Source organism: Oncorhynchus tshawytscha, linkage group LG21 (assembly GCF_018296145.1).
Source record: "Oncorhynchus tshawytscha isolate Ot180627B linkage group LG21, Otsh_v2.0, whole genome shotgun sequence".
Taxonomy (NCBI): Eukaryota; Metazoa; Chordata; class Actinopteri; order Salmoniformes; family Salmonidae; genus Oncorhynchus; species Oncorhynchus tshawytscha.
This window is the reverse complement of record NC_056449.1, coordinates 7755281-7826268: the sequence shown is the minus strand read 5'-3', so window position 1 is coordinate 7826268 and position 70988 is coordinate 7755281. Positions and strand designations below refer to the sequence as shown.

Here is a 70988-nt window from a genome sequence, read left to right as displayed (position 1 = left end):
GCTCTCTTTCTCTGCTACCTCTCTCACAGCCTTTTACTCCCCCCTCCCTCTCTCTCTCGCTCTCACACATCTTTACTTTCTTTCTGTCACTCGCTTATTTTCCCTCTTTCTCTCGCTCCCTCTCCCCTCTCTCTCACTATCTCTCTCTTTGCTCTGTTTTTCACGCTGGTGGAATGCATGAGTGAGTTTTACAGCCGTGGTGCTCCTCTCGCTCCTCTCATTCATCTAATTTCCCTTATTTTGTTTTTTATAGTTCGGAGTCGACACCCGTAGAGTCGGCCTTTCATCTCAGTCTTCTCCCAGAGGAGCCTGGGAAATCTGGGGACAGGAAGAGGAACACAGGGGATGAAAGTGATGCTTTTGGGTTCGGGGCTTTTTTTTCTCCTTCCCTCATCTCTCTCCCTTTCTCGAATCCCCATCCTCCATTTTTGGTCTCTGTCCTTATTGCGCTCCCTTTTCTCCCTTCTTCAGTCCACTCCTTATCCCTTTCTCTCATGCCCACACTCATATACAGTATATCTGTGTATTTACTAAAAACTGATGGGTGATTTCTCCCTCTGTCCATTAATCAATCGGTTGGTCCTTTCAGATCACAACATTAACTCATCTAGTCACAACTGATCACTGCATCACAGTGACCTCTGACCCTGATATTGATTGGTTGTTTGTTTATCACGTCAACAGCATGCATGATGACCCTTTTGTGTTTTGTCCCTGTGCATCTTCAACTCTGACGTCTCTGTGTGTATATCAGCCAGAGAGACAATAAACCTCCCGCTAACACAATAACACAACACACACACACACACACACACACACACACACACACACACACACACACACACACACACACACACACACACACACAGCCTGTAACATACTTGTAACGCGTGTCTATTAAGTCATCTCTTGCTGTAGCAGTGTAAGGCCTCTTCTTTTGATTCTGCAATCAACCTGCCCTTGACCTTTGCCCTCTCATGATGTCATAACTGACCCTTGCCCTGTCCTGATGCCACTGCTGTCCCTCGCTTGCCTGGCCTGCTGGTGTACATAGCTCTGTTTGGCCCAAGTCACTCAAACGTCTACAGAAGCGGAATTACATGCAATCCCAAGGTCCTTCGCTGTTGCTGAAATGTCCTCAGATACACACACGCACATACACTCCCCTATGTCTTTATTTGGACAGTGAAGCTAAAATGTTTAATTTGGCTCAATACTCGCTATTTGTATTTGACATCAAATGTTTTATATGTGGCGACAGTACAAAATGTCAGCTTTTATTTTAGGCTATTTTCATCCACATCTATTTTACTGTTTAGAAATGGAAGTATGCTATGTATATAGTCCCCCCCCCATTTGAAAATGTCATAAGTATTTGGACAAATTCACTTATAGTGTGTGAGATTTAGTCAAAAATGTTGTATTTGGTCCCATGTTCCTAGCACTCAAGCTTGTGACACCCCAGGTTTGTAGTATGCATTTGGTTGTGTTTCGTGTTATGTTGTGCCCAATAGAAATGAATGGTAAATAATGTATTGTGTCATTTTGGAGTTGTAAATAAGAAGAGAATATGTTTCTAAACACTTCTACATTAACGTGGATGCTACCGTGATTACGTATAATCATGAATGAATCACGAATAATGATGAGTGAGAAAGTTACATAGGCGTAAATATCATACCCCCCCCTCCAAAAAATGCTAACGTCCCCTGTTATTAGTAATGGAGGATAGCATGTGTTTGGGGATATAATCTTTGTGCATCTCAAGCTTTCTCTCTCATCATTATTCCCGTTGAATTTGTCCAAATACTTATGACACTTTCAAACGGGGGACAATATACATAAAGTAGTGCGTTTGTTATTTAACAGTGAAACTGATATGTATGAAAATACAGTCAAATAAAACATGTCATTCTGTAATGTCGTTGCATATAACACATTTTATTTGAAATCCAAAATGATGGAATTGTCCAAATAAATATGTAGGGGAGTGTACACACACACACACACACACACACACACACACACGATACAGTTTTACGATGCTAGTTCAAACACACACATAAATGGCCATGTTTGCAAAAGTCTTCTTTGTTAACTCTCTATATTTTTTACTTTGTAAAGAGAAAAAATGACTCATGTTAAAGGGTAATATATTGCCGTGTGAAGGCTCTGTGGCTTTGTCCAGTTGCAGACTGAGGTGTGTAAATCGATTGTCCTTAATGTAGCTAGACTCCAGAAGCTCTTTCCATAGAAGCATAGTGCAGTGAGTTTTAGAGTGTCTTATTTTCCCCCTTCTGAAGTTATAATGGAATGTTGATGTTATGGGCTGAAAATACCTTTATTTTATTGTAACAGTTCCACAATGTTTGTCTGAATAAATTTAAGTCTGTCCTGTCCTGTACCTTCTCTTTGTGTGCGTCTTATTTAAATGGTGTCATTTGTGCTGGACGCACAAACATACAGTGCCTTCAGAAATTCACACCCCTTGACTTTTCCACATTTTGTTGTGTTACCATCTGAATTTAAAATAGATTAAATTGAGATTTTGTGTCACTGGTCTACACACAATACCCCATTAATATCAAAGTGGAATTATGTTTTTAGATATTTTTACTAACTAATTAAAAATGAAAAGCTGTAGGAATTTGCTTAACAAGTCACATAATAATTGCATGGACTCATTCTGTGTGCAATAAAACATGATTTTTGAATGACTACATTATCTCTGTACCCCCCCACACACATACAATTGTCTGTAATATCCCTCAGTTGAGCAGTGAATTTCAAACACAGATTCAACCACAAAGACCAGAGAGGTTTTCCAATGCCTTGCAAAGAAGGACACCTATTGGTAGATGGGTAAAAAGAAAACATGCAGAGACTGAATATCCCTTTGAACATGGTGATTAATTATACTTCGGATGGTGTATTAATACACTGAGTCACACAAAGATACAGGCGTCCTTCCTAACTCAGTTGCCAGAGAGGAAGGAAACCGCTCAGGAATTTCAACATGAAGCCAATGGTGACTTTAAAACAGTTACAAAGTTTAATGGATGTTATAAGAGAAAACTGACAGATGGATCAACAACATTGTAGTTAATCTTTAATACTAATCTCAATGACAGAGTGAAAAGAAGGAAGCCGCTACAGAATATGCTTCCTGTTTGCAATAAGGCACTAAAGTAAAACTGTAAAAAATGTGGCAAAGAAATTAGAAATTGAATACAAAGCACTATTTTGGTGCAAACAATAAAAGAAACTGAATAGAGCTAAGCACAGGCAAAATCCTAGAGGAAAACCTGGTTCAGTCTGCTTTCCAATAGACCCTGGGAGAGAAATTCACCTTTCAGCAGGACAATAACCTAAAACACAAGGCCAAACATACACAGTAGTTGCTTACCACATTGAATGTTTCCGAGTGACCTAGTTACATTTTTTGACTTGTATTGGCTTAAAAATCTATGGCATGACTTGAAAATTGCTGTCTCGCAATGATCCAACATCCAGCTTGACAGAGCTTGAATAATTCAAAAATTAATAAATGTGCAAACATTGAACAATCCAGGTGTGCAAAATTCCTAGAGACTTACCCAGAAAGACTCACAGCTGTAATCTCTGTTTCTGTATTTCATTTTCAACAAATGTGGCAAACATTTCTAAAAACATGATTCACTTTGTCATTATGGCGTATTGTGTGTAGATGGTTGGGTAAGGAATCCATTGTGAATTCAGGCTGTAACACAACAACATTTGGAATAAGTCCAGGGGTATGAATACGTTCTGAAGGTGCTGTAAACACACACACACACACACACACACACACACACACACACGTACACACAGACATTCCTGCAGACATACCCAATCACAGCTGCATCGTCAAAATGAGTGTGCGTGTAGGCATGTACTCACTCACTCAGTCCCTCACTCACCCGCTCACGCATACATGAGCCTCACATTTATGCCTAGAACAAGTCATATAGATGTTTTCGGAGTTGTGTTATTGCATTCTAGCTTATTCTTCCTCCAAAGGCAAATGGACTATATTGATGTGTCCCAGTGCCATCAGTCAAAGTTAACTCCCCTCATCAGACATGCCTTTGTCTTCATCTAACACGCTATATTAAATCTATTGATTTGATAATGTTCTTTTTGTACTCAATGTGATTCATGCAGCTGGAGGGAAATCAATTTCTCAGTCTCTTTCCCTCTCCATCTTGCTCCATCTTTTCTGTCCTCTACTTCCTATCATTCTATCTCTCTGAGTCTGTTATGATTGTGGCTTTGTCATAGTGATTTCTGACTTGGTTCGGGCTGTGATCTGTGGCTGATGGTGTGGATTGATATAGCTATGGATAGACACTACACATTAGGCACAGATCTAGGGTCAGTCTTCCCTTCTCAAATCCATTTGGGAAAACGCACAATACTGACCTTAGATCAATGTCTGAACCTAAAGTCATCTGGGCCGGGTCTCTTGTTCAGTGAACGTCATAGAAGCGGAAAACTTTCAAAATATGAGCCGCACCAAGACTAAACCATCTTATTCAGAACTGTAATACTGATACAGACACAACCAATTCTCCCAGGAAGTTGGTTCTCAGAGAACTAATATGCCATGGGCTGGGTGGATGCAGATGGTTTGAAATGGCTGAACGCTATTTGTTTCCTACTATTTCCCCTTGCAGACTCAAACCAAACAAAGACACTCCAGAATCTCCGGGGATGCTTTCAGGATGATAGGAACATATGGTAATGTGTCTGCTTCTCCTGAGGGACTAGGCAGCAGGCGTTATCAACGAGAGGTGTTGAGATAGCATCAACCACTAGGCTAGGATTGACAGGGCATGTTGACAGTTGTCAAACCAGCTCCTCATGCAATTGTCATAATCATTAGCTGAGGGGGCATGATTGTTCCTCCTAAATAAGACTTATTATTCATTGCTCTCTCTCTCTCTTTTCTCTAATGTTAATACTCAGAAATAACTCATCTGCTGTTGCAGTACAGGATGTTATATTAGGGACGTGCTTGGTTGGTGAAATGTAAAGGTTAACATAGCATAAAGGACCCATTCTATATATTTAACTTCAACCTGCAACGTTAAGCAGTTTGGGCCTCTATATCCCCACTAAGCACACCAAACGGTTTCTGTACAAGAGGGTGGACAGTAACCCTCTAGAGATCCCTCATAGGTGAAAGGCGATTGGCTTTCGCCCCATGTCACTCAGCGGTGGAGGCGGGCATTGTTTCCCTGGCTCCCAATTCCCTTTAGGAGTGACCCCCATGAAATCCATCATTAAGATAGACTGCATGTCCCACGTTCTTTAAATAGAGGTTATTGGGTTAATCCAGCGCGTTAATAAACTCTTAATAGCTCTACAGAGTGCGGACACGGAGAGGAGCGGGTACCTCCTCTCATCTCACCCCCTCTCATTGATATTTATGACGCTCCCTCTCTCCATTCCTGATTAATCCACTTGATATTTGGGTGCAGATCCGTAAATCTCCTGTCTGCCTCTGAGGAGGACGGAGAGAGGAGAAAGAGGGAGTGGCAGAGAGTGTGACAAGAATGTAGACTCAGAGATTAGATGGAAAACACACAGCAAAGCCCCGGCTATGGGCGCCCCCAAATCTTAGCATTTCCTAGCAGAAGCAGCAGCAGCAGCACACAAAAGATACTAGCCAGACACTGCCAGATTTGCTCACAAACACACACACACGCGGCAGCTTAATAAGAAGATGTGTATTTAGCAGGGATGCTAGTTATTGAAGTGCTGACGATTATGATCCCCTCTCTGAATGTGGTGGAGAGAGACAGTGAGTCACAGATTAGCATGGGGAAAATAAAACTTCTGCTTAATTCCCTCTGAGGGGTTCAAAGGTTTTCCCTGGCTCTCTGAGAGCTGCGTCTTTACCCTCCAAATGGGACATGAAGTTGTCAGAGGGAGAAAAAAAATTGCCAAGCATTAATGGGGCCCTTTTCTATAACGCCAGAGATTACGAGTCAAATAAATATCAAAGTCGTTCAAGATGTATTTGCACAGCTCCGTTTACGCAGTCTTTGATCTTAAGAAAACTAGCTCTCACAGTCCCACATCAGAATTAGACGTTCGTCTATGTTTCTGAAACGTCAAATTTCGAAGGGTTTAAGGTTACGTTTAGGCATTAACTCCAAAATCTTAAGGTTCGGCATTAACTCCGAATGGTTAAGGTAAGGGTTAAAGTTTGGAAAACCTACCTGAAGGTAACAGCGCTCACTGTTGCCCCTAGTGGCCGGATCCCACGTCATCTCCTGATGTCCTCAGATATGGATGGACGTCGAATACTGACTTGTATCACGGGTGACCTGGTTGTTCAAGAAAGAGGCAGGTCCAGGCTTAATAAACCATGGTGATGGCAATTAGACTGAAGAACTAGCTATGGTTTCATAATTTGCTACATTGAAGCATCAGGGGTGTGTGATCTCCACCATTCAATGGGAAATTCTGAGTCAGAGCTATCAATATGGTTCCCCCTGAGCAATGATCCAAGGTCCGTTTTTGTTTTTGTCCTGCTGATGGATAAGGCCAGGGCCTTTTCACTCGTAGAGCCATCTCTGTCTGCTCCAATGACTGTACTGTGTATGTCTGCTCTCACAGTCTTCTGGGAAATTGGGACTAAACTGAATCTGACATTAGTGACAGAGCAGGTGTGACGTGTGGCACCCCCAAAGCAGCAGCCCTTCCCTTCTGTTCGGGTTGTGTCAAGCACAGTGACGCCCTTGAACACCACAACATCACTCTTTCCTTCCATCCTCCATCCCTCCATCACTCAACCCCCCTCTAGCAGATTGCCACAGATGGAAAGTGGAGCAGAGCCGACCTGATGGCATCTGTGTGGGGTTGCTCTCGCCATAACCCTTCCACACACACACACACACACACACACACACACACACACACACACACACACACACACACACACACACACACACACACACACACACACACACACACACACACACACACACACACACACACACACACACACACACACTCTCTCTTTTTCTTTTCTTTCTCTGCCTCCTCAATGACCAGGCACAACTACACACACACAGACACCATGCAAGCATGGTCAGCCAACCTCTACCTGAAGCTATGGAGTCACCAGAAATGATTTGAGGTGATATTGTAGATTACAGTTTCTTCTGGACTTTTAATATCTATGGCAGAAATAAATCAGGTCTGATGAGTTTCCTTCTCTTACCTGTCGGATGTTGCAGAATGATATTACTCTGCGATCACTCTGACCCTGGATGATAGAGAATCTGTTGCGTTTGGAAAAATGTAACTTTTCTGACAAGAACACTGAACACAAGGCTGGATGCCTTTCCAGATTACAGCTCTGATTGCAGACAGATAGTGATGAATTGGTGTTTATATTGTACTGAAGCCATTCTGGAGGCAGACTGCCTAGCAAACTGCTGTGTCATTTCATCTCTGTAATATGGGTATCAGGGCAGAGGGGAAATTGGAATGGAATCTGAGAGTATGTGGAGCATAGAGATCCTATTAAATTACTAGAGGGGCTATGTCATCAACCCTCAAAGTTCCAGAATGGGGTAAAAATGGCAGCCATTGTGCTCAGGGAGAAATCCAAAACCAGTCTAATTGGAATGAATGGCAGAAGAGGCATAGGTGATGCATTTCCTGATTTTACTTAAGGAAGAAAATAAAAGTAAGTCATGCGATATATCACAAATTGTGTAATAGAAATATTGTCAACCTAAAATATTGTGATATATCGCTATAGATACAGTTTATTAGGGTTTCATACCAATTGTCTCCATAAAATATATGTAAACAGACCATAAATGTCTCAATTCTTCTTTTCTTGGAAGGCTGTGTGTTATTACATGATACAATATCAGTACTTGATGCATTTACAACTTGTCTAAGTCCTATCATCAACTGATTTCAACCATAGATGTTGTAAAGAGGTCAATGGAACTCGACCAAAACAATGGGAATATGCCATGGAAACGCGTGGGGGAAAGATCCTGAATGTGCTGACATTTGCTGACATTTAGGCTATTGTTTTTTGTGCATTTCACACTAAGTTGAAGTAAAAATTGGTGTACAATGCCTGTACGGATGTCAACCCCAATACATGTTCATGTCATCAACTGCATTACAGTTAAAAACGACTTTGACTACCAACCATGGCCAGCCTACCGCATTTGAGGCCCCAGGGCACCTACCTCCAGAAAACAGCTAACTTCCTGCATTTTAACACATTTTACGATGGGGCAGAGAGTAAAATGTGCAGTTTTATAATGCTGTTCAACACATTTTGACATGAGGCTGATAATTGTGCAGCTTTAAAGCAAATTTCCTGCAATTCAAAACATTTTGTCATTTTGCACATCAACTTAGTACTGGCACCCTGTGTATACAGCCAAGTTATTGTGTATTTATTCCTTGTGTTATTATTTTTCTAGTATTTCTCTCTTCATTGTTGGGAAAGGCCTGTAAGTAAGCATTGCACTGTTATTTGTTAATATGTTGCTGTTTTTCTGGTTGGGGGCCCCCGGGCCACATGCCCAGCGTGGTAATCTGTCCCTGCTACCATCACCAATTTCTCTTTGTTAGCTATGTTACCAACTTATATGGGACTTAACATTTAGCAGTCACTTCTAAACCTGAAAAGGGACTACTTCTAAATGTTATGCAGTGAAAACAGCCAAATACATCCACACCTGACTTTAGTAAACACATTGTGGGCCTGTTACAAGACATAAATCATGACGGATTTGAGGAATATCCACTTTGTTCGATCAACTTTGTTGAATGTGTGCAAACCTTGGTGTCCTTCTTCTATCCCCCACTGGTCTTTGTTGTTTTGACTTCTTTACCTCATTTATTGTATGACTGTGGATCGACTGCATTGTTTGAATTGAATGTTGACACATTTGCTGTTAATTTGAAAAATGTATGGCATCATTCAACTAAAGCTGTCTTGCTAGCTAGTTAATAGACATACTGTAACGCTCAATGAGTGAATAGGTGTGGAGTCAGGCGCAGAGAGCAAAAGGATGCGGGAAAAACACGCTTTAATGTCCAGAATAAATCACAGGAACAAAATAGGAAATAATAATGTGAAAAAATAAAGGACAGCGAGAAACCCGAATGCAAACACTAACCACTCTAACACATACAGACGAACAAGCCCGCACAAACAGAAGCGGGCTGAACGAACTTAAATAACCCCACCCCAACAAGAAACGGGTGAAACCAATTAGACAAAACCAAACGAACACAGAACAAAGGATCGGTGGCAGCTAGTAGACCGGCGACACGACCACCGAGCACCACCCGAACTAGAAGGGGAGTCACCTTCGGTAATATTCGTGACACATACATTGTTTTACACCATATCTTATCACAGCACTGGCAAACCATCGTTGACCAACTCCCTGACAAAATGGCTGACCTTTGACCCCGTCATAAGAAGGTTTATGTCCATTCTAGTATTTTAATTCCTAATTCTATGATGTGGAGGGGGCAGAGGGTTTGTGTGTGTGTGTGTGTGTGTGTGTGTGTGTGTGTGTGTGTGCGTGCGTGCTTGCATGAGTGTGTTGTGTGTGTGCACGTAATTTTAATTCAACTGAATAGCAGAGCTTAAATTCTGTGATTGAGCGTACAAAACATTAGGAACACCTGTTCTTTCCATGACATAGACTGATCAGGTGAATCCAGGCGAAAGCTATGATCCTTTATTGATGTCACTTGTTAAATCCACTTAAATAAGTGTAGATGAAGGGGAGGAGACAGGTTAAAGAAAGATTGTTCAAGCCTTATGACATTTGTGTATGTGTGTCATTCAGAGGATGAATGGGCAAGACAAAAGTTTTAAGTGCCTTTGAACAGAATATGGTAGTAGGTGCCAGTTGCACCGGTTGTGTCAAGAACGGCAACACTGCTGGGTTTTTCACACTCAACAGTTTCCCATGTGTATCAAGAATGGTCCACCACCCAAAGGACATCAAACCAACTTGACACAACTGTTGGAAACATTGGAGTCAACATCAACATGGGCCAGCATCCCTTTGAAATGCTTTCGTCATATTATAGAGTCCATGACCCGATGAATTGGGGCTGTTCTGAGGGCAAAAGGGAGGTAGAAATATAATTTATGCCAATACCACTGTTAGCGGACGACACAACAGTGGTAGGCTTGATTACCAACAACGACGAGTTGGCCTACAGGGAGGAGGTGAGGGCCCTCGGAGTGTGGTGTCAGGAAAATAACCTCACACTCAACGTTAACAAAACTAAGGAGATGATTGTGGACTTCAGGAAACAGCTGAGGGAACACCCCCCTATCCACATCGATGGAACAGTAGTGGAGAGGGTAGCAAGTTTTAAGTTCCTCGGCATACACATCACAGACAAACTGAATTGGTCCACCCACACAGACAGCATCGTGAAGAAGGCGCAGCAGCGCCTCTTCAACCTCAGGAGGCTGAAGAAATTCATTTCGCTATCGCATTAACCCTAACATGTGTATGTGACAAATAAAATTTGATTTTGATGATTTGATTTGATGTGTACATATAACTATAATTGGCTTGTCACCAAAAGCACTCACAAACTTCTACAGATGCACAATCGAGAGCATCCTGGCGGGCTGCATCACCGCCTGGTACGGCAACTGCTCCGCCCACAACCGTAAGGCTCTCCAGAGGGTAGTGAGGTCTGCACAACGCATCACCGGGGGCAAACTACCTGCCCTCCAGGACACCTACACCACCCGATGTTACAGGAAGGCCATAAAGATCATCAAGGACAACAACCACCCGAGCCACTGCCTGTTCACCCCGCTATCATCCAGAAGGCGAGGCCAGTACAGGTGCATCAAAGCTGGGACCGAGAGACTGAAAAACAGCTTCTATCTCAAGGCCATCAGACTGTTAAACAGCCACCACTAACATTGAGTGGCTGCTGCCAACACACTGACTCAACTCCAGCCACTTTAATAATGGGAATTGATGGGAAATGATGTAAAATACATCACTAGCCACTTTAAACAATGCTACCTAATATAATGTTTACATACCCTACATTATTCATCTCATATGTATACGTATATACTGTACTCTATATCATCTACTGCATCTTTATGTAATACATGTATCACTAGCCACTTTAACTATGCCACTTTGTTTACATACTCATCTCATATGTATATACTGTACTAGATACCATCTACTGTATCTTGCCTATGCCGCTCTGTACCATCACTCATTCATATATCTTTATGTACATATTCTTTATCCCCTTACACTTGTGTGTATAAGACAGTAGTTTTGGAATTGTTAGTTAGATTACTTGTTGGTTATTACTGCATTGTCGGAACTAGAAGCACAAGCATTTCGCTACACTCGCATTAACATCTGCTAACCATGTGTATGTGACAAATAAAATTTGATTTGATGATTTGATTTGATGTGTACATATAACTGGTAAAGTAACATTGGTCCTTCTCTAGTGAATCAATGCTGTCATCTAGTGGTAAAAAACTGGGCTTGACTTTGGAATAAATAATGTAGATTTTGTAGAACTTTCAAGTCCACATTGCTTATAGATTACATTATTTTTTAATGCAATTGACCTTTTGGGCATACTCAATATCTTGAAAAGGAAATTAGTGGCTCCATAATTGACAAAATCTATCATTCCACCAAACAAACTTTGCTAATGTGATATTGTGACTGGTATTTTAATTTCATGACATTGCTAAGCTATCACGGGGGCCCCACAGGGGTGTGTGCTTAGTCCCTTCCTCTGCTCCCTGTTCTCCCAAGACTGCGTGGCCACGCACCAACAGCATCATCAAGTTTGTTGACGACACATGGGTGGTATGCTTTTTCACAGGTGACGACAATACAGTCTACAGGGAGGAGGTCAATGACAACAACCTCTCCCTCAATGTCAGTAAGACCAAGGAGCTGATTGTGGACTACAGGAGATCAAGTTTCTTGGTGTCCAAATCACTAAGGACTTAAAATGGTCCACACACAAGTACAGTTGTGAAGGCTTGCATCAAGTCTGACACCAACAGGCTACTGAACAGCTTCTATCCCCAACCATAAGACTGCTAAATAGCTAACAAAATGGCTACAAAGACTATCTGAGTTGACCCTTGTCATTTATTTTGTTTCTATGCACCCTCACAGGACTCCACACACTCATGCACACAACACACACACACACACACACACACACACACACACACACACACACACACACACACACACACACACATATACGCTGCTGCTACTCGCTGTGTCATATATCCTGATGCCTAGTCACCCTGTACATACACTATATGGCCAAAAGTATGTGGACATCTGCCTATTGGACATCTCATTCCAAAAATCATGAGTATCAATATGGAGTTGATCCCCCCTTTGCTGCTATAACATCCTCCACTCTTCTTTGAAGGCTTTCCTCAAGATGTTGGAACATTGCTGCGGGGACTTGCTTCCATTCAGCTACAAGAGCATTAGTGAGGTTGGTCACTGATGTTGGGTGATTAGGCCTGGCTCGCAGTCGCCGTTCCAATTCATCCCAAAGGAGTTTAATGGGGTTGAGGTCAGGGCACTCTGCAGGCCAGTCAAGTTCTTCCCCACTGATCTCGACAAACCATTTCTGTGTGGACCTCGCTTTGTGCACGGGGGCATTGTCATGCTGAAACAGAAAAGGGTCTTCCCCAAACTGTTCCCACAAAGTTGGACAGAATAGTCTAGTATGTCATTGTATGCTGTATCGTTAAGATTTCCCTTCACTGGAACTAAGGGGACTAGCCCGAACCATGAGAAACAGCCCTAGACCATTTTCCTCATCCACCAAACTTAACATTTGCTCGATTTTATACAATTGTCAGCAACGGTATGGCTGAAATAGCCGAATCCACTAATTTGAAGGGGTGTCCACATATTTTTCTATATATAGTGTATCTACCGCTATCACTCCAGTATCCCTGCACATACATTGGAACTGACTCTGTATATAGCTTACTTACTTACTTATCATGTTCTTATTATTTCTTATTATTGTGTGATTTTGTTCTAATTTGTGTTATTTTTAGTACTACAATCATATTGACTACTGCATGGTTGGGTTTAGAGCTAGCAAGAAAGTAATTTCACGTGACATTAAAACGTTAAACTAAAAAAACGTTTTTTTCCCCATCATAGTCACTAAAGAAGTTCAGGAGAACTTTAAATTGAGATGAATAACAAATTATAATTTTGACTACAAATCCCATATGAACCATTTTGAGATATCCCCGCCCATCTTCGTATAATATTGAATCACTCCAATCACCGTATAGATATCCATGATCAACATAGAGTTTTGACCAACCAGAAATTTACCTCAGTGTTTCTACGTTTCCAGGAAGTCCCACAAGTGAGCCCCGATCTCACCACGCGAAGCCTATGGAGTGTGGTAGAGAGGAACCGGCAGGAGAGGCAAGTGGACAACGTCATTTCACCGACGACCGAACTAGAGCGGCAGCTGTAGCGCAGAGACCGGAGTGGCTTTGCCGGAGGCAGGTACGGTATCTTCGTCGTTTTTGTAAATGAAAGGGTTTGGAACCAGTTGACATTTGGATGATTTAACGTTTTCTCGAGGAAGAGAGTTGAAACTAGGTCGGGTTGCGACTTTAGACAATGAATGGGGTGGACACTAGGGCCTGGGAAGAGTGCGTAGGCCTAGTTTTTCCGCGCACTTTACTGACACAGCAGCGGCGTAGAGTCTTTCCTCCCGGTCGGTCCACCACACTGGTCAGGTCCCTCTCGGACACCCCTTCTAGCTCAGAGAGGTAGACACACAACTGGCAACCTAAAATCCGGTCACTGAACCTTGTGAAGTTAGCTAAATCTATCCTTTTTGTTCGCGGCTGATGCAACGTTAGCCAACTAGTTGACGTTCTTCTCTTTCAGGTGCTGAAGTGATTACAGCAGGAAAGATGGCGGACGACCCTAACGCAGCGGACAGGAACGTGGAGATATGGAAAATCAAGAAGTTGATTAAAAGTTTGGAAGCTGCCCGAGGGTACGTGGTTGAAATGGGCACACGATACAGGACGTATCACTGGGTGTCGGAGGGAGACGGAGATATGCAGACCTGAATGGACAGCTGGATAGGCGAGGACGAATTTTGGGAGTGGTACTAGCTAGCCAGTTAACGTACTATTAACACAGTCAACATTGGAAATTACGTTAGTTCCTACCAATATTCGATTTGTGTCGTATAATTAGTATGATGCCATTCGTGTTATTTGTAGCTAGCTCGGTTACTTGTGTGTATTTCTGTCCGGGTTAGTTAGCCAGTTAGCTACATGTTAGCCGAAAATGCCGGCATCTGTGGATGGGGTCTTTAGAACAGCGGGGTCGTTTGTATATCACACCAACGACTAGGTGCTTTTAGCAACGCGGGTGTACAGTATACACTAGCCTTGTTTTCAATTGTATTGGGTTGCACAAAAACAGTCATTGGGAAGCCAGAAGCTAAATTTAAACTTAACTGCCAGTACTGTGGCAGTGGGCAGGACGGTTGGTCATTGTGACAGGGGGGGTTTGAGACAAAATATCTAGAGGATCGTTTAATATTTAACTGACTTTCCAAACATGGGTCTGTTGTAGACCAACTTCCTCTGCTAACATCATGTCATCAAGAAAAGTCCCGAGCAAGTTGTCTTTTTTGGCCACATGTGGTGCCACTGGCACAGTAAGTTGAAACAGAATTGTATTTAACTTAACGTTATCTTCCCATGGACTGGTCTTTGTGCAAACCAGTACAATTGCACCTAACTGACACCAGTATGTTCCCATATGCTGCGATAGATAAAGCAGTTGTTGGCTATGTTGGCTTGCTTTCAAGATACAGCATTGAGCATGTCTTGTATTGGGGAGTGGAAGGCTTAAAGCAACAATATGTTTGAGTAGCAAGCAGCAGGCACACGACTGCCATTTCCTATTCCTTTGTTGACAATGTGTGTAGTTAGCTAGCGGTCATCCATATTCATTTAGATAAGTAGTTTGACAAAGCTAGCTATGTGGCTTACTCGGCAGTGTGACTAGGCAAATGGGAGCGCTTTGCCCCCGAAGTGTTCTTATTGTCCACTGGCACAGAATCCTCTGCTACATACACATACGGTTGACAATTTGGCCTATATTCACTAACCAACTACCTGTATGTATGCAGCGTCTACATGTATGGCTCGCTGGTTTGCCTTTAACTGGTAGTGAATGTGGCACGGTGGGGTTTTAGTGCAGTCGTTGGTGTCAAGGACAGAACTTATTGTTCTGTATGGGACTGTGTGCCCCTCCCCTTTCAGACAGTAATGTTTGGTGTCAGACTGTTTTAAAGTGGAGGTGTGTGTTACAAGGATAGATATGGGTCAGGTAATATTAGAGGGTGATTGGGGGGGGGGTTGATGAGTGGCAGATTTGTTTTGATTGAGAGCATATTCCTTCCTTTCAGAGATTGATATGACTAAGACAGTTACATAAACACACACTTTACACAAGGTTGTGTAAATACACTATCTGTACCTCTCTCCTCAGTAATGGAACCAGTATGATCTCGCTGATCATTCCCCCTAAGGACCAGATCTCCAGAGTGGCCAAGATGTTGGCTGATGAGTTTGGGACAGCCTCCAATATCAAGAGCAGAGTCAACAGGCTCTCTGTGCTCGGGGCTATTACCTCTGTACAGCAGAGACTAAAGCTATACAATAAGGGTGAGTGATTTGTGTTCAAATGTAACTAAGTGTGTCGTCATGTATCTGTGCTAGGAGCCTTGACCTCCTCATAGTGGACTCCAAAGCTACAGCAAGGATGTCTCTTTCTTGTTAGTTGTGTATATCTCTTAACTTCTTATGGGCAGGTGGGATGGTAGCGTCCCACCTGGCCAACATCTGGTGAAATGGCAGAGTGCCAAATTCAAATTAAATTATTAGAAATATTTAACTTTCATACAATCACAAGTGCAATACACTAAATTAAAGCTTTACTTCTTGTTAAATCCAGTCACTGTGTCAGATTTCAAAAAGACTTTACGGCGAAAGCAAACCATGTGATTATCTGAGGACAGCGCTCCATCAAACAGACAGACAATCATATTTCATCCTGCCAGGCGTGACACAAAACTCAGAAATAACAATATAATTCATGCCTTACATTTGAAGAGCTTCTTCTGTTGGCACTCCAATATGTCCCATGAACAAAAGGACCATTTGGGATGTTTGATTAACTCCGTCGTTATATCTCCAAAATGTAAATTTATTTGGCGCGTTTGATCCAGAAAAACACAGGTTCCAACTCGCGCAACATGGCTACAAAATATCTAATAAGTTACATGTAATCTTTGTCCAAACATTTCAAACAACTTTACTAATACAACTTTCGGTATTTTTTAACTTAAATAATCAATAACATTTAAGATGGGATAAACTGCGTTCAATAGCGGATAAAAACAATGTGGAGCAAGCTTTCAGGTCGCACGCCCAAACCACAACAGTACACTAGACTCGACCCTACTTCTTCATTACACAAAGGAAAAAGATCAACCAATTTCTAAAGACTGTTGAGATCCAGTGGAAGCGATAGGAACTGCAAGCAAGTGCCTTAGAAATATAGATCCACATAGAAAAACCTTTGAAAAGAGTGACAACAACAACAACAAATCCTGGATGGTTTGTCCTCTGGGTTTTGCCTGCCAAATAAGTTCTGTTATACTCGCATACATCATTCAAACAGTTTTAGAAACTTCAGTGTTTTCTATCCAAATCAACTAATAATATGATATCCTAGCTTCTGGGCCTGAGTAGCAGGCAGTTTACTTTGGGCACGCTTTTCATCCGGACGTGAAAATACCGCCCCCTAGCCTAGAGAGGTTAAGGGTCACTGGGTCTTGCCTGTGTTGACTGTTAAGTCCCATCTTTCTCTTGCAGTGCCCCCTAACGGCCTGGTGGTGTACTGTGGGACCATTGTGACAGACGAGGGCAAAGAGAAGAAAGTCAACATAGACTTTGAGCCTTTTAAACCCATCAACACCTCTCTGTACCTCTGTGACAACAAGTTCCACACTGAGGTAGGAGCTCTACATATGTACAGTGTCTTTGGAAAGTATTCAGACCCCTTGACGTTTTCCACATTTTGTTACACATTGATTAAATTGTCCCCCCCTCCCTCAATCTACACACAATATCCCATAATGACAAAGCAAAAACAATTACTTAGAATTCTCTGCTTATTTATAACATTTAAAAAACATTACATTTACATAAGTATTCAGACCCTTTCCTCACTACTTCGTTGAAGCACCTTTGGCAGCGATTACAGCCTTGAGTCTTCTTGGGTATGACGCTACAAGCTTGACACACCTGTATTTCGGAAGTTTCCCCCATTCTTCTCTGCAGATCCTCTCAAGCTTTGTCAGGTTGGACATGGAGCGTTGCTGCACAGATATTTTCAGGTTTCTCCAGAGATGTTTGGTTGGGTTCAAGTCCGGGCTCTGGCTGGGCCACTCAAGGACATTCAGGGACTTGTCGAAGCCACTCCTGAGTTGTCTTGGCTGTGTGCTTAGGGCCATTGTCCTGTTGGAAGGTGAACCTTCGCCCCAGTCTGAGGACCTGAGTGGTCTGGAGCTGGTTTTCATCAAGGATCTCTCTACTTTGCTCCGTTCATCTTTCCCTCGATCCTGCTTGTCTCCCAGTCACTGTCGCTGAAAATCATCCCCACCGCATGATGCTTCCACCACCATGCTTCACCGTAGGGATGGGTGCTAGGTTTCCTCCAGACGTGATGCTTGGCATTCAGGTCAAAGAGTTCAATCTTGGTTTCATCAGACAAGATAATCTTTTTTCTCATGGTCATAGTTTTTAGGTGCATTTTGGCCTGTCTCCAGTGGCCTGTCATGTGCCTTTTACTGAAGTGTGGCTTCCGTCTGGCCACTACCATAAAGGCCTGATTGGTGGAGTGCTGCAGAGATGGTTGTCCTTCTGGAAGGTTCTCCCATCTCCACAGAGGAACTCTAGAGCTCTGTCAGAGTGACCATCGGGTTCTTGGTCACCTCCCTGACCAAGGCCCTTCTCCCCCAATAGCTCAGTTTTTGGCCTGGTGGCCAGCTCTAGGAAGAGTCTTGGTGGTTCCAAACTTCTTCCGTATAGGAATGATGGAGGCCACTGTGTTCTTGTGGACCTTCAATGCTGCAAAAATGTTTGTACCCTTCCCCAGATCTGTGACGCAACAAAATGTAGAAAAAGTCAAGGTCTGAATACTTTCAGAAGGCACTGTATGTCTCCTCTTTGTGGATGTTTAATGGCAATGAAATTGTAATGAAAATGTCCTCTGTCTTTTTCCCTCTCTACTCTCTCCCTTTCTCCAGGCACTGACGGCCCTGCTGTCCGATGACAGTAAGTTTGGTTTCATAGTGATCGATGGTAGCGGGGCTCTCTTCGGGACACTCCAGGGGAACACCAGAGAGGTGCTGCACAAGTTCACAGTGGACCTGCCCAAAAAACACGGTACGCTCCGCTCATTACACACACACGGACACAGCCGGACATAAGAACAAGAACATAAGAGATTTCAAATAAGAACAATTGATCAAAAAAATAAATTATCCCCCACCACTACTTTTCTATCCATCTAACGTTCTCTCACTCTGTCAGGCAGAGGAGGTCAGTCTGCTCTGCGGTTTGCCCGTCTGAGGATGGAGAAGAGGCATAACTATGTGAGGAAGGTGGCTGAGACAGCTGTCCAGCTCTATGTGTCCAACGACAAGGTCAACGTTGCTGGAATGGTCCTAGCAGGGTCTGCCGACTTCAAGACTGAGCTCAGCCAGTCCGACATGTTTGACCCTGTAAGTGTGTGTTTGAGATGATCCATGGTTTATGCTGCGCCGATCCTTACTGTGATCAGTCAGTCCTTTGTCAGACTGATGCTTTTTGGTGCAATTCCTCTTGTGGATTTGCTCATTCTTAGTGGCAATGCATAGCACTGCACACTAACCCCTGGTTTGTGTGTGTGTGTGCGCGCGCGCAGAGGTTACAGGCGAAGATTCTGAAGCTGGTGGACATCTCGTATGGAGGAGAGAATGGCTTCAACCAGGCCATCGAACTGTCGGCAGAGGTCCTCTCCAACGTCAAGTTCATCCAGGAAAAGAAGCTCATAGGTGTGTGTTTGTGGCACATGTTGAGGTTAGATTTTGGGTTATCCCAGCGAATGTTTGCCTGTGCCTGCATTTGTCCGGTGTTTGTTTGTTCGGGTTAGTGAAGATTGTGAATGATGAGTGATAATGATTGCTACCCCATTTCCATCCCCCAGTCACTCATTCTTTTTTATTTGACCCTTTATCCCCCCCCCCCCACCCCCATTTTCTCTCTGGCTGCAGGGCGCTACTTTGATGAGATAAGTCAGGACACGGGGAAGTACTGTTTTGGGGTGGAGGACACACTCAAAGCCCTGGAGATGGGAGCTGTGGAGATCCTCATCGTCTATGAGAACCTGGACACCATGCGTTACATCCTTCGCCTGCACGGGGCCGAGAGCATCGGAACAGAGAACGGTACACACACACACACACACACACACACATACTCCCCATGTGCAGTATGTTGTCTTGCTCCGTGAAGTAGAACAACTGAGCAGAGAATGCTACAGACGCACTCCCTTTTCACACACACACAAACCATTGTTAGGTTAGATTACTCGTTGGTTATTACTGCATTGTCGGGAACTAGAAGCACAAGCATTTCGCTACACTCACATTAACATCTGCTAAGCATGTGTATGTGACAAATCAAATTTGATATGTGTTCTCATTCCCTGTCTCCGTTGGCCGTTTGTGTTTCAGATGAGAAGACTCTGTATTTAACACCAGAGCAGGAGAAAGACAAGTCCCACTTCACAGACAAGGAGGTAAAGCCCTGTTCTCTATCCCTTGGTGTCATACACACAGTTGCCCATTCGGCCGGTTCAATTTGTTGCTTTCTTGTAAACATTTCTTTGCGCTCTCTGTGTCCATTTGGTGTGTGCGCATGTTCACAGACTGGGCAGGACCACGAGCTGATTGAGAGCATGCCTCTGCTGGAGTGGTTCGCCAACAACTACAAGAAGTTTGGAGCCACGCTGGAGATCGTCACAGACAAGAGTCAAGAAGGCTCCCAGTTTGTCAAGGGCTTTGGAGGCATCGGGGTGAGTCCGCACCAGCCACTTGTTATTATAGGGTTATAACACACCACCGTTCAACAGTTTGGGGGTCACTTAGAAATATCTTTATTTTTTAAAGAACCATTTTTTTGTCCATTTTAAAATAACATCAAATTGATCAGAAATACGGTGTAGACATTGCTAATGTTGTAAATGACTATTGTAGCTGATTTAAATATATATATATATATTTAATTATGGAATATCTACGTAGGCGTACAGAGGCCCATTATCAGCAACCATCACTCCTGTGTTCCAATGGCACGTTGTTTTAGCTAATCCAAGTTTATCATTTTAAAAGGCTAATTGATCATTAGAAAACCCTTTAGCAATTGTTAGCACAGCTGAAAACTGTTGATTTGAGAAACCGATGCCTCACAAGTCGTCACTAATTAGTACCCGCAAAACACCAGTCTCAACATCAACAGTGAAGAGGTGACTCTGGGATGCTGGCCTTCTAGGCAGAGTTGCAAAGAAAAGCTATATCTGACTGCCCAATAAAAATAAAAGATTAAGATGCGCAAAAGAACACAGACACTGGACTGAGGAACTCTGCCTAGAAGGCCAGCATCCCGGAGTCACCTCTTCACTGTTGATGTTGAGACTGGTGTTTTGCGGGGACTATTTAATGAAGCTGGCAGTTGAGGACTTGTGAGGCGTCTGTTTCTCAAACTAGACACTAATGTACTTGTCCTCTTGCTCAGTTGTGCACCGGGGCCTCCCACTCTTTCTATTCTGGTTTCTATTCTAGACAGTTTGTGCTGTTCTGTGAAGGGAGTAGTAAATGGCGTTGTACAAGATCTTCAGTTTCTTGGCAATTTCTCGCATGGAATAGCCTTCATTTCTCAGAACAAGAATAGACTAATGTGTTTTAGAAGAAATGACTTTGTTTCTGGCCATTTTGAGCCTGTAATCAAACCTACAAATGCTGATGCTCCAGATACTCAACTAGTCTAAAGAAGGCCAGTTGCATTGCTTCTTTAATTAGCACAACTGTTTTCAGCTGTGCTAACATAATTGCAATTTTTTTTTTTTTTTATTATCAATTAGCCTTTTAAAATGATAAACTTGGATTAGCTAACACAACGTGCCATTGGAACACAGTGATGGTTGCTGATAATGGGCCTCTGTACGCTTACGTAGATATTCCATTAAAACTCAGCCGTTTCCAGCTACAATAGTAATTTACAACATTAACAATGTCTACACTGTATTTCTGATCAATTTGATGTTATTTTAATGGAGAGAAAAAATTTGATTCTCTTTCAAAAACAAGGACATTTCTAAGTGATCCAAGACTTTTGAACGGTAGTGTAGGAGTCACTGTTATGGTCATGTTGTAGAGGTAGTTCACAGCATGAGATCAAATTCAAAAGCCTAACATTCGTAATGACCCTTCAATCCAGCAGAAGTCTTCACCTGGATAATTGACTCTTTCTCTCTTTCTCAGGATGCTTGCGGTACAGGGTGGATTTCCAGGCCATAGATTACCAGGCAGAGGATGATGAGTTTTTCGATTTAGATGACTACTAGGTAGTAGGGAACTGAATTGGGGAGAAAGAGGGGGAAAAAACCTGCAAGAATGAATGAAGAAATAAGGAAAGAAAAATGACTTATCTTTTGCAGCAAGTGAGAGGGGACAGACATATACATTACATTCAATTTTAAATGCATATACACACACTTCCACTAACGCTCACACAGGCTGAAGAGTGAAATTTTATTTCAATCCATAGAGGGACACAACCCTTCCTGAATGAATCCCTGCCTTAGAGTGCTGGTTCCTTCCCCTGGTTGGATTGGACTTGACTCAAATATTTTTTGTTCATAGATTTTTTTTTTCCCCCTCCATTTTGAATGAACACAACAGCAAGTTCCCAGCAATCCTCACTCGCTGCCACCCACCGTCCCCCTGGTCTGATTAAGACGGTCTGATGAAGACTCTGGACTCACTCCTCGCATATAGAAAAAATAGATTATTTCTTCCCCTCATCCTGTCCTTGCCCTCCCTCCTTCCCCCCCTTCAATGCGTAAAAAAAATGCATTTCATTTTTTTATTGGTTCCTGCTGTTGTAATTTTATGAGAGTGGGGAGTTTTTTTTGTTTTTTTTACCTGGATTTCTGTAGCAAAGGGGAGGGGGTATTAAATTTGAACTGCTCAAAACCATTGCTACCTCCTCATCCGCTGTCGTCTACAATCCTGTGGAGTGGCTGGCCTTCCGAGAGCGGCTGGTTCTTCCTGCTTCCCTACCAATGAAAGGTTTCTTTGGCCAATAAGCACCAATGAGTGTGACTAGAATGTCTGAATTGTTTTGCTGTAATGATCATCATGGTGCATGTATTTTATTTGGTGTGGAAAATAAGGATACTAAATTCTAATCAAGGAGGACCTTAGAGGTAGATTCACTGGTCAGGTTTTTAAAATCTCAAATCAATTGCTGTCAAAAAGGTAAGGAGAATGTGTAATTCAGGAGAAACGCATTCTACACTATTTGTTACAAATACATTTGCCCACATTGCTCATTTAATTTTTAAAATTTGAACCATTATTTAACTAGGCAAGTCGGTTAAGAACAAATTCTTATTTATGATGGCCAAACCCGGACAACGCTGGGCCAATTGTGCATGGCCCTAAGGGACTCCCAATCACAGCCGGTTGTGATACAGCCTGGAATCAAACCAGGGTGTCTGTAGTGACACCCCAAGCACTGAAGAGATACATGCCTAGATGTCATTTTAGCCATTCTATATCCACTTGTCATTCTTCAAATGATCTGGTGCTTGTATGCTAGTGTCTACATTAATTTACAGTGTTATATTAGAAGTAATGCAAAATAGGTTTTGCTTGCTTGCCCGTAATATTCCTTTATGTACTATGTTAACCAATGACGCGAGTCATCTCAGACTCAGAAAGCATATTTTGGTATCGTTCGAAAAAGTGATGAGTGGTATAGTTGATGTGTTTCTCAGAATGGCAGCATCTTTAAACATTTGGCCTTCTGTTAGGGGAATGCCTTGATAGCACGACAAGCCAATCAATGTGGGGCAAGCCAGTTAAGGCACGCCTCTAGCAGAGCTTGGCCAGTCAAGAGTGTCGGATTCACGAGTGGGGGCAGGGCACTAAACACAGCCCTGCCAAGCTGTGGCTGAGCGAAGTGAATGACGTCTCTGCCTTTGCAGCCGCCGACGCAGTGTTTGGTTTCCATTTTCACAGCCGAGTTTCGGGGTGACCAACAACATGGAACCGGAGATTGAGGACAAAACGTTGGAATTAATGGTAAGCTTTGGTGACATTGACCCCTTAGGCCGCTACTGGGAACGAAAAGGAGCCGTAGAGGCTTGAATCGAAGGCCGAACGTGGTACCAACCCGAACCGAGGGTCGGGAGAGTTGGAGGAAAAAGGAAGGGGAACTAGAAAAAGAGGGAGGGCCTGAAACATCGATATTTTTTCTTTGAGGGTCCTGGTGCAGCGACTGACTAGGTCGTCGAAAACCTATTAGTCAAAGTGACAGGATAGTCCCTGATTTTTGCAATTGCCAAATTGAATCCGTAACCTCATGTGAAATAGTGGAATGGTTTCTGCAAGACGTCCGCTAAATAAAGTCACGGCTTTCGGTGTAGCTTTTCACTGCGGTGACGCTGCGCCACTCGGCCCTGTGTCACAGCTAGTTAGCTAACTAGCCTGCTAACTATGGACACAACGTACCTGGCTAGTTAGCTGGATAGCTACAGGAATGCACATTCAAGTCTGATAAAATATAATTAAATGTCGCCCATACCCTCCCATGTGAATTTCTGAATGTTCTTCTGGTGTGCGTGTTCATGTTTATAAAGCTGCGTAGAAGGAAGTGCACAACATTAACTCGCGAGGGGTAGTTTCATTGCTAACTCGATTGCTAACGAGTTGTTGGTTAAGCAACAAATAGTTGGCCACCGTGACATTGTGATGCATAAATAATTGTAACTTACTTGAGTTCGACAGCTATAGATGGACACCTGACATTTGTAACAAACTGTTGTACTTGGTTTTTCCATCTTTTCATTCTTCAATGTACCAAGGTAACGTTAGCTAGCTCGCAGACTTATAGGTAACGTTAGCTAGATTGAACTAGCCACCTGACCAGTCCAAAAGCCAATATATCAGATTTTGGGGTGATGGCTAGCTGTTTGCCCAGAGTTCTACCTTGCACGTTTAACGTTACTAGTTGTTGGTCTGATGTCGTCTATCAAAAATGACATCTGCCTGTCAAGACTGTCAATTGGCTAACATTAGAATAATATTTCAGTGTTGGTAACTAGTAGCTGCAAACATATATACAGTAAGCCTGATAAATACAGTAAAATTGTTTGTTAAATAAAGAACCGATTTGGTTTCATCCTCAACAATCCTCAGCCACCACTGTTTGTTTTGGCAAAGTTAAATTCCACCTAACCAGACTCGCTCCTCACACCGCAGCAATGATGGCATTATTTTCACACTGAATCAGAAATCTCTAGGTGATTCACCTGTAACTAGCTAATGAGTCTGTCAAGACTTCCAATAGAGTTTTCCCTTGTCCAATTAGGTCAGTCCTACCCCTCTCTTTAAACCATTACTAAGCTCAATGGTAAGCATTATTTGACATTGACTAAACCTAAATCAACACAACCACCCTGCAAGTAAACTACATTGATCTTGAGCTAGGATACATGTCATGTTTCTGTTCCAGTTACCCTCTTCCCTTCCCTGTGTAACCTTTTCCCAACCTAGGCTATATTAGACAGTCCTATTAGATAGCCTACTCGCACTGAATTGACAATGTACATATGTATGTTCTAGATTATTCTGTGTCTGTATTTTGACCCTATGTAAATCACTAACCACTTTCATAGTGTGAGGATGGAAGAACAGGGGGCGGGGCGTTAGCAAAAATCAAAGGCCTTAAAATTGACGAACATGTCCATTGCGTAATCGTCCCTCCAACTTCTCTTCCTATCCCCACCCACTTCATATATCTAACAATGCTTTTGTGTGTCTGTCTATGCCTTGTGTGTGTGTAAGTATGTGTTTCTGCGCTCACTGTGCAAATGTGCGTGTAGCTCTAATACTGGTTTTTCCCCTCACTACCCCAACCCACCTTCTCTTCTCATCTTCACAAACACTGGTGTGATTACACACACCAATCTGTTCTTCACTTCACTCTTTCCTATTCTGTTTTGTCATATTTGTCTTCCCTCCACATTCCTCCCCTTTCTTTCACTCCTTTTTGTCTATGTATATTCTACCCCCATTTTCATCTTCCTCCTGCTGCTCTCATCTATCCTCTACCTCTTCAACTCCTTTCCTCCACCCCTCATCTTGCTTGTTTCCTCATCTCTTTTCCTCCTCTCTCTTCCCATCCTTTCTCCCATCCCTGTCTCACGCCTCTTTTCTCTCCTTTCCCTTTCATTCCTCTTCCGATCTCTCCTTCTCTCACACAGTGCTCTGTGCCTCGCTCTCTCTGGCTGGGCTGCTCCTCGGTGGCAGAGAGTTTGTGTGCACTCAGGTGCCTGCAGAGCATCCCCTCCACCCGGGCACACAACCAGGTTCTGCTACTCTCTCCTCTTAATTCTGACCTGCCTACTGCCCCCCTCCTCAGCCCCTTACCACACCATGAGCTGTGTCCTGCACCCTCCCCAGGCCCCCTTGCCTTCCCGCCTCTTCCTCCCAAAAACATGCTTCTCTCTCCAGCCCAGCTTACAGGATATCTGATATCTTGGCCCAAGTTCATATTTAGCCTTCTAGAAAAGGGTTGATCAATACAGACAAGCTCGCCTGAAAGATGCCTCCCTCTTTCCTTGGTAAAAAAGTTGTTTTGGTCAAAGCTGAAATGACACACAGACCAAATTTTGATCAAAGATAGCATAATAGGCTAACAAGTGAATCACAGGAACAGGATTGTATCAAGTCTAGCCAAACCTAGCTAGGTCTTGTGAAAGTAAAGCTTCAAATAGCTAGACTACTCCATACTCTAAAGTTTTGGATTTGTATTTATAAGTGCTGACAATTTGCCCAGTTCACTTGACAAGAGTTGTCTAGTTAATCTGAATTAGATGAGCAGAGTTGGGGCTGCTGGCTGGGGTGAAAGGAAGGAGAGGCTACCAGAGCATGTCACTTGGGGTGCAGTGCTAGGTTGTCTGGAGGTGTGTTGGGCAGGGGATGGTCTAGGAACCCCCCGCCCTGCCTGTGTTAGGGGGGGAGTGAGGGGCGCCATGGTATGCTCGCTGTCTGGCAGCCTGTCCCTAGGCTTGCTCTCTGTCTGTTAGTTTGTCTGCTCTGTATGGCACTGCTGCATGAACACTAGTGTCCGTCTCTCGCTGACCTTGTCTGTGTACCCGTCTGACCTGTTACTATTGGTCTGTCAGTCTCTCCACTGAAGAGTGACAAAGGATCCAGTGCAATATCAGTTTCATTTTTGCAGATCAGATAGTGGAGATGTACTACTGTAGGCCATCTGAGGAAGTCCCTTGTGTTTCTCTTCTACATACATCCATACACATCTGGACAGATTTCTCAATCTGTGACAGTGTCAGGTGAAGTGTGTGTGGATGACACAGACATATAACAAGCACGGGCTGTGTCTGTGTCTGTTAACATTTTAAATGGGAGATGGAACCTGTCTGGTTCAACCTTTAACAGTACTCCTCCCAGCATTCTCCCACTGTTTGTGGCTGCATCCCAAATTACACCCTATTCCCTATACGGTGTTGTGCTTTTGACACAAAGTAGTACGTAGTTGAGAATAGGGTGCCATTTGAAATGAAAACTGTCTGTGTTGGAGGGCTTGGTACTATCAGATTATGGTTTCATTACTGCAAGGTTTGTCTAGCAGCCATACCCACATACTCCAGTTTAATTTCCTGTCCAGACTGCACATCACAGGGAGAGGAGCTTTCTTATGTTATTAGCTAGCTGTGTGTGTGTGCCATTGTACTCTGCATTCTGCTACCATTTTGCACATTTGTGTTCATTTACCTTTTCTTAACAGACACCAAATGAGCTCTAACCATTCATTCCCCGTGTTCTTGTCTCGTCATACAGAACACATCAGTCATGGAGTCTCAGAACCACGTAGACGACCTCTCGCCAAAGAAGACAGTTCTCACCAAGGTGTGTGTAGATGGATTATGAGGGTGTGGAATCTGTGTAATATATCTGAGAGATATTACATTGTAAAATGTGTCAATTGTCCTTGAAAAGGCACTTACAATTTATGGCAATGGGCAATTCAATTTCAGTGGGAATGGAACCCGTAGTGCCCTGTGTGCGTGTATAACTCTGTCCTCTCCTTCTCAGCTTAGTAACGGTCCTGTGATGACGGGCTCTCGTAAGCGCCCGTCGGAGGGGAACAACGACAAGGAGAAGGAGCACTGCATCTCCCTGTTTGACCAGTGGTCTGAGACTGACCAAGTTGAGTTTGTAGAACACCTCATCTCCCGAATGTGCCACTACCAACACGGCCACATCAACTCCTACCTCAAACCCATGCTCCAACGAGACTTCATCACAGCACTGCCAGGTAACACACACCTAGGGTTGTTGAGGTGAACGTAACACCGCCACGCCGGCGGTCAAATTCCACAGGTTTTTTTGGGGGCTTCTCCAAGTTCTGATGCTGCTCATGGTCATTGGGTAGCGTACCAAACTTGCTAACTGCCTGGTACTCGGCACTCCCTCTAAGCACTCTGACATCAATGCAAATGTTATTTGTAAATCTAATCAAGCACTTCATGAGAGCTCATGTTGTGCAACATTTCAATAGGAAATGCAATTGCGTGTGAAAACAGTGATGGCCTCTACTAAAAAGCAGTTGTTCAGCTTTCTATAGGCAGACCTAAAATATTTATTTCTCAACATTACTAATATTAAGCACATTGCTTATATTTACAACCGGAGTATAGCCTACCTGGCTGGCATGAAAATAAACCATGGGGAAAAGCGTCCTCCCTTCGCTATTTAAGTGCGTAGATTAAATGTATTTCTTTCCCGCTGCCTCCGTTTCGATACAGGTGGGTGATAATGGTCCATTCTAAGTGAAAACAAATTTTGCTCATAATTTTGGACACCTACTCATGCAAGGGTTTTGTATTTACTATTTTCTACATTGTAGAATAGTTAACAAATCTAAATATATTTTCGATTCTTCAAAGTAGCCACCCTTTGCCTTGACAGCTTTGCACACTTTTGGCATTCTCTCAACCAGCTTCACCTGGAATGCTTTTCCAATAGTCTTGAAGGAGTTCCCACATACAGTTGAAGTCGGAACTTTACATACACTTAGGTTAGAGTCATTAACTCATTTTTCAACCACTCCACACATTTCTTGTTAACAAACTATAGTTTGGCAAGTCGGTTAGAACATCTTTGTGCATGACACAAGTAACTTTTCCAACAATTGTTTATAGACAGATTATTTCATGTATAATTCACTGTATCACAATTCCAGTGGGTCAGAAGTTTACATACACTAAGTTGACTGTGCCTTTAAACACCTGTGGAAATTCCAGAAAATTATGTCATGGCTTTAGAAGCTTCTGATAGGCTAATTGACATAATTTGAGTCAATTGGAGGTGTACTTGTGGATGTATTTCAAGGCCTACCTTCAAACTCAGTGCCTCTGTGCTTGACATCATGGGAAAATCTAAATAAATCAACCGAGACCTCAGAAAGAAATTGTAAACCTCCACAAGTCTGGTTCATCCTTGGGAGCAATGTCCAAATGCCTGAAGGTACCACGTTCATCTGTACAAACAATAGTATGCAAGTATAAACACCATGGGACCACGCAGCTGTCATACCGCTCAGGAAGGAGATGCGTTCTGTCTCCTGGAGATGAATGCACTTTGGTCCGAAAAGTGCAAATCAATCCCAGAACAACAGCAGAGGACCTTGTGAAGATGCTGGAGGAAACCGTTACAAATGTATCTATATCCACAACAAAAATGTGTCCTATATCAAGATAACCTGAAAGACCGCTCAGCAAGGAAGAAGCCACTGCTCCAAACCCACCATAAAAAAATCCAGACTACGGTTTGCAACTGCACATGGGGACAAAGATCGTACTTTTTGGAGAAATGTCCTCTGGTCTGATGAAACAAAAATAGAACTGTTTGTCCATAATGATCATCGTTATGTTTGGAGGGAAAAGGGGGAGGCTTGCAAGCCGAAGAAAACCATCCCAACCGTGAAGCATGGGGGTGGTAGCATCATGGTGTGGAGGTACTTTTCTGCAGAAGGGACTGGTGCACTTCACAAAATCGATGGCATATTGAGGAAGGAAAATTGTGGATATATTGAAGCAACATCTCAAGACATCAGGCAGTAAGTTAAAGCTTGGTTGCAAATGGGTCCTCCAAATGGAGAATGACTCCAAGCGTACTTCCAGAGTTGTGGCAAAATGGCTTAAGGACATCAAAGTCAAGGTATTGGAGTGGCCGTCACAAAGCCCTGACCTCAATCTTAAGGAAAATTTGTGGGCAGAACTGGAAAAGGTGTGTGCGTGCAAGGAGGCCTACAAACCTAACTCCTTTACACCTGCTCTGTTAGGAGAAATGGGCCAAAATTCACAGACGTTATTGTGAGAAGCTTGTGGGAGGCTACCCAAAACGTTTGACCCAAGTTAAACAATTTAAAGGCAATTCTACCAAATACTAATTGAGTGTATGTAAACTTCTGACCCACTGGGAATGTGACAAAAGAAAAGCAGAAATAAATCATTCTCTACTATTGTTCTGACATTTCAGTCTTTAAATAAAGTGGTGATCCTAACTGACCTAGACAGGGAATTTGTACTAGGATTAAGAAATTGTCAGGAATTGTGAAACTGAGTATAAATGTATTTGGCTAAGGTGTATGTAAACCTCTGACTTCAACTGTATGCTGAGCACTTGTTGGCTGCCTTGCCTTCACTCTGCAGTCCAAATCATCCCAAACCATCTCAATTGGGTTGAGGTTGGGTGATTGTGGAGGCCAGGTCATCTGATGCAGCACTCCATCACTCTCATTGGTCAAATAGCCCTTACACAGCCTGGATGTGTGTGTTGGGTCATTGTCCTGTTGAGAAACAAATGATTGTCCCACCAAGCACAAACCAGATGGGATGGCGTATCGCTGCAGAATGCTGCTGTTGCCATGTTGGTTAAGTGTGCCTTGAATTCTAAAGAAATCACAGATGGTGTCACCAGTAAAGCACCATAACACCTCCTACTTCACTGTGGGTACCACACATGTGGAGATCATCCATTCACCTACTCTGCATCTCACAGACATGCGGTTGGAACCAAAAATCTCAAATTTGGACTCATCAGACCAAAGGACAATTTTTCCAAGGTTTCTTTGCAGCAATTCGACCATGAAGGCCTGCTTCACGCAGTCTCCTCTGAACAGTTGATGTTGAGGTTTGTCTGTTACTTGAACTCTGAAGCATTTATTTGGGCTGCAGTATCTGAGGCTGGTAACGCTAATGAACTTATCCTCTGCAGCAGAGAACTCTGGGTCTTCCTTTCATGTGGCGGTCCTCATGAAAGCCAGTTTCATCATAGCACCTGATGGTTTTTGCGACTGCACTTGAAGAAGCTTTCAAAGTTCTTCACATTTTCCACATTGAGTGATGTTAATGTCTGGATGGTAATGGTGGACTGTTGTTTCTCTTTGCTTATTTGAGCTGTTCTTGCCATAATATGGACGTAGTCTTTTACCAAATTAGGGCTATCTTCTGTATACAATCCCTACCTTGTCGCAATACAACTGATTGGCTCAAATGCATTAAGGAGGAATGAAATTACAGAAATGATCTTTTAACATGGCACACCTGTTCATTTAAATGCATTCCAGGTGACTACCTCATGAAGCTGGTTGAGAGAAGGCCAAGTCTCCAAAGCTGTCAAGGCAAAGGGTGGCAAAGGGTACTTTTTAAGAATCTCAAATATAAATTGATTTAAATTTGTTAAACACATTTATTTTTTGGTTACTACATGATTCCATATGTTATTTCATAGTTTTGATGTCTTCACTATCACTCTTCAATGTAGAAAATAGTAAAAATAAAGAAATCCTGGTATGGGTATTTATCCAAACTTTTGACTGGTAATGTATATGCAAAGACACGTTTATCAATAATAGGCTAACATTGTTACCCATCAGACTATCACTTGTGAATGATGTTTTAATTTGATTTTTTTTGCAACTTTTTCGAATCAGTCTCACACCTCATGTTGCCCCCTAGCCCATAGGCCTATATGTTTCTTTAAAGTTTGTATCAAAACTAAAATGGCCAAATAACTTTTTAAAATGTAAAGCGGATTAACGTGCTTCAAGGGGTTAAGAGCCTAACCGGCATACATAAGCAGTGCGTGAGTTTCAAGTTTGGGGAAGATAATTTTCACTATAAAAATGCACCTTTATAAAAAGGATTACATGCATAATTGCATTTGCGGTCACTTTTGATAATGGTGTTTTCCGCTAATGGAACATTCGTGCTTATATCCTACTGCCATGTACGCATTGCTGTACGCATTGCTGCGCTTCTAATGTGAAGAAATAAACTATCAACATTTTAAGCTAAAAATTCTGGTCTGTTACGTCAGCCACATTGAGTAAATACAACCACTAGCATAAAAAATAAATATCTAATAATTTGGGATCTATCGCATCCCATAACTGTCCCAGACTGTTTGGAATATTTATTTCTCACACAATAGGATAGGTCGACTTTTGTACTATGGGGGATAGTAGATTGACATAGGCTAGTGCATTTGCTGTTCATCTTGTTGGCTGACGATAAGTAAAGGTGGACAGTTCTTCCAATATTTTCAATATGCACCTTTTGGAATTGGATAAGGACGCGCGCAGGCTGTTTTAGGGTGCATTATGGCCACACAAAGGGGATGCCACCATTAAATTATAGATATTATCAAGTGCTTGTCAAATTGTGAATGAGAGATGATTGATGTTTGTACTGCCTGAATGAAAAAACAAAGCAGAGCTCATGCCTTTTCAAGCGGCATTTTTTCAAATTAGTCTCATGTAGCCTTACAATGTATTAAAAATCAAAACGTAATGACCAATGTTTGTTTGAATGACTAAATTGAATAACTTAAAATGAAGCATATAGGAGTACCTGTTTCTTTACCGTTCGACACAGAATAGCCACATGGGCGCGCTCCCTCAAATCGATTGGAGGAAATATCCTTTCCATTTCATTCAGCTTTGTTCAATTGTACTCGTCATAACATAAAATAATGCCACGGAATTGTAAGCAAATCTTGTCTGCCAAATGAACTAGTGTACCCCACAGCCGTTTGGCATTGCCACATCAGGACCTAACATAACGACAACTCCGAGTATGCTATTTTCTTCTTCTGTAATAGACTACATTTTCTTCATATCATGCTTCTTTAGACCTTTCTAAAATAAATAATGGATTCATTGTGAAGGTGTAGGCTATAATGCATGGATTTCTTAGACTTTTTCAAACATATATTTGAAAAGTCTGCATCAGTGGCTTGTAGGCTGTATGGAAGCCAGGAGATGCTAAATGTGTATGTTTAATTAACGGTCAATTACCGTGAGACCGACCAGTTATTTGCTTGGCAATCACCGGGTGACAATTTCGTGACTGCCACAGCCATACACACCCTTTAACTTATTTTCCAGACACCCTTTCTCACCCGCGCGTATACACGTTCACACCTTCTTTTGGATGTGTCCGCTAGAGTCCAGCACAGGAATGTATTTTAAGCCTGAGCCCTACCAATGCCCGTGACGTTCAGACCCTACCCAATTCCGACCCAACATTTGACATAACTTCCCTCCGCTAGCTTCTGGTCTCAGTCTGCACTGTTGCATGCACTCTGCTGCTAATCGGCCTGTCTGCGTGTCTATAGCAACGGCTCCGCCTTGGGCTGCTCAATGACGGGACGTGAGGGAGCAGTTAGCCGCTAGCTGGCTAACGTTATTTCCTGTGACAAAATCTCTCCTGTCGACGCGGACAATATTCTGGTCTGTCTGACGAGGTTAAAGCACTTCTGGCACCATGTTAGGCAGGTATGACTGTCGGCTACTGCACAGCAGATGACGAGCGACTGGCTCAACTTCAAAACGTTACTGATGGCAGAGCCCAGCCCGAAACCTAGAAATTGACGAAAGAAACGGAGCTGCCCGGCCCCTAACCTGGTGTCTAGTGTTAGGTAGCAGAGCTCTATCTTCCACACTCTTTTGCACTCCTTCACACACCATGCTCACACACCCAACAAACACTTACACCCCATCTCTCTCGCTTCCTCTCTCTAGCCCAGGGTCTGGACCACATAGCAGAGAACATCCTGTCGTTCCTGGATGCGCAGTCTCTATGCTCCGCGGAGCTGGTGTGTAAGGAGTGGCAGAGGGTGATCTCAGAGGGCATGCTCTGGAAGAAACTCATAGAACGCATGGTCCGCACAGACCCCCTCTGGAAAGGCCTGTCCGAGAGGCACCAGTGGTGAGCATGAACACGAACGCTCGTCGAGCTACTGGAGACGGAGACACAAGGAATAGGGAAGTTCTGAAGATTGATTTCTCATTGGCTTATTGTTCTGTCCGACATCTCAGGGAGAAGTATCTGTTCAAGAACCGAACGACAGAGGTCCCGCCCAACTCCTACTACCACTCCCTGTACCCCAAGATCATCCAGGACATAGAGGTTAGACTGTAGCTCTGTCCACAAAAAAAACCTCGCCCTTCAGGCGGTGGCTATGTCTCAAATGGCCCCCTATTTCCTATTTAGTGCACTACTTTTCACCAGGGCTCTGGTGAGTTTATGTAGGGCATAGGGTGCCATTTGGGGGGGGGGGACGCGTTCTGTGTCTATAGACCGTGGGTGTGATTAAAAACAATAAGGTTGATTAATACTTTTGATGAAGGGATCTATTTTGTTCTCACCCGTCGTTGCTCTTTATCCCCATCCAATGTTTTTCCTCCCTCATATATCCACTCTTTTCTGTTTTCTTCTATCCCTCTATTGTATGCGTTTCCTCTTGACATCTCTCTCTCCTTCCCACTACCTGCCAACCCCCTCTCTGCTCTGCTCTCCTCACCTCTACCCCCCTCTCCTCACCTCTATCTCTCGTGTGTGTGTGTGTGTGTGTGTGTATAGACTATCGAGGCTAACTGGCGGTGTGGCAGACACAACCTGCAGAGGATCCAGTGTCGGTCAGAGAACAGTAAAGGAGTCTACTGCCTCCAGTACGACGACGATAAAATCATCAGCGGCCTGAGAGACAACTCCATAAAGGTGCGTGAGTGTACTTGTCTTTTTGGACGGGTCAAAATGGATTAATCGTCATGTTATTGCAGACTATGCCATTGATGTGAAACAGCAGCTGTCTGTCTCTCAAAGGAAAGACCTGAATTAAAGGATGAAAGGAGTCATTTGCCCACCCTCTGTGTGTTCCACTCATCTGTCTGGCCTGGAAAATGAGGGGGAGGAGGGAGGAAAGGGCTAGCCTGTCCATCTCCAGCACTCTAGTACACAGGGATCCCTACCACACTGCATGGAAATGGGGCATGAACAATACTGAGACCAGCTTACCCTGATCCACATCTGCTCCTGCTCGCTTTCTCTCCCTTCCTCGTGCTAACTCTTTCTTTTTCTACTCTCTCTCTCTCTCCTGACATCTCCTCCTCCCTCTATCGGTGTAGATCTGGGACAAGCAGTCTCTGGAGTGTCTGAAGATCCTGACAGGTCATACAGGGTCAGTGTTGTGTCTGCAGTATGATGAGAGAGTCATAGTCACTGGTTCCTCCGACTCCACTGTCAGGTATGACACAGTCATCTCATATATATATATATATACACACACACACACACACACACACACACACAGGCTTAGTCCAAATGCAACCCTATTTCCCATGCAGTGCACTAGTTTTCACCAGGACCCATGGAGCTCTGGTCCAAAAGTAGTACACTACTATATATGGAATAGGGTGCCGTTTGAGGGGACAATCTTACACTGCCATCTGTCGCTATATTACCTACTGCTTTAGCCACCCAGTATGTCTTAGCTACTTGGTATGTCAGTGTAAAACACACGGCCGCCTGCAGTGCCTTGGAAAGTATTCAGATCCCTTGACTTTTTCCACATTTTGTTACGTTACAACCTTATTCTAACTTGCTGAAACTGTTTTTTCCCCCTCATCAATCTACACACAGTACCCCATAATGACAAAGCAAAAACAGGTTTTTAGAATACTTAAGTATTCAGACCTTTTACTCATTACTTTGTTGAAGCAACTTTGGCATCGATTACAGCAACCAGTCTTCTTGGGTATGACGCTACCAGCTTAGCACACCTGTATTTGGGGTCTTTCTCCCATTCTTCTCTGCAGATCCTCTCAAGCTCTGTCAGGTTTGATGGGGAGCGTCGCTGCACAGCTATTTTCAGCTCTCCAGAGATGTTTTATCAGGTTCAAGTCCGGGCTCTGGCTGGGCCACTCATGGACATTCAGAGACTTGTAGAAGCCACTCCTGAGTTGTCTTGGCTGTGTGCTTAGGGGTGTTGTCCTGTTGGAAGGTGAACCTTCACCCCAATCTGAGGTCCTGAGCGCTCTGGAGCAGGTTTTCATCAAGGAATTCGCTGTACTTTTCTCTGATAATCTTTGCCTGATTGGTGGAGTGCTGCAGAGATGGTTGTCTTTCTGGAAGATTCCCTGATCTCCACGGAGGAACTCTGGAGCTCTGTCAGTGACAATCGGGTTCTCGGTCACCTCCCTGACCAAGGCCCTTCTTCCCCGATTGCTCAGATCTAGGAGGAGTCTTGGTGGTTCCAAACTTCTTCTATTGACGAATGATGGAGGCCACTGTGTTTTTGGGGACCTTCAATGCTGCAGAAATCTTTTGGTACCCTTCCCCAGATCTGTGCCTTGATACAATCCTGTCTCACAGCTCTATGGACAATTCCTTTGACCTCTTGGCTTGGTTTTTGCTCTGACCTGTCTACTTAAATAGATCAGTTTGTGCCTTTCCAAATCAATTGAATTTACCACAGGTGGACTCCAATCAAGTTGTAGAAACATCTCAAGGATTATCAATGGAAACAGGATGCACCTGAGCTCAATTTCGATTTTCATAGCAACGGATCTGAATACTTAAGTAAATAAGATTTTTTTTTTTTTGTTGATACATTTGCAACAATGTCTAAACTTGTTTTCACTGTCATTATGGGGTATTGTGTGTAAATTGCTGAGGATTTTTATTTAATTCATTTTAGAATAAGGCTGTAACGGAACAAAATGTGGAAAAAGTACATGATATAAATACATCTAGAATGGACATTTGTCGTCCTAGAAATGTGACTAAAAAGTTGTCTTGGTCAGGATCGCCAACCGTCTCCACATCTGTCTTGGATTTGCCCAATACCCACCACAGCCATTGGATCACTGTCACTTCTGACTGTCACACCAGCCAACCCTCCGAGCAGCCAAACATAGGTCTCATAGTAGAGAGAGAAGGCTCTGTCTGTGGTCATATCTATATATGAAAGCATCCTGCCCTGTCTGCTCATTTATTTATAGCTAGTTGAGGAGTGCTAAACTGCTGCCCAGCCATCTCGCTGTCTCTTGGATGCAATAGCTATATCATTTGTGAATGCCAGTCTCTCTCTACCACTCTTGTGGTAATAATCACTACTTCACCCTATCTTCTGTAGCTACACACAGAAGCTACACACACTCGTACACAGGGAGATTGATATTTAAATTTAAATCGTTACCATTTCTCACCTTCCAATATAAGGCTAGCTGTTAGGAAATCTATCTGTAAGAGAGTTGTGATAGTCAATATGGTTAGTTAACATTTTCAATGTCTAAACCTGAGGAGAGAGAGAGAGAGTGTGTGTGTGCGCGCACCAGCCCATGCCAGTCTCAGCTGCACACAGAAGCTCAACCTTCACACACTCATTACTTCACACTCTCCCTGGGAGGTATCCAAGGAAAATGTGACTTCACTTCCTTAGCGACGACTTGACGGGCACTTGTTTGTGGCTTTGAGTCTCAGCTTTTCCAGTGTGAGTTTGTGTTTGATCCCCCCCCCTGTCGTACAGTGGAACTCAATAAAAACGCTCTTAACGGCTGGTCCCTAGTGTGGGGTGTGTTGACTGGGACGGCGCAGTGTCCAGCCCTGGCCGCTTCGGTCTGTTTAGCAGAGCTTTCGTTAATCAGTCTCGTTCTTTATTTTTTATAATATCCCCCCCTCCTTTTCTCATTCTCCTTCTCCCTCCCTTCCCTCCTTTTTTAAAATCTCCCTCCCCTTCTCCTCTGTCCGTCTCCCTCGCTCACCCAGGGTGTGGGACGTGACGTCAGGTGAGGTATTGAACACCCTGATCCATCACAACGAGGCGGTGCTCCACCTGCGCTTCTGCAACGGTCTGATGGTGACGTGTTCCAAGGACCGCTCCATCGCCGTGTGGGACATGGCCTCGCCCACCGACATCAGCCTCCGGCGGGTCCTCGTGGGTCACCGTGCCGCCGTCAACGTGGTTGATTTTGACGACAAATACATTGTGTCGGCTTCGGGGGACCGCACCATCAAGGTGAGAGGTGTGTGTGTGTGTGTGGATCATGAGATATGAAATGTGGGGCTAGTGTGTTAGCGAGTATGTGGGTGCACACGGACATACCTTGTCTCTACAATGTTTGATATTGTAGTTGTTTCCGGTGAATATTTGAGATCTGTCTCCCTCTCTCTCTGCTTCCCCCTGTAGGTGTGGAGCACCAGTACGTGTGAGTTTGTGCGCACGCTAAACGGACACAAGCGAGGCATCGCCTGTCTGCAGTACAGAGACAGACTGGTGGTCAGTGGCTCCTCGGACAACACCATACGGTAGGAGACTGGCCCTGTCCTAAATCTGTCCTGCCTACTACTGTACTAATCCTCCTACATCCTATTTTTAATGTAATGTTCAGCAATAACGTATGCAGTAAGCAATAAATATCTACGTACCAGACTCACCCATACTGAGAATGCGTTTCCCATCGGTTGTTCATTATGGTACAGCGCGTCCCCTTACCTGATTGTCAGCTGTTGGCAATCACACATGGGTCTGAAAAGGTGATTTTCTTACTCGATAGCATGCAGTGAATCCGTACTAGATGAAAAGAGGAAACGAGTATGACATCCTGGCATTTAAAACACACTACGTTTCTCCCCCTCTCCAATTTCACATACTATAAAACGTTATATTTTCACATTTGCTAAATGCCTACTATTTAGAACACATTATGGGTATTTGCACACGGCCAGTCTGTGATATCTTGTTTCACTGGGTTTATGGGACTTTGTAGGATGTGTGTCAGGTAGGTAGTGCCTTTGGAAGGTATTCAGATCCCTTGACTTTTTCCACATTTTGTTATGTTAGACTTATTCTAAAATTGATTAAATTGTTTTTCCCTTCATCAATCTACACACACTACTCCATAATAACAAAGCAAAAACATGTTTTCAGAAATTTGTGCAGATGTGTTACAATTAAAAAATGGAAGTATTACATAAGTATTCAGACCCTTTACTCAGTACTTTGTTGAAGCCCCTTTCGCAGCGATTACAGCCTTGAGTCTTCTTGGGTATGACGCTACAAGCTTGGCACACCTGTATTTGGGAAGTTTTTCTCATTTCTTCTCTGCAGATCCTCTCAAGCTCTGTCAGGTTGGTTGGGGAGCGTCGCTGCACAGTTATTTTCTGGTCTCTCCAGAGATGTTCGAGTCCGAGCTCTGGCTGGGCCACTCAAAGACATTCAGAGACTTGTTCCAAAGCCTTGGCTTGGCTGTGTGTTCAGGGTCATTGTCCTGTTGGAAGGTGAACCTTCGCCCCAGTCTGAGGTCTTGAGCGCTCTGCAGCAGGTTTTCACCAACGATCTCTCAGAACTTTGCTCCGTCCATCTTTCCCTCGATCCCGACTAGTCTCCTGGTCCCTACCGCTGAAAAACATACCCACAGCATAATGCTGCCACCACCATGCTTCACCGTAGGGATGGTGCCCGATTTTCTCCAGAGGTGGTTGTCCTTCTGGAAGATATCCCCTCTCTCCACAGAGGAGCTCTGTCAGAATAACCATCTGGTTCTTGGTCATCTCCCTGACCAAGGCCCTTCTCCCCCGATTGCTCCCCTGAGTTTTGCACACACTTGGCATTCTCTCAACCACCTTCATGAGGTAGTCATCTGGAATGCATTTAAATGAACAGGTGTGATTTTTGAACAACTACCTCATCTCTGTACCCCACACATACACTTATCTGTTTGTGCAGTGAATTTCACCCACAATGACCAGGGAGGTTTTCCAATGCCTCGCAAAGAAGGCAACCCATTGGTATATGGGTAGAAATAAAGAAGACATTGAATATACACTTTGGATAGTGTATCAATACACCCAGTCAGTACCAAGATACTTGTGCCCTTCCTAACTCATTTGCCAGAGAGGAAGGAAACCGCTCAGTGATTTCACCATGAGGCCAATTGTAGGGCTGTGACAGTAATTGAATAACTGTGTAACTGACGGTTATGAATGAAGACCACCATGAAAATAAAATGACCGTCAAAACCGTTTTTCTTTTTAAATAATCCCAAAATTGATGTAGGCTTAACTTTATTTTCATGTATATAACACTCCCGCTCTTAGGTGAAGTTTTACTAATGATTATAACCAATTGTTTTGGGGTTAGTCTGTCAAACTTTCTAGTTCGTTTTCCTCTTTCCTTTGACGCTCGAGCAGGTAATCCCTAGATGGGGGGGTGTAGAGCGCTATGGGACTACAGTAAAAAAGATAGGTGGACTTTTTCATTGCTTGCTAGTAAATAAATAAATCTGTCTTATAAAAAAGTTTGGATGTGTCTGACTTCATTAATTATTCAACAGTTGACAAATTTGTTCTGACTGAGGGCTGTAAATGCACTAATGTTTTATCAAATGGACAATGCACCAATCCTCCAACCTGGAGTGGTATAATTTTATACAGAATCTTTTCATTTATATACTCATCAACGCTGATCAGGCCAGGTACTGGCCGACATTCAGGCCAGGTACTGGCCGACATTCAGGCCAGGTACTGGCCGACATTCAGGCCAGGTACTGGCCGACATTCAGGCCAGGTACTGGCCGACATTCAGGCCAGGTACTGGCCGACATTCAGGCCAGGTACTGGCCGACATTCAGGCCAGGTACTGGCCGACATTCAGGCCAGGTACTGGCCGACATTCAGGCCAGGTACTGGCCGACATTCAGGCCAGGTACTGGCCGACATTCAGGCCAGGTACTGGCCGACATTCCGCCCTAGGTGAGACAAAGTAATTGCCGCCCTCCTAATTTTTATGAATGCCCCATGTGGTCACCTACAGTTTGTAAAACAGGTAATTTACAGTTAATCCCTGTCATTTCTGCCTGTATTAAATACAGTAATTTGTCATTCTTGGAGTGGAAACGTTGTTTGTTACACTTGTGAGTAACAAGACGGCATGGTAGCCTAGTGGTTAGAGCATTGGACTAGTAACCGAAAAGTTGTAAGGTCAGCCCGGGGATTTGAAAAGGTACAAAATCTGTCGTTCTGCCCCTGAACAGGCAGTTAACCCACTGTTCCTAGGACGTCATTGAAAATAAGAATTTGTTCTTAACTGACTTGCCTAGTAAAATAAAGGTAAATTTAAAAAAGACGTACCATTTAGGAGCTCCATGTGAGCATGTCTGGTTTCCCTGTTAATACATTTTTCCTTGAACCTTTATTTAACTAGGCAAGTCGGTTAAGAACAAATTCTTATTTACAATGACGGTGTACCAGGGAACAGTGGGTTAACTGCTTTGTTCAGGGGCAGAACGACATATTTTTACCTTGTCAGCTCGGGAATTCGATCCGGCAACCTTTTTGGTTACTGGTCCAACGCTGTAACCACTAGGCTACCTGCCGCCCCTGATGTTGATGGAGAGCATGCGCCTGAGCACGCATAGAAGCACCTGGCCTGCTTCTCGCACATGTCAAATGTAGTATAGTGCCCAGCTGGGCTTCTCAGAATTGTTTTGTATGCATGTTACTAACAGTATTTGAAGAATCTTTCTAACACTCCTACCCCTCGATAATCCACGTCGCTGATTTTAAATAGGCTATGGACATGTTTCTATTTTGATGATTGTCAATTTCATTATTCAAAAAGTTTTCTAAAGTAGCCTGTCTGGACTCCGTCTCTTTAAGAATCAAAACGTCCCTGTCATGATTTAACCTTGTAAAAGGCCTATTTTCAGTAGCTTAGTCTACATTATTTCTCTCATTACGGCGTCTTCTCTTTGAAGAACATATGCCACTGCCATCAAATGACCGCAGCAGCAGGGTTTGTGACATTATGGTACTATTTCAGGAAAAGTGGGGAAAACCCATCAGACTTTGTTTGAATAGTTTTGTGCATCAAAGTAGGATCTTTATTTATTTGTATATTTCGTGCAGGAGAGGACAAGGTAGGCTTATCTTTATTTTGACTCTTCATGTTGTCAATACTAAAATGCAACAGATCCCGCTCCAACCTGGCCTTAATTTGTTGATTTGAATGTTTATAACACAGGTGGCTGGTGGCTCCTTAACTGAGGAGGACTGGCTCGTGGTAATGGCTGTGACGGAATAAATGAAACGGAAACCATCCGTTTTAATGAGTATGATACCATGTTTGATACCATTCCAGACATTATTATGAACTGTCCTCCCCTCAGCAGCCTTCAGTGATTTTATTTTTATAATTAATAACCTGAATAGTCATTAAATGCCATGATGATAATGAAGTGTTTCAAATGGGTTTTATTTGGACGCATATCCATGTAAACAAGTATATAAACAGAGTTGTGACCTCCCCCTGACCGGTTATGTCGGTGACGGTGTACATTGGCCTGGCCAATTACCGTGACCTCAAATTCCAAGACTGTCGCGGCCTTTGCCACTGTTAACTTTAAAAAATGAAATAAAAATGGTAGGGAAAAACTGATGGATCAACTTTTGTAGTTACTTCACAATTCTAACCTAAATGACAGTGAAAAGGAAGCCTGTAGAGAAAAAGATTCCAAAACATGCATCCTGTTTGCGATAAGGCACTAAAGTAAAACTGCAGGAAATTTGACAAATTGGCTTGATGTCCTGAATACAAAGCATTGTGTTTGGGACAAATCCTACAGTGTCCTGTGATGCTCAGTTGGTAGAGCATGGTGCTTGCAACACCAGCATTGTGGGTTTGATTCCTACTGGGGACCAGAATGGGGAAAAAAGAATTGCACTCACTACTGTAAGTGGCTCTGGATAAGAGCGTCTGCTAAATGACTAAAATGTACACACTTCATTTTTTTCATGCGTGGTTGTGGCTGCATCATGTTATGGGCAGTGGTGTAAAGAAGGGGAGACATAAATACTTTAAAGTAGTTTTTGGAGGGTATCTACTTTACTTGACTGTTTTTTATATTTTCTACCATTTTTTTTTAATTTTACGTCACTACATTCCTAAAGAAAATAATGTACTTTTTACTCCATACATTTTCCCTGACACCCCAAAATACTCTACATTTTGAATGCTTAGCAGGACAAGAAAAGGGTCCAATTCACACACTTCTCAAGAGAACATCCCTGGTCATCCTTACTGCCTCTGATCTGATGGACTCACTAAACACAAATGCTTTGTTTGTAAATGATGTCTGAGTGTTGGAGTGTGCCTCTAGCTAAATATGGTGCCGTCTGGTTTTCTTAATATAAGGAATTTGAAATGATTTATACTTTTGATACTGAAGTATATTTAAAACCAAATACTTTTTGGACTTTTACTCAAGTAGTATTTTACTGGGTGACACTTACTTGAGTCATTTTCTATTAAGGTATGTTTTACTCAAGTATGGGCATGCTTGTCATTGGCAAGGACTAAGGAGTTTTATAATGAAAAGACACGGAATAGAGCTAAGCACAGGTAAAAATCCTAGAGGAAAACCTGGTTCAGTCTGCTTTTCACCAGACACAGGGAGATGAGTTCACCTTTCAGCTGGACAAAAACACAAAGCCTAATCTATACTGGAGTTGCTTACCAAGAAGACAGTGAATGTTCCTGAGTTCGTTTTGACTTACATCTATTAGTACCTGAAAATGGTTGTTTAGCAATGATCAACAACTAATTTGACAGAACTTGGAAGAATTTTGATAAGAATAATGGGCAAATGTTGCACAATCCAGGTGTGGAAAGCTCTTCGACTTACCCAGAAAGACTCGGCTGTAACTGCTGGCAAAGTGCTTCTACAAAGTATTGATGTGTGTGAATACTTATGTAAATGAGATTTCTGGTTGAATCTGTGCTTTCACTGCTCGACTGAGGGGACCGTACAGGTTATTGTATGTGTGGAGTACAGAGGTAGCCATTCAAAAAATCCTATTACACTATTATTGCACACCATTGAGTCAATGCAGCTTATGTGACTTGTGAAGCACATTTTTACTCCTGAACTTATTTAGGCTTGCCCTAAATAAAGGGTGTGAATACCTTTTCTGAAAGCTGTGTGTTTGTGAACATATGGTTTATTGTGTGAACATATGGTTTATTGTGTGAACATATGGTTTATTGTGTGAACATATGGTTTATTGTGTGAACATATGGTTTCTTTCCAGGTTATGGGATATTGAGTGTGGAGCGTGTTTGCGAGTGTTGGAAGGTCATGAGGAACTAGTCCGCTGCATTCGCTTTGACAACAAGAGGATTGTCAGTGGTGCCTATGACGGGTGAGACACACACACACAGACACACAGACAATGAGTTTATAGATAGTCTTTTTACAATTCACTCGCTGTTCTCTACTGACCTCGTCTCCTCTCTCTGCAGTAAGATCAAGGTGTGGGACCTGCAAGCTGCCCTGGACCCACGAGCCCCAGCCAGCACCTTGTGTCTGCGCACACTGGTGGTGAGTATCTTTTTGTTTGCTTTAATCTTTTAATGTCTGGTCTGTTGTAGACCGTAGCGTTACGTGGTTTGTGTGTGTGTTTTTCAGGAGCACTCGGGCCGCGTGTTCCGGCTGCAGTTTGACGAGTTCCAGATCATCAGCAGTTCCCATGATGACACCATCCTCATCTGGGACTTCCTGAACGTGTCGACCAATGGACAGTCAGAGGGCCGGTCCCCCTCACGCACCTACACCTATATCTCCAGATAGCAGGTAACGCACGCACGCACGCACACAACTCTGGCTTGGAGTTTCTGACCCGTCTCTGTCCTTCAGGTGGCGCCATCCACTGCAGCGAGTCTTGGAGGAGCTGAGATCTGATTGGCTGATGGAGGGTGTGTTGCAGAGAGGAGCTCAACTCGTCTTCTTCCTCATCCTCCTGTCCATATACCCATTCTGACAAGGACTTAGGTCTCCCACCACACCCCTGAAACACACACACACACTGCAACTTTTCCTGCAGTTGAACACACACCCACACATTCATATTAAATCACTAACTTATGTTCTCCAGTCAACACTAACCCACCACAGTAAAACATGTTTTTACATATCTTACACCAGACATGACCTAATCACTTACCTTAAGAAGTCCTACCATAAGCTCTAGTTCTTCAGTTCTCACCCCCAACCCCACCTAGACACACGTGCTCGTATGGACGGAGAATGACCTTGGCGCTGCAGTGTGGGAGAGAGAGACTTTTATCTCGGCTCTGAGTGAGGAAGGATGAGCGATGGAGTTAGTTAATGAGTGAAGAATGAAGACTCCACTCCATCTATCCTGGTTCCCACTCTTCTCCCTGGGAAGAACACTTGTTCGGAACGCGGAACACACACGTGTGTGTGTGTGTGTGTGTGAACCTGTAAAATGCGGCATAGACTAATAGAAAGACTGGCAGTCTTGCTCCGTCACCATGGAAATGGATGTGCATGTTGAGGTTGTCGGGATACGTCGTCCCGGGCGACACCTATGCTCTTTCCTTTTACGGCTGTTTTACTTTCTGAATGTTTTTTTTATTCTTTTGTTTTTATATTTTATTTGACAAATCATTTTGTTCTTAGTAAAATTATACTAAGCATTGTAGTTATTTTTCTGTCTCTTATTCTCATTATCTTTCTCATTCACTCTTCTCAGTCGTTTCCGCTCACCATCTCTCTATCCATCCATGCTCGCTTTAGTTATGAGAGAAGCTGGAACTCTGAATGCAATTTAGCTGTCCTCTTGTCAAAATTGTTCTATATTAAAATGATTTTTTTAAAGAAAATGATATTGTGAATAAAGTACTTGACAGTGATTGGGTATTGAGCCAACTAACATAAATTACTGTGTGTCTGTTTGTTTATCCCTTGTCATTATTGTGTGTGTGTGTGTGTGTGTGTGTGTGGCTGCATCAGTAAGTGTGCCCAGATGAGTGTTAGCGTCTGCGTCATTGAAGCTGAAATCTGTATTTGTTGAAACTGCCACGTCCGTTTAGGACATTACGACGACAAGGAGGTTACTTATTAAAACAATGAACACTGTTCTTTCCCCCTCTTACGTCATCGCACGCCCGTTAGAAAATCGGAGAGAACGTACTGCGTTTTTTTTACTTTTCAATTTTAACTCAGCATTTTTTGGGAAGGACCCATAAGGAACCATTTCACTGTTTAGTCTACACCTGTTTACGAAGCATGTGACAAAATGTGATTTTTTTTTTTTGTGTGTTTTTTTTTTACCGCATTACCAGCCACTCGACTCTGTTTAATCACCAAAACAACAATAACAAACGTGCTGGGGCGAACAGTGGGGCTGTGTCACGAAATCTGGATTCTAGCTTTAGTGACCTTTCAACATCATTGCAGATGGGTAAATATACTTGGACATCATTAACGTGTCCATTCTCGTCTAAGGTTTTGCCACCGGGTGGCGCTCTAACCCTACTGTATCACTGAGCCTGATATGGCTTAACACTATCCAAGTAGTTACACTGCTTATATCCCATTACAACTTGTTCTAATACACTACCCACTCGTGTGAATAGGATAACCTACCCTGTAGGAACAGTATATCGTTTTCCTTCGCGAGTAAAGCTTTCATATGGAACCTAAAGCGGCTGTTGGGTTATTTAAAAATAATAATCATTTAGTACCAATTTGTACTGTAGTTTCAAATGCCAGAGTTCAATCAAACTCCAACCTGCAGAGCTTCCATTCCCTATTGTCCCTGGTCAAAAGCAGTGCACTAATATAAGGAATAGGGTTCCATTCATGACTGGGATAGCTGAGCCTCTTGGGTAGAGTTAGGGAGTAAATGTACTGTAGAAACAGGCTCCATACCAGCAGCCTTTATCCTTCACCAACGGATGGGTGGGTTAAACTTTTTATTCTAAGTTTGTGTTGGAGGGGGAAGAGTAGAGTGCCTGTGTTGTGGCAGGGTACCCTGAGGGTAAATAGCTGTTGTCAAATGGATGTGTGGGGTGGTGTAGAAATGTCTTTGTGTGACTGTGCACTGTCTTTTGTGTGACCCCCAATACCCTAACGTTTCACCCGAAGTCCTGAAATGTTAACTTTTTGGAGAAGTCAGAACTTTTTTAGAATTCTATTTTAACCTTAAGGGTTAGGTTTTGGGGTTAGGGGAAAATAAAAATGTTACACTCTTAACTCCTGAAATTTCACAAAAACAAAGCTCTGTGTGTGAGACTGTTTAGAGAGTGTGTGTGTGTGTGTGTGTGTGCGCGCGCACGCGCACGCGCGCGCTTACTCTGGGTTTGTCGGATTTGGGCCCATAATTCCTGGAGCTCTCAGGTCACAGTGCCGTTCTCACACATATTTGGCATTCTTTCCCCGAAATGATTACCATACACCTTCTACTCTGGGTTTGGCTCCGCAGAATATTTCCATCATTCCGAGAGGAACTGCAGCGATGTTCCAGAACCCCCTCCCCTACAGTTCAGATTCCTCACTCTCATGCTCCTGCCTTCCTTGGAATCCTCGGGTACAGCCCTTTTCCCCCCCTGAGTCAGCTGTTTGTGTCTGCCGACGTGATTGGGTCATTCGGCAGCGGCACCTCTATAAAGACCTCCCGGGAGGGATGGGGGAGTAGGTAGCGTGTAAGAGACCTGCTGCATCTCAATAGTCCAAAGTTGGTTGCTCCCTTTCCCTTGTTCCTTTCCTTCATCGGCTCAGATGTAAAAGAACTGGACAGGTGTAAGTAACTGGCCAGTAGGCTTTGCTTAGTTTCACCTATCCTGTTTTTACAGTTCAGTGCAGATTTAGGAAACGGAAGATTCTTTACAAATGCAGGGATGGCCAAAAACCAGCTGGAAACTTAGTAAAGCGGGGATCTCATGGTGAGAGACAAAATTTAAGAGGTAATAGAAGACTGTGAGGTAGAGAACCATGGTGGATGCCCTAATCTCCCAAAGGGGCCAAGAGGATTTAATACAGTAAATCAAGATTACATTTATTGTGATGCAACCATGTTGAAGTCTCATGGTAGTTCCCTGATAGTATTGTGTGTTGGGATGGTGGTGGAGGGTTGTTTTGTGTGGTGGGTTAGGTGGGATGAAGAGGGTTAAGTGTCGGCCTATATTCGTGGGTTGAGAGAAAGAATAAGAAAATGATACTACTGCTTTGCAGAAGCCTACTGTTATTTTCCACAATGCTTTCAGATCAGTGGTCAGGAATATAAGTAGAGTAAGAAATGCAGGTTTTGTTAAGCTAATAGGGCCATACAAGACCCACATGTTAATATTGTATCTATATATTTCCAAAAACGGAAACATGGCCTCACAAAGGAAACCTGTCGAGAAACCCCAAAATGGTAGATCAGCAGTGGCCGCACTCTCTTGTGGAAGACTTATGTTCCACATAGTTAAGTAAATATTGTCAATTTATGATGAAGGGGTTGTGTACCTGTGTATCGGTGGAGGCTGCTGAGGGGATGATGGCTTGTAATAATGGCTGGAACAGAGCGAATGGAATGGCATCAAACACATGGAAACCATGTCACCTAAAACCCTCACAAACTTCTACAGATGCACAATTGAGAGCATCCTGTCGGGCTGTATCACCGCCTGGTATAGCAACTGCACCGCCCACAACCGCAGGACTCACCAGAGGGTGGTGTGGTCTGCACAACGCATCACCGGGGGCAAACTACCTGCCCTCCAGGACACCTACAGCACCCAATGTCACAGGAAGACAAAAAAGATAATCAAGGACAACAACCACCCGAGCCACTGCCTGTTCACCCCGCTACCATCCAGAAGGTGAGGTCAGTACAGGTGCATCAAAGCTGGGACCAAGAGATTGAAAAATAGCTTCTATCTCAAGGCCATCAGACTGTTAAACAGCAATCAGTAACTCTGAGAGGATGCTGCCTACATACAAACTTGATATCATTGGCCACTCTAACAAATGGATCACTAGTCACTTTATTAATTCCACTTTAATAATGTTTGCATATGTTGCACTACTCATCCCAGATGTATGTACTGTATTTTATACCAACCACTGCATCTTGTCTATGTGGGTAGGTCATGGCCCATCCATATATGTATTTGTACATATTCCTATTCCATCCCTTTACTTAGATTTGTGTGTATTAGGTAGTAGTTGTGGAATTGTTAGATTACTTGTCAGATATTGCTGCAATGCCGGGAACTAGAAGCACAAGCATTTCACCATACTTGCAATAACATCTGCTATCCATGTGCATGTGACCAATCAATTTTGATTAGATTTTTTGATGTATTCAATACCATTCCGCTCCAGCCATTACCACGAGCCCGTCCTCCCCAATTAAGGTGCCACCAACCTCCTGTGCTGTGTATAGATGCTTTATGACACAGTAGACAGGTTTCTGTTTGCAGGTTTACTGACTTGAGAAAGACTGCTGCACACAGAGCTGAAATAAATAAAAGAAATCATTTTATAATAATAATATCAACAATTATAGTAACAATCATAAAAAGATCGCTTATTTAGGTTTTTTTTGGTCATCTTTATATAACTTTTAATAAATTGTTCCCTTTATATTTTGTGTATAAGACTTTGGTGTTCCACTGAATGTCCTGGTAGCAGCATTCTGTATCCATGGTATCGCACAGGAGCGTCATCCCCTGGGTCGTTTCTATAGCGACGCATATATGAAGAGAAGGCACCCTTCCCCCACGCGCCCGTCATCACCCTCTGATCCTATAAGAAGAGGGCATTCTGTCCTGGCAGTGGGAATTGGGGAGGTGTCATGGCGCTGGTCTCCAGTTGTCTTTGGTGGTCATTAGATTTGGTTTGTTTTTTGGTTCAGCTCGGTTTGTACATTCCAGTTCTTAAAGCTTCCGTCACTTCAGTGAGTTGCCAGGGGAGGTTGCCTTGGGGATAATTTAGGCCTCTAGTCCCTTTCTAGATTCCCCCCCAAATTGTCTTTGGTGCCCTTACACTCACATACTGTACATACATTCACATTCATTCACCCCAAGTCTCACAGATTCATCTCACCCAAGGGGGGTGAGACAGAGAGAAGTGAGTCAAAGCAGTCCATCCATTTCTCCACAGTGCCATTCTGTCTAGTCCCGTACTGTAGCTTGATCACCACTCCACTGGCTTCCTGTGTTCCTCGCGCTGTTTGTCCACCCTTTGCTCCACAGTTTCTCTCATGACGCCACTGTCTCATAGACTTTCAGTCTGTCCACCTGTCTGTCTCTCCTGTCTCTGTCTTTTGGTCCATTAAGTGGGTATCATCCAGTGAGTCCTGGACAGCGTCAGATAGCTGAACTGGTCCAAGCCTGTGAGTAAGGTTGGGTCTATCACGGTGTAGCTAGCTTAGCTACGTTTTAGCCCTCAGAGTTTAAACCGGCAGTTTCGAGAACACACTGAACTCATTCTTGTTTAGCAGAGCAATAGTGTTTACCTTAAAGCATGGCTGCTTGATAAACCTGCAAAGTGACCCTTTTTTTGTTTGTCCGTTCTAAACTAGTGATTAACTGGCCAGTGACAGTGCAGTAGCACCATTATGTTCAAGCTTGGAGGTTGGAGGGAAACGAGGCCTACACAAGTTGGAAAGCCTGGTCATCAGTTTAGCTAGCTTTCAGGGGCCTTGTCATAGTTTCTGGGCCTGGCAGGGGAGTGGGCCAGGTTGATGGGCTAGTTGTGATAGCAGGGCTACAAGCGAGTGGCCTTCGGTCAATGGACAGAGATCGTGGAGCCTGGGGCAGTGACGGCTTAGCAGGGCCAAGTGTCAAGTTAGTGGATGTACTATGGCACTAGCACAGTTAGTAAACCTACCAATCAGGGTCCAGAGGAGGGTACATGTTATCCCAGTAGCGGGAAGCGTTAGGTGGGGTCAGGAGTCTGGGTGTATCACTGGCCCACTATCGATCAGCTTCAGGTTAGCCAATTAGCATGTATTAATGTCCAGAGGAAGTGTCAATGTTATCCCATTATCGATTAACTTCAGGTTAGCCAATTAGCATGTATTAATGTCCAGAGGAAGGGTCAATGTTATCCCATTATCGATTAGCTTCAGGTTAGCCAATTAGCATGTATTAAAGTCCAGAGGAAGGGTCAATGTTATCCCATTATCGATTAGCTTCAGGTTAGCCAATTAGCATGTATTAAAGTCCAGAGGAAGGGTCAATGTTATCCCATTATCGATTAGCTTCAGGTTAGCCAATTAGCATGTATTAAAGTCCAGAGGAAGGGTCAATGTTATCCCGTTAGCAATTACTGAATAAGCAGGTACAGGTGGCAATGGGCAGTGGATGGAGGGTAGCCATTAGCGTTAGCTGCTAGCGGGGCCCGGTGGCACGGACCCGCTTGCTCCTCTTGTTGACCGTTGTGAAGCGGAAGGGAGTGGTTTCAGGGTACTCCCCGGGCGGGAAGCGCTTCATGAAGTGGACGTCCTGCTGGTTGGGCAGCGTGTGGGGGCCGCGGCGAGGTCGCCCCCGCTTGGTGAAGCCAACGTACCAGCCTGCGTAGCGTGATGACATCAATGCGGTGTAGTGGTTCTCTAGAACCTTCTCCACGAACACGCAGTCTTCACTTTTATTACTGGCCTTCTGAGAGAACAGAGACACGACCACACACACACACACGAACACACACACACACGAACACACACACACACACACACACACACACGAACACACACACACGGATAGAGAGAGAAAGAGGCATGAGGGAAGAGGCAGATCAGCAATCCATTTGAACACATTCAATCTGAACAAAAATCAAGGAATGCTCAGGAATGCTTCCAAACAGCACTTTTTTGGGGCATATTGTTGTGATTCATGCCATAAGCCTAATGACTGTAATTGTTTGAAAACATGAGAAAACAGAAGAGGTCTCACCTTTCCCACCAGCTTGCCACGGCGGTTCATGCACAGGTAGAAGTTGGTTTCTTTGCCACGGATTCTCACCTGGCTACCAAAGGTGTCGGCCTCCACTACAAGCTGGGCTTGTGAAGGGACAGACAGAGGGACAGACAGACGTTAGAGCCACAGACAGGTAGAGCACCAAAAACAAAAGGGACAGAAAATAAGGGAGGAGGAGGGGGGACGCAACTTGGCAGAGCGACAGATTATAGCCTGGGTTTGAACTGACAGATCAATCCCGGGCAGATGGCGAAGCGAGGACAGGCAGACATTTGGGTGAGTAGATGGTTAGTTGTCAAAGAAGCCTGTTCAGAGATGGTCTTACGGGAGACTGGTCATTACAAGTGGGGCTCATAAAAAAAAGACACAGAAAGACATGAGGACAGCCGACACAGAGCGAGGCTACAAAAGAAGAAGTCTAGCAAACACTGCAGGGGGGATTGTTGTTTTAAGTGTGTGTGTGTGTGTGTTCATCATGCCATTGTGAAGCTGATTCAGTGTATATTAAAGTACTGCTCCCCTTCTCTTGTAATAACACTGCGCTGACTCAATGTCTTTAGAGAGAGCGCTTGTGCCTGTTTTTAAAAGAAATCCCTGAAATGGTTCCTACATGACCTTAGTCAACAAAGGGGTCACAAGAAATCAATACCCTTCTCTCTCCCTCTTCTTCCCTTAACGCTCCCCTCCTCTCTCTCTCTCCCACTCTACATGTTTGCACCTTCAACCCTCGCTCTCTGTTCTTTTTTCCTCTCACAATGCTTTACTGCCATTGCCTGATGGCGTTAACCACAGTCTTTCTTCTTTTGAGAACCACTTGTCAAGAACAGATCTGCTCCCGGAGCAGTAATAAGGCTGGCCTTGAAGTGGTATGTTTGTGAAGAGCACGGTTGTGAATGTGAGAGCTGGTAACATGAACCCCATTCATCTGCACAGAGGAAGATGAACACCAGTGTTAACGTTGGGCATTTTTCCTGCATTGATCCTCTGCGGTTTGAGAATGGGTTATAGGCATAATTACAGACAAAGAGAGAAAGGGGAAGGGGGAGGAGTGGGGGAGGGATGGACGAGGGAGGGGAGGGGGAGGCAGCCTGCTGTTTTAAACCCAGAGAAGACAACGGGGAGGATGAAAAATCAATGGATAGATCGATGGAGGAGATGAGTTTCTAACACTGCCTAACACTCTACCTGGCAGGCCCCCCTCTCTCCTGCTTTCTTTCTCTTTCACTCTTTCTCTGTGTGTCTCTCTGGTGAATCATTGAGTCAGCAGTTGGTCGATGAGGTCTTTGTGCTCCTGGAGACAAGCTCCACTGCCCACGGCCAAGACTGGGAGGATTGAGGCGTGTGTGTGTGTGTGTGTGTGTGTGTGTACTTATGTGCCTGTCTGTGTGTGTGTGTCTTACCATATTTGTCTCCGTCCTCTCCGCGGGCACTGATGCGTCTCCCCAGCACCTGGACGTGTTTGCCGCTGGTGCGGCTGTAGAGCTGGTAGACCCGGTGGTGCCGCCGGCTCATAGCGTCTCTCACCCGGGTCTGGTTCTCCACGTGCACGCTGAAGTTAACCCCATCCACGCCAAACACCTGCTGCACACACGGGACACACGGGTCACAATCAGCATACTGCTACTGCATGCTCTCTCCTATCCCCCACTCCCTCCATCCTTGGGGGAAGGATACGAGGACACCATGAACGGCAACATGACGCAAAAATCCGAAGGTCCTAAATGCCTTTGTCAAGACGCGTTTATTGACATACACACATATCCATACAAACATGTGCTCACACACACGCGCATATCTAGCTTCTCACCTGCAATGGATTGCACATCACCAGCAACATCTGGATGCATCTGGAAAGAGAAAATAGGTTCAGTATATCTCTGATCCAAGAATTCCTCTCCTTCCATCCGTCTGATCCCTTCCCCAACACTGAGACCTATCCTTGGGAAACCAGAGAGAGCTTCTGGCTGGACTGCGGGACTCCCCGCTCCCTCAGATATTACATTTGTTTTTACATGTTATCATTTAGTAGACCCTCTTATCCAGAGCAACTTACAGTAGTGAGTGCATACATTTTTATATTTTTTTTTATGCTACAAGAGACAGACAGTCGCTGGTTCCCAAACCTTGTCACCCTTATTCTTATGTCAGCAGAACCACCAGCCTTGACACTTGACCTACGAAGAGGTGTCTATCAACAGACATTCTGTAGGTGAGTGTCAAGAGACATTCTGTAGGTGTCTATCAACAGACATTCTGTAGGTGTCTGTCAACAGACATTCTGTAGGTGTCTGTCAACAGACTTTCTGTAGGTGTCTGTCAACAGACATTCTGTACGTGTCTGTCAACAGACATTCTGTAGGTGTCTGTCAACAGACATTCTGTAGGTGTCTGTCAACAGACATTCTGTAGGTGTCTGTCAACAGACATTCTGTAGGTGTCTGTCAACAGACATTCTGTAGGTGTCTGTCAACAGACATTCTGTAGGTGTCTGTCAACAGACATTCTGTAGGTGTCTGTCAACAGACATTCTGTAGGTGTCTGTGTACAGACATTCTGTAGGTGTCTGTGTACAGACATTCTGTAGGTGTCTGTGTACAGACATTCTGTAGGTGTCTGTGTACAGACATTCTGTAGGTCTGTGTACAGACATTCTGTAGGTCTGTGTACAGACATTCTGTAGGTGTCTATCAATAGACATTCTGTAGGTGTGTGTCAACAGACATTCTGTTGGTGTCTATCAACAGACATTCTGTAGGTGTCTGTCAACAGACATTCTGTAGGTGTCTGTCAACAGACATTCTGTAGGTGTCTGTCAACAGACATTCTGTAGGTGTCTGTCAACAGACATTCTGTAGGTGTCTGTCAACAGACATTCTGTAGGTGTCTGTCAACAGACATTCTGTAGGTGTCTGTCAACAGACATTCTGTAGGTGTCTGTCAACAGACATTCTGTAGGTGTCTATCAATAGACATTCTGTAGGTGGGATTAGTTACAGGATGGGGTGGTGAGGTTGGCATGGCGACATGCGAGACAGACAAACAGACAGACATCCAGGGTCAGTCGGGGACAACACCCAGAGCCTCCATGTTTTCCTCCAGCAGATGCTCCATCAGAGCAGTTGGGAAACACAGACAGGGAAACCCTCTGACTGACACCTCTCCCACTCAACCACCTCTTGACCCCTACATGACTGTACTGTGCCATTGTGTAAGTAGCCATAATATCACTTGTGCGTGCGTGTGTGTGTGCGCTGTGGAGAAGAGCATGCACTGTCTCCTCTATCTCTCTCTTTCTCTCTCTCTCACTCTCTGTGTGTTCTACACTACAGCATGGAGAGGCAAGCTTGTTGAGTGAAGTGTTGCCAAATGCAGTACATACCTGTTTCTCTCCTCTCCTACCTGTTTCACTGTCCTCTCCTACCTGTCTCTCTCCTCTCCTACCTGTTTCTCTCTATTCTCCTACCGGTTTCTCTCTCCTCTCCTACCTGTTTTTCTCCTACCTGTTTCTCTCTCCTCTCCTACCTGTTTCTCTCCTACCTGTTTCTCTCTCCTCTCCTACCTGTTTCTCTCTCCTCTCCTACCTGTTTCTCTCCTACCTGTTTCTCTCTTCTCTCCTACCTGTTTCTCTCTCCTCTCCTACCTGTTTCTCTCCTACCTGTTTCTCTCTCCTCTCCTACCTGTTTCTCTCCTACCTGTTTCTCTCTTCTCTCCTGTTTTCTCTCTTCATCCTCACATATCCCTAGGTCTACCAGTCCCCCTCTCTCCCTTCCACTGTCCTCTCTCTCTCCCTCTCTCCCCTCCCTCTCTCTCCTGTCCCATGCTCAGTGTTTAGGGATGGAGGAGACTCCCCCACACACTGTCATGGCCTCACACACATGCAGATGTGGAGATGTGCGCTGGATGTGTGTGTGTGTGCATGTGGGGGGGAGCAGGAAGCTGACAGCTGGACTGAAGAAAAGACTGATGCACTGCAGGGTGAGAGTGAGAGAGAGGTGTCTGTGTACGGGGAGAGATAGGGAGTGACAGGGCGGGGAGAAAGGAGAAAGAGAGACTGTACTCCTACTGTACAAGTATTGCGGCTGGAGAGAAACAGGGGTGTCCCCATTTTTTTGTGGTGTGAGAGACAGGAAGACGAGAACGTGAAAAAGAGAAAGGTCTTGCATCCATCCACTGATGTGTACTCATAGACATACATGTACCTCACTCTTGACTCACTCAACCCACATATCCCACAACCCACACCAACCCAAACACACAAGAAGCCAAACTCCTTCCTATGCAACAGCACACGGGTGATCTTTCCCTTGGCTGGTGTATCAGCTCATAGGGGCTGCTAACAGATGCAGACACCAGGGGAACCAAAGCTGCATTCTGCCTGCGCAGCTGTAAAAGTGGCGGTGTCTTGTGCATTGTGAGGACTCTCAGCTGTTAAAACATCACTGCTGCGCCGCTGCCCGAGGACACGGAGAGAAAAGTGCTTCAGTTCTGGATTCTACCTCTCTCTTCCCGACCACAGACACTCACAGTATGCCAGTGAGGAAATGGCGAGCAGAGAAAGAGAAGACAGAAGAAATGGAGAAGAGAGGGAGAGTAGCAAAGATAGAGATGAAAAGGGACTGTAAGAGGGAGGTAATGGTTCTATAAGAGGGACCAATGGGGAAACCTGGTTGTCCGTTGGACCTGTGCCAAAACAAGCATCAAGCCGACATCATTAACCTGTGTCTCTGAAGTTCTCCCATGTTGAGTAGACGTTAAGGTAGAGTGGGCTGAGGTAGTGGGCCTCACTGTTGAGAAATGGTTCGAGTGGTAGGCCTCAGTGCAGAGCAGTAGGCCTCAGAGAGGAGTTGTGGTTTGAAAAGCAGAGCGGTAAGTCTCAGTGGTGGTTAAAGCAGTAACAGGCCCCAGTGTGGAGCAGTGGTTAGAGTAGCAGCGGGTCCCAGCGTGCAGCAGTGTTTTCTAAAAGAATAGCACTGTAGGTCTCATTGTGGTGTTGTGGTCAGAGGTGAAATAGGCCCCAGTGGGGAGCAGTAGCTCAGAGTCTAGACCATTGAACCAATGCTTGAGTTTGTGTAAAGCAGCCATTAGCCAGGCGAGCTAATATGTTGATCATAGATGTAACGTTCGTGTGGAGTGGTAGTTAGTAGCCGTGGTCTCGGTGAGTGAGGGGGAAATAAAAAAAGAGAGCCTGCATGGTAGAGGAGAAGATAACGTAGAAGAGGTGGTGGAGAGTTGAATCTTTCTCTTCATCTGACACTCTTAGGTTGTTATCCATTTATGAGAGAGAGAGAGAGAGAGAGAGAGAGAGAGAGAGCGAGAATGAGAGAGAATGAATGAGAGAGAGAATGAAAGAGAGAGAATGAGAGAGAGAGAGAATGAGAGAGAGAGAGAGAATGAGAGAGAGAGAGAAGAGAGAGAGAGAAGGAGAGAGAGAGAGAGAATGAGAGAGAGAGAGAGAGAAGAGAGAGAGAGAGAGAGAGAATGAGAGAGAGAGAGAGAGAGAGAGAGAGAATGAGAGAGAGAATGAGAGAGAGAGAGAGAGAGAGAGAGAGAGAAGAGAGAGAGAGAGAGAGAGAGAGAGAGAGAGAGAGAGAAGAGAGAGAGAATGAGAGAGAGAATGAGAGAGAGAGAGAGAGAGAGAGAGAGAGAGAGAGAATGAGAGAGAGAGAGAGAGAATGAGAGAGAGAGAGAGAGAGAGAGAATGAGAGAGAGAATGAGAGAGAGAGAGAATGAGAGAGAGAATGAGAGAGAGAGAGAGAGAGAGAGAGAGAGAGAGAAAGAGAATGAGAGAGAGAGAGAGAGAGATGATAACTATCTGGCGATGACTGCCATCTGGGAGAAGTACATTGGTCACAATGAAAGACAAATTAAATCCCTGGCTTCATTCTGTATCCTTTCACACAGCTGCAGTTGGCATGTATTTCACATTTTCAATGAAATATGGTTGCAGACTATGATCAAACGATAGTTTGTGATAGTGGTGGATTCAATGCAATATATTACTGTACTGTACTTCATATAGACCTTGAAATGGTCAACATCTACACCAGTAATAATCAGTTATAAACGTGTTTATGACAAGTCCTATGGGTGGCACAGCCCCAAACCTGACCCAAGGACCCCGACTAATTAGCCAATCACCTTCTTTGACACGTTTCTATGGTGACCGATGGGAAGAGATGAGACGTCGAATACCCAGGCCAGAGCATCCATGAACCATGCCCATCAAAAACTGCCGTGTCCATATGGTCAAAGACTAAACAACACACTGCAACAATCAAACAGAATGTGCTTCATATGGCAATAACATTCTTGATAAATGGTTAGAGGGACTTACAAGACAGCCAGCGTGGAGAGAAGGGACCGCATCGCTTCCCCCCTCCACTAGGGAACTTCGCCCAGAGTCAATCGCCTCGCTCGGTCAGAGCCGGTCCGACAGTCCGGAGAGTTCACTTGTGTTTTTATAATCCGCTGGACGGAGTGGAGGGTCAAAGAGTCAGCGGACACTCCCGTTGGCATCGGCGGCGTGGGTGTGAGGGCGCGGGCAGGGCGGGATGTGGGGCGGGGGGGGGCCTTGCCACTGTGACTGGAGGGCTACCTCTCTTGGCTGTCACGGTGGCCGGTGCAACGGGGAGGGGCGGGGCGCGGGGGGAGGTTAGGTCGTCAAACAGTTGCGCACCTCCGGGCTGGAGAGGAACAGGTGAAAGCGCGTTCAGGACTCATAGAGGCTAAACTCCAATCGACTCACCTGCTACGTATCAATAATTAAACTAATGTCAGTCAAAATCACTCCAATGTGATTTAGTGACGATGTTTTCTCCCGGTAATCTTATGCGTAATCCAGGTTCGTATTGGTGTTTTAGTGCGACAATAAAGTTTATACTAGGTCAATAACTTTATTCTGAGAGAAGTCCACATTAGAGACGAATTTGAAGAGATGAGACGCAGAATGAGGGATGGTAAAGGAGGAGTGGTTGTCTGGACGCAGGCTGGAGCACGCCCAAGGTCTCTAGTCCCTGCGAGGCAATGCCAGGCGCTGCGGGAGGCGGGGTACCTGGACGGGCTGGAGGCGAGGGCGGCGTGAAGAAGGGGCCTCTGCGGGCGCCGGGTGCTGCAGGGCGGGCTCGGTCATGGCTGCGACCCCACGATGGGTCACGAAGTCTCTGGCCCCGGGGACACCGAACAACAGTGTCAAATAATGTGGATAAGAGCCCGTAGCGGTCCAGCTCAGATGGAGATGGAGAGAGTTGAATGAAAGGGAGGAGGGGAGGGAGATAGAGGTAGGGATGGAGGGAGGGGGAGTTGGAGAGGATGGGAACAGCTGTGACTGGGTGGCGGACCCAGCCACCCGCGACAGCACGGAAATGACAGGCGCTCTCTGCACCTGATTTCTCGGACTTCCCCGACCGTTTCAACCGCTGGTTGCCTGGCTGCGGTCCTCCCTGAGCTCCGGCACAATACCAGCCAAAACAGAGCGCGATGACATCACCTCAAAAATGTTCGAAGGAAAAAATGCAATCCGATCTTTTTAGTAATTTTTTAAACGTAGAAAGTTAGCACTTTTCCTGTAAAGGCACCAAAGTCTGGATGGCTCAGTTGGAACCGACCGTTGCAGTGCAGAAGACACAGGTCCACTTCTCCTGTTTGTAAAGAAATTACAAGTGAATGCATGCGCTTCAACGACGTTTACCTAATCACATTGACAGATCACTCCAGAACCTGCACCGTCTCTCCCCTCTCTCTCGCTCTCTCTCACAGCCTCCCTCTTTCATTCAGTGACGAGAGGAAAGCACAGGAGAAGATACAGAAAGAACACAGCTGCGTCTATTCTCCAGCTACAGCATGTATATAAAAAGCGTTCTCCTTCCGCAAAAATGTCGTCTTTACGGTGGATGGGAGTGCTGTAAGGAAGAGGCGAGTCAGTCGGCAGGCACGAACCTCCAAGAAAAAACAGAACAAGATTTTAACAGCCGTGGATCAATCCACCCCTCCCTCCCACCAGCCCCCCCTCTCTCGCGTCTGCTCTCTATCTCTCCCCCGCTTCCCCTCTTTCTCTCCCTCCCTCTCTCTCTCTCTCTCTCTCTCTCTCTCACACACACACTTATTGGATCAAAATGAGATTAGTCAGTCGCTATGTGATGCCGACCAACTACACCAAAGGCGAAACCGTGTTGGAAATGTCACTGGCTGCAACAAAGGAGGAAGGGGGAACAGGGCTTAGTTTTTACAAATCTCCACAAAACACGGGTTTATGTGGGTTTCTCTGCGCTTTTGGAACCTTTCACTAGTCATTGGGGAATAACAGGGGCGAGTCACTTTTGCCCTCCGATTACTTCTCACCTCAGTTAAAAAGAAACCCGACCACTGCCACCCCTCTGCCCCTGACCCATGGTGGGGAGTGTGGGCTGAGGCGAGACCGCCAGAGCGGGGTGGGGGGGCACGACTAGCAGAGCAGACCCTCCAAGTAAATAATTACCGCTTTGAAAAGTGATGTTTTGTGACTCTTCGTTTCATAACTTATAACTTAAACCTTGAGGGGGAAATGAAACAGAGAATGAGAGACAGTCCGCTTGAAAAGCGGGAGGGCGGTATGTAAGCATGGACTCGGATCCAAAACGAACATTTCTCAGGGATTTCGGCAGCAACGCCCGCTCTGCGCTCCCAACCCTCCCTCTCACCGCCACAGAACCGCAGACGGTCAGCCAAGCCAACACAACACTCATTCCATACCTTTCATTCACACACACACACACACACACACACACACACACACACACACACACACACACACACACACACACACACACACACACACACACACACACACAGGAGAGATTGGGTTCTCACTCGCTTGTGTGTGCTGGAAATGGGGGGGGGGGGCAGATATCTTGGCTTTTCAATGTTGCTCGCGTGCGCGCACACACACACACACACACACACACACACACACACACACACACACACACACACACACACACACACACACACACACACACACACACAGGCTACGTGGCTTCATAGGGCTGGGTAGGGGTACTGTGGTTGACTGGCTTTAAGTCATGCTCAAAAGAAGAGCTCCTGGCCCTCCTCTCCTACTGGCCCTCTTCCCCTCCCTGCACCTGTGTCTGGGTTGGGTGGATAGTTTGCTCCTCTGGCCTGCCTGGTGTCCAGCTAGCCAGGCCAGGGCAGGAGGGCACTTATTTTAAACCACCTGGTTGACCACAGCCCGCTGGACCACAGGTTCAAACAGACGCACACCGCTTCTGCAACCACACACCTCAAAGGGAGCAAGAGTCATTACTCGTGGCATCCGTTTTCTCCAGCTTGCTCTTGGTTATTTGTGCTATATTAACATGCTCTTTATTAGACTGACCAGAGAGCTGCAGAAAGGCCTCGTCATGAGGAGTGACCTCAGGGAGTCGATTTCACTTTGAGCGCCTTTTGTGGGTATCCAGCTTTGCAGTGGTGTAAGAAAGGCGTCACTTTGAGGTTTTGATGTGCTGGCTGACAGCCATCGTGTAGTCAGCTTACCAACAGATGCATTTTTATTCAGAATGGGTGAAAGATAGGTCTAGAGCGAAATAGTCAACTGAAATATGAGACCACATCGAAAAGTTCCTCAGGGCTTTCAGTTGTCTACCTTACACACATTTACATTTTTCTTCCTTTTTTTTCTCTCTCTCTCCCTCTCTCCTTCTCTACCTCGCCCTCTCTCCTTCTCTACCTCACCCTCTCTCCTTCTCTACCTCACCCTCTCTCCTTCTCTCCTCTCTCTCACCCCTCTCTCCTTCTCTACCTCACCCTCTCTCCTTCCTCTCCTCCCCTCTCCCTCTCTCACCCTCTCTCCTTCTCTCCTTCTACCTCACCCTCTCTCCTTCTTCTCCCTCTCTCTCCTTCCCTCTCTCCTCTCTCCTCCCCTCTCTCCTTCTCTACCTCTCCCTCTCTCCTCTCTCTCTCTCCCTCTCTCCTTCTCTCTCACCCTCTCTCCTCTCTCTCTCTCCCTCTCTCCTTCTCTACCTCGCCCTCTCTCCTTCTCTCTCTCTCTCTCTCTCTCTACCTCACCCCTCTCTCCTCCCTCTCTCCTCCTACCTCTCTCTCTCTCTCCCTCTCTCCTCTCTACCTCTCTTCCTCTCTCCCTCCTCCTTCTCTACCTCGCCCTCTCTCCTTCTCTACTCTCTCCCTCTCTCCTTCTCTACCTCGCCTCTCTCTCCCTCTCTCCTCTCTCTTCTCTACCTCTCCCTCTCTCCTTCTCTCTCGCCCTCTCTCCTTCTCTCTCTCTCCCTCTCCTTCTCTACCTCGCCCTCTCTCCTTCTCTCTCTCTCCTCTCCCTCTCTCCCTTCTCTACCTCGCCCTCTCTCCCTCTCTCTTCTTCTCTCTCCTCGCCCTCTCTCCTCTCCTCTCTCTCCTTCTCTCTCTCTCCCTCTCTCCTTCTCTACCTCGCCCTCTCTCCTTCTCTCTCTCTCCCTCTCTCCTTCTCTACCTCGCCCTCTCTCCTTCTCTCTCTCTCCCTCTCTCCTCTACCTCGCCCTCTCTCCTTCTCTCTCTCTCCTTCTCTACCTCGCCCTCTGTCACGCAAGTCTTTTCCTCCTTCATTTTCTGTCTTCCCTATCAGTCTCTTTAAGTCTTTTCCCCCCTGTCTTCCCTATCAGTCTCTTTAACCCCCCCCCTGTCTTCCCTATCAGTCTCTTTAACCCCCTGTCTTTTTGTATCGCCTCCCACTGTCGCTCTGTTTGCAGCGAGGGAGTGTATTGATCGCCCATGTCTTTGCCTCCGCAGCTCCTGGCTATTGATCCTCAGCTAAGATGTTTTAAATGCGTGCGCACACACACAGGGTCATGTGTCGAAATGCTCAGTCGCCCATTATGTTGGCTACCACGGCTCGAAGAAGAGATCTCAGTGACTTTGAAAGTGGGGTCTCAAAGGAACATAGGGGGTTAAAGGTGTGTGTGTGAGATGACGCTGGGCTACTGACCTATACTGCTATTTTTTTGTGTGTGTGTGTGTGTGGGGGGGGGTGATCTTATGTGCAAAAATGCTGATCTTAGCATTTTTGCACATAAGGTCTCCGCCATCATTTCCAATGACCAAAAACATCTCCTGGACATCAGAACAGCGATCACTAGCCTAGATTTGAATAACAATTTCTACTTAGAGTCAGGCAGCTCTGGACGTTTTGCTTACTCTGGACCGGGCCTGGGATTCAAAAGAGGAAGCGACGGCGCAGGAGAGGCAAACGAGCTGGCATCCTGATGAGACTATGTTGTCGAGCAAATAAAACGCCTCTACCCTCGTTCTATTGGAGAACGTACAATCACCAGAAAACATGCTGGACGAGCTCTCCTCAAGACTAGTCTATCAACGGGACCTGAAGAACTGTAATATTCTGTGTTTTCGCAGAGTCGTAGCTGAACAAGGACATGGATAATATGCAACTCTCTGGTTTTTCCATGCGTTCTCTCCACTGGACTGCAGCCTGGGGTAAGGTGAAAGGGGAGGGGTGTGTCTCTTTGTTAACAACAGCTGGTGAGCGATCTCTAATGTTTTAAGGAAGTCTTGACTTTTTGCTCGCCCGAGTTCAAATACCGCATGATAAGCTGCAGACCATACTATTTACCAAGAGTTTTAACCTATGTTTTTCGTAGCTGTCTATTTACCACCTCAAACCGATGCTGGCCCTAAGACCACCGCACTCAATGAGCTGTATAGGGCCATAAGCAAACAAGAAAATGCACATCCAGATGTGACTCCATACTGCCCTCTCTCACCTGGATAAGATAAATGCCTATGTGAGAATGTTGTTCATTGACTACAGCTCAGCGTTCAACACCATAGTGCCCTCTCATCACTAAGCTCAGGACCCTGGGACTGTACACCTCCCTCTGCAACCGGATCCCGGACTTCCTGACAGGCCGCCAGGGTAGGCAACAACACACCTGCCACGTTGACCCTCAACATGGGGGCCCCTTAGGGTAGCATGCTTAGTCCCCCACTGTCCTCCTTGTTCACCCGAGACTTCACGACTCTAACACCATCATTACATTTGCTGACAATACAACAGTGGTAGGCCTGATCACCGACGACGATGAGACCACCTATAGGGAGGAGGTCAGTGACCTGGCAGTGTGGTACCAGGACAACAACCTTTCCCTTAACGCTGGCAAGACCTAAGAGCCGATCGTGGACTATAGGCAACAAAGAGCCGAGCTCGCCCCATCCACATCGACGGGGCTGTACTGGAGTGGGTCGAGAGCTTCAAGTTCCTCTGTGTCCACATCACTAAGGAATTAACATGGTCCACGCACACCAACACAGTTGTGAAGAATGCACGACAACGCCTCTTGCCCCTCAGCAGGCTGAAAAGATTTGGCATGGGCCCTAAAGAGTTCTACAGCTACACCATTGAGAGCATCTTGACTGGCTGCATCACCCCATGGTATGGCAACCGCTTGGTATCCGACTGCAAAGCACCACATCACTAAGGGCCAAGCTCCCTGCCATCCAGGAACTCAATACCAGGCGGTGTCAGAGGAAGGCCCTAAACATTTTTAAAGACTCCAGCCACCCAAGTCATAGACTGTCCTCTCTGCTACCGCACGGCAAGTGGTACCGAAGCACCAAGTCTGGAACCAACAGGACCCTGAACAGCTTCTATAGCCAAGTTATCATTACTCATTGTGTATGTTTAAAATTTTCTCTGCATTGTTGGGAAGTAAGCGCTTCACTGTTAGTCTACACCTGTTGTTGAAGAAGCATGTGACAAATTACATTTGATTTGATTAGATGTGTTTGTGTGTGTGTGTGTGTGTGTGTGTGTGTGTGTGTGTGTGTCTCAGTCACCAGATCTCAACCCAATTGAAGAGTTATGGGAGATTCTGGAGTGGCTCATGAGACTGTGTTTTCCACTACCATAAAACAAAAAAAATTATGGAATCTCTTGTGGAAGAATGGTGTCTCATCCCTCCAATAAATTTCAGACACTTGTAGAATCAAGGTGAATTCAAAGCTGTTGGTGGCCCAACGCCCTATTAAGACACTGTGTTGGTGTTTCATACATTTAGGCAGTTACCTGTAAGTCTCACTTACAGATATAGACCAACCGACACTCACACACTTCTCAAACAAAGACACACTCCAGCGTATATTTTGCATATACCCTCTCCCTGATTTGAATAGACTTGGCATTGATGGACACTATGTCTTTGTGTTCCTCTCTCTACTCATTATTTAAGTGAATGAGAGCAAGTGTGTGTGCGTCCGTGCATGCATTTGTGTGTAGCCCAGTGGCTGCTGCTATGTGGGTCTGACCTCTGCTCTGCCTTTCTTTCTTTCTTTCTTTCTTTCTTTCTTTCTTTCTTTCTTTCTTTCTTTCTTTCTTTCTTTCTTTCTTTCTTTCTTTCTTTCTTTCTTTCTTTCTTTCTTTCTTTCTTTCTTTCTTTCTTTCTTTCTGTCTGTCTGTCTGTCTGTCTGTCTGTCTGTCTGTCTGTCTGTCTGTCTGTCTGTCTGTCTGTCTGTCTGTCTGTCTGTCTGTCTGTCTGTCTGTCTGTCTGTCTGTCTGTCTGTCTGTCTTTCTTTCTGTCTTTCTTTCTTTCTTTCTTTCTTTCTTTCTTTCTTTCTTTCTTTCTTTCTTTCTTTTCAGGGATGAGGATGACCAACCAGGAAGATCTGCAGGCTGCTGCCTCCTTAGGGCCATTCCATCTAGCAATTAACATCGATCAGTGCTCGTCAATACTGCCAGCGCCCAGACAAAGACCCAGGGTGCATTGTGTGAGCCTTCCCTTTCTCTATCACGCTAGAACAAATCTCCAAACAGCGCTCTGATTATATGAGGGCATTCTGGCTTGACCCCAAGGTCAATATGGAGGCTAGAGCACTAGGCTCTTGATACGACCAGAGGCACAAGGTTTTCCTGACCATGTCACCTGACCTGGAAAAACTCTGGGTCCTAACTATAGTCTTTAGGATGAGTTATACCCTATGATATTGGTAGAGCCCGGAGTATTTCATTGACAGATCACAAGGTGAGGTAAAACTTCTGGCCCCAGCTGTGAGGTCACAGGTTAGAGCCCTTCATTGATCACGGCAGGAGGGTCCTCTGGTGAAGAGGGGTTAGCAGAGACAGGTTTGGAAGGTGAAGGGTATGGGTTTATTTTGGGATGGTTTCTGGTTAGGCTGGGTATAGTTGGTTAGGCCGGATCCTCCTCTATTGCTACAAGGACACTGCTATCACCAGGATTTGGTGGTTTTAGGTTGGTCTAGTGCAAAGGCTTATACTCTTAAAGGGATACTTCGGGATTTTGGCAATGAGGTCCTTTATCTACTTCCCCAGTGTCAGATGAACTCGTGGAGACCATTTTTATCTCTGTGTGCAGTTTGAAGGAAGATGCTAACTAGCACTAGCACAATTATTATCTTCCGGGTCATTGCGCTAATGCTAGTTAGCATCGACTCACAAAACGACCTCGAACTTCCTTCATACTGGACATAGAGACATAACAATGGTATCCACGAGTCTCACTCAGGGAAAGTAGATAAATGGCATTGTCAAAAATCCTTAAGTATCCCTTTAACTTTGAAAGACTGGTGGATTGGGTTATTTTTTTGGGGGAGACTGATGGATTGGGTTTTGGGGGTGGGGAGCAGTGCCGTGTGTGTGATCTTTGGACAGCGTGCTGTGTGGTTTTCATTAATACTCCTCTGGTCAGATGGTGAGATAACAGCCTAACATCGGTTCCTGGGATAGATATCCCCGATCTGTTAATCACGAGCCAAGTCTCAGCCGTTCCCCAACATGTCAATGTATGAGACACTTAATAAAGCGGCTTTGATGACAGGGGCTCTTCTTACGAAATGTTTTTGTACATTCGAGTTGTGGAATGTGCACAGTGCGCTGGCTTTGAAATGGGAACCTGTTCACCACTTGTCCACGTCTGGAAGATGAGATCCCCCAGCAGCTGCGACGACGCCACACCAGGAATTAATTAACGAGGGCTGTTTGTGCGATACCGCGCCGCAAGAGATGAAGAGAAACGAGAAATATTGTTTTCATTAGCGGCGATGTTGGTGGCACACAGAGCCTGGTCTGGTTCTCTTGCTTTCAGTGAGATTAATATTGAACGTTTGCGTTCCATGGCCGGGAATCCGTCGCAGCTGTTGTTGGAAAGTGTCTATACATAGACCAGCTGAGCGCTGGAATAACTTTTCTTTGACACTTTCAAGCTGAAGTGTTTCATGCTTGTTTGGAACCATGTCAGCAGGGTTCTTCATGATTAGTTATTCATCTCCCTCTTCGTTCTCACAGCCAGCCATCTCTCATTATAGACAGGCAGTGATGGACTGGGACCAGAAGTAAGCCAGGAAACACACTGGCCCATTTCTTCCCTTGAGGCCCCTCCATTATTAGTTTTAAAAAAATATCAATTTGCACAAAAAAAGACCAATTAAGTCTGGCCCACTGGGCTAACGATGGACCAGCCCATCTGGCATTTGCCAGAATTGCCCAATGGCCAATCCGTCTCTGCTTACAGGCTGTGTAATAGGTAGGCCTTTTAGCCTCCCCATATATGGCCTGACCATGCAGCCTTTAGGGAAATCTGTGTGTTATTGAATAGTGATGGTATAGCAAATTCTAGTATTACTGGGCTCTCAACTGCAATCTAGTGAGTTGCAGTAGAATGCCAGTCATTGCTACTGGTTGGAAGTAGTTTAGGGTGTGAGGCTGCCCTGTAGTTTTGGACGTAGTCAGCTGTAGTGTATGAGGCTCGTGGCTGCTGTGTGCATGGAGTTTGTGTGTGTGTAAGGCGTGTGCTGCGGTGTGTTAGTGTTTGTACGACTCGCGGCTGCACTGGGATTGTGTAAGTGTGTAACTCTTGTGTCTGCGGTGTGTGTGAGGTTGTATGCTAAGGTTATGTGAGTGTGTAAGGCTCGTGGCAGCAGTGTGTGTGTGTGTGTGTGTGTGTGTGTGTGTGTGTGTGTGTTCTGCTACACTGTTAATGGTGATGTGAATAGCAGCTGTGGTTTATGTTGGAGGCTGATCCTGGTTGTTGCTGTTTCATGTTCTGACGACGATGGAATCTACGGACCTCTAAAACCAAGCTTCTCTCCTCCTCCTATCCTCCCTCTTCCTCTCTACTCCTCCTTTTGATTCTCTCCTCTTCCTGTATTCTTCCTCCCTCACCATTTCCCCTTCCTCTCTTCCCCACCTTCTTTCTGCCCTGTCTCATTCTGTCCATTTCTCTCATTCTGTTATTTATTTTGTATTTTTTTGCTCTCCCTGCCCCCTTAGCCTTGCCACCGGGCAGAGGAGGAACTGTAATGTTTATGAAACCCTTTAATGTGCTATGTAATTACCCTGGCAACACTTCTCATCATTACTCAGGCCAATAAAGCACCTTCGAATTGACATGTCGGAGAGAGAGAAGGGGGGGAGAGGGGAAGGACATAACACACACACTTTCCATGCCCCCTTCAACCCCCCCCCTTCTCTCTTGTCTTTCCTCTGTCTTTCAGTTGGTTCATGTCTCATCTTTCCTTTCATTTTTCCCATCCGCCGCATCCCCTTTCTTCCATCTGCATACCCTCCTCCCTCCTTCCCCCTTGTTCTCTCTCTCTCTCTCTCTCTCTCTCTCTCTCTCTCTCTCTCTCTCTCTCCGTGCCCCTCCCTTCTCACCCTGACTCAAGCCAAATGCCCAGGTGGTAGTCAATTACAGCACATTTCTTTTTTGGGAAAACAAAGGCATTCTTTAGCCTGGTCTAGAGAGACTATTTTTGGAAAGACCTGTCTGTTTGTGAATGAAGGTACCAGCCATGAGCAAGTGAGGGTGAAAGACTGAGACAGAGAGAGAGAGGAATTGAGGAAGAGAGACACACTCTGAGATTAAGTGTTTGCTTGTGAGTAAGACCTCCTCCACATCAGCAATAAACACACCCTTTCACCTTTCACACTCTAACACACCCACCCACACACCTCTATGTACCTCCGGGCACAACCACCCACTTAAACGGCTCTACCCTTATGCTGAAACCCTAAGCTCTTCTCTTGTTAGCACTTATGCTAAAGCCTCAAGCCTCTCTCTACCTCCACCTCTATCGCTAACGCTAAACCCTCAAGATCCCTTCCCAATGGTTGTCATACGAAGGCCCTTCCTTAGTTCTGTCTTTACTCATTTGAAGCCTAAAACCCCACACCCTCCTCTCTTTCTCGCTCTGCAAAAGCCCTCGTTTGTAAGACAAATATTATAACAAATTAAGCAGCAAAACAATGGGCTGGTGTCGGCCTGACGTCAGCCTGCATTTCATTAGCAGCGCTAGACTAACGCGTTCCATATGGAGTAGCAGCCCGCGGCGGGGTAGCCCCCCGCTGCCCAGCCCAGTCCAGCCCAGCACGGCTCAGCTCATCTCAGCCGGGCTCCTCTGCCACGGGCCCCTGCCTCCACCGACCCCCAGCCAGCCCCCGGCCCTGACGGCCCCCACCATTATGTCATCTTTAATTTGGGCTTGTCACACATCACCTGACACCTACCCCCGTCATGCCGTAACCTTTTGTCCCGTTGGAGAAGAAAAACGTCTCTGGTTTTCTCTCTTCTCTCTTTCTCTCGGCCTGTCTCTGTCTTTTCCCCTCTCTTTTTTTTGCTCACCCCTTTTCTCTTTTTCTCTGTCTGTCAGCGTCTGTTTCGGTGACTGCCTTTCCCCCCTCTCCTCCTCCTTCTTCCTCCTCCCATCTCCGTACCCCACCTGCCACCCCCTCTGCCCTTTGTTATTTTAAAAGAGGCAGAGTTCAGGGAAACAACAGGAAAAGAGAGAAATGTTTCTGATGGCACCTCCTCCATCCTCTCTGTCACTCGTTCCCTTTTTCCACAGCCTGGCTGAGGGGCAGCACTCTGACAGACTTATGGGATGACAGTGAAATACAGAAAGTGACAGACAGATGGAATGTGACAGAATTCTGGAATGGGACAGGAACATAGAATGTGACAGAGTTGAGGAATGGGACGTCAATTTGTAAGGGATAATGGAGTGGGACAGGCATGGCCGGCTCCAGGCGTAAGTGACATAAGCGGTCGCTTAGGGCTCCAGGCCACTAGGGGGCCCTTATTTTTTGTGTGTGTGTGGGGGGGCATGTCCGATAACAATTTTTATATTGGTAAATTAGTCTAGTCAGCTATCTAGACTTGTAGTAATCATGACATAATAACGGACGGTCAAACATGGCATGTGCCCAGAGGCACTTACCTACAGGGGACACCTGTAGATTTTATTAGTCACTCTCACTCAATTCATTGCAAAATGTGAGAAAAAAAAACAGAAAAAGTATCTCTCTACTCCATGGCAAAATGGGCAGAATTACTGGAAATTAGCTGCATTCGGCGTGGCAGAGTGGGAAATTGTGGTGACCCGGTGTCCAAGTAGGCTACATGTAGCTATGAGTGTGAAAAACATTTAATCACAGATAAGACATTTAACTTGTTTAGTATAGTCCGTTTGTAACTCCACTCACTACTTGCATCTATATAGTCCATTTGTTTGTGTTGTTGGTCTTGGCTAGCTTAATGTTCCCGGCCGGTAGCTAGCTAGCACTGACTCATGTTGCTGCTAGCACCGTCATGAAAAGCAGCATGAGGGAAGCCCTACAATATTATGCTTTTCTAAGTAGTGAGAACGGTAGGGGGCAGGCAGTGTTGAAAAACAAGCAGACAACAAGAACATAGCTTTTGAAAGAGGTCAAGTTTTTGCTGTGAGACAATGGGGTAACCAAGGTGACCATGGGTGGTTTTCCCCCAAGGCGGGTGGTGCCGTGACGTTCTATTTAATACTGACTGGGAGTATACACAAGGTGCAAGTTTTGAAATATGGTTGGGGACCAGCAATTTCTTTTCTTGTTATGTCAGTCACTGACAGACAGTCAATTAGCCGTTTCAGCTAACAATTTTGGGGATTGGTAAGTTAGTTTAGCCAGTGATCTAAACTTGTAGTAATCATGCCCTAATACCTCCAGGGGGCCCACAATTTAGTTATCGCTGCCCCATGGCAAAACGAGCAGAATTGCATGACATTTTCTCTCCGCCGCCAAGAGAGGGGGCCACTAAAATGTGCGCGCGTGTGTGGGGGGGTGGGGGACAGAATTGTGGAGAGTGGCAGGGCCATAGAATGTGACAGGACTGTGGAATGTGACAGGATTCTGGAAGGTGGTCGAAGTTTAGAAGTTGATGGAGGTGGGGAGAGGGAGAGAGAAGTACAGAGAAAGCAGTGATACCAGGGAAGTAACATGAGGAGAAGAATGTGGTTAGCCCTAAGAGAGAAGAATGTGGTTAGCCCTAGAGAGAAGAATGTGGTTAGCCCTAGAGAGAAGAATGTGGTTAGCCCTAGAGAGAAGAATGTGGTTA

At 44.9% G+C, this 70988-nt stretch overlaps 4 protein-coding genes across 9 annotated transcripts in view; 3 read left to right on the top strand and 1 right to left on the bottom strand.

The window, feature by feature from the left end:
• LOC112220822 (testican-1) overlaps positions 1-2404 on the top strand; it is a 297048-nt gene extending 294644 nt beyond the window's left edge. For both annotated transcript variants that reach the window (XM_024382717.2, XM_042303032.1), the window contains one exon: positions 1-2404. This exon is cut by the window's left edge and continues 1973 nt beyond it. The gene's annotated coding sequence lies outside the window, so the exon portion shown is untranslated.
• An 11051-nt stretch (positions 2405-13455) lies between these two features.
• LOC112220821 (eukaryotic peptide chain release factor subunit 1-like) lies at positions 13456-22440 on the top strand. Of its 2 annotated transcripts, none has more exons than XM_042303004.1 (11): positions 13456-13607; positions 13998-14109; positions 15624-15799; positions 17012-17151; positions 18448-18586; positions 18734-18924; positions 19107-19236; positions 19456-19629; positions 19918-19982; positions 20112-20258; positions 21723-22440. In XM_042303004.1, exons 2-11 carry the CDS (start codon positions 14024-14026, stop codon positions 21804-21806), a joined length of 1332 nt encoding a protein of 443 aa, XP_042158938.1. In that variant the 5' UTR covers positions 13456-13607; positions 13998-14023; the 3' UTR covers positions 21807-22440. The 2 variants fall into 2 exon arrangements, with proteins under 2 accessions (XP_042158938.1, XP_042158937.1); XM_042303003.1 differs by lacking the exon at positions 13456-13607 and adding an exon at positions 13727-13876.
• A 920-nt stretch (positions 22441-23360) lies between these two features.
• LOC112220820 (F-box and WD repeat domain-containing 11-B) lies at positions 23361-45555 on the top strand. 2 transcript variants are annotated; one of them, XM_024382716.2, is made up of 13 exons: positions 23364-23550; positions 27334-27402; positions 27589-27811; positions 33584-33770; positions 33881-33971; positions 34425-34562; positions 34970-35088; positions 37611-37860; positions 38032-38150; positions 43932-44042; positions 44143-44221; positions 44309-44473; positions 44537-45555. In XM_024382716.2, the coding sequence occupies exons 1-12, from the start codon at positions 23512-23514 to the stop codon at positions 44468-44470; spliced, it is 1587 nt and encodes a 528-aa protein (XP_024238484.1). In that variant the 5' UTR covers positions 23364-23511; the 3' UTR covers positions 44471-44473; positions 44537-45555. The 2 variants fall into 2 exon arrangements, with proteins under 2 accessions (XP_042158936.1, XP_024238484.1); XM_042303002.1 differs by having other exon boundaries at positions 23361-23550; positions 44309-45555.
• A 3599-nt stretch (positions 45556-49154) lies between these two features.
• Positions 49155-59581, bottom strand: LOC112220819 (fibroblast growth factor 18). Of its 3 annotated transcripts, none has more exons than XM_042303001.1 (5): positions 57947-59581; positions 53420-53459; positions 53013-53193; positions 51589-51695; positions 49155-51294 (listed from the first exon to the last, which is right to left on the bottom strand). In XM_042303001.1, exons 1-5 carry the CDS (start codon positions 57976-57978, stop codon positions 51028-51030), a joined length of 627 nt encoding a protein of 208 aa, XP_042158935.1. In that variant the 5' UTR covers positions 57979-59581; the 3' UTR covers positions 49155-51027. The 3 variants fall into 3 exon arrangements, with proteins under 3 accessions (XP_042158935.1, XP_042158934.1, XP_042158933.1); XM_042303000.1 differs by having other exon boundaries at positions 49155-51297; positions 53013-53190; positions 57947-59578; XM_042302999.1 differs by having other exon boundaries at positions 49155-51297; positions 57947-59576.
• Between the last annotated feature and the right edge of the window lie 11407 nt (positions 59582-70988).

Bases quoted from the DNA above. Each gene is read 5' to 3' on its own strand.
- LOC112220821 (XM_042303004.1), top strand. From the start codon at position 14,024: ATGGCGGACGACCCTAACGCAGCGGACAGGAACGTGGAGATATGGAAA. The intron at 17,152-18,447 runs GTAGGAGCTCTA...CCCTTTCTCCAG, and splicing joins ACAACAAGTTCCACACTGAG to GCACTGACGGCCCTGCTGTC. The intron at 19,983-20,111 runs GTAAAGCCCTGT...GCATGTTCACAG, and splicing joins CCCACTTCACAGACAAGGAG to ACTGGGCAGGACCACGAGCT.
- LOC112220820 (XM_042303002.1), top strand. From the start codon at position 23,512: ATGGAACCGGAGATTGAGGACAAAACGTTGGAATTAATG. The intron at 34,563-34,969 runs GTGCGTGAGTGT...CTATCGGTGTAG, and splicing joins TGAGAGACAACTCCATAAAG to ATCTGGGACAAGCAGTCTCT. The intron at 44,222-44,308 runs GTGAGTATCTTT...TGTGTTTTTCAG, and splicing joins TGTGTCTGCGCACACTGGTG to GAGCACTCGGGCCGCGTGTT.
- LOC112220819 (XM_042302999.1), bottom strand. From the start codon at position 57,978: ATGCGGTCCCTTCTCTCCACGCTGGCTGTCTT. The intron at 53,194-53,419 runs GTGAGAAGCTAG...CCGTGTGTGCAG, and splicing joins TGATGTGCAATCCATTGCAG to CAGGTGTTTGGCGTGGATGG. The intron at 51,298-51,588 runs GTGAGACCTCTT...CTGTTCTCTCAG, and splicing joins GTGGCAAGCTGGTGGGAAAG to AAGGCCAGTAATAAAAGTGA.